This window comes from Bufo bufo, chromosome 4 (genome assembly GCF_905171765.1).
Source record: "Bufo bufo chromosome 4, aBufBuf1.1, whole genome shotgun sequence".
In the NCBI taxonomy this organism is placed as follows: domain Eukaryota; kingdom Metazoa; phylum Chordata; class Amphibia; order Anura; family Bufonidae; genus Bufo; species Bufo bufo.
In genome coordinates, this window is record NC_053392.1 from 598,181,469 (window position 1) to 598,253,557 (window position 72,089).

The following is a 72,089-nucleotide window of genomic DNA, read 5'->3' on the forward strand; positions in this document are numbered from 1 at the left end:
GTCCCACGGAGGCTACGGTATCTACAGAGGTGACATCACCGAAGCGGTTTCCTGGGCAATCGAAACAACTAGCTCCCTCGCACCACGCGTGCTTCCGGCCGGGGCAGCGTTCGTGCTAGCAGGTGAGCCAAGAGGACTTTCTTATTTAAAGACACACACAGGAAAAAGGAAAAAGAAAAGAAAGATTAAAAGAAAAAAGAAGAAGTGAGAAAGGGACACCACAGAACCAAGTATAGCAGAAATATATCAGGTACAGATTGCACTGTTATTACTGGACACTTACTATTTGTGCTTGCAATATACACTGCTCAAAAAAATAAAGGGAACACTTAAACAACACAATGCAACTCCAAGTCAATCACACTTCTGTGAAATCAAACTGTCCACTTAGGAAGCAACACTGAGTGACAACCAATGTCACATGCTGTTGTGCAAATGGGATAGACAACAGGTGGAAATTATAGGCAATTAGCAAGACACCCCCAATAAAGGAGTGGTTCTGCAGGTGGTGATCACAGACCACTTCTCAGTTCCTATGCTTCCTGGCTGATGTTTTGGTCACTTTTGAATGCTGGCGGTGCTTTCACTATAGTGGTAGCATGAGATGGAGTCTACAACCCACGCAAGTGGCTCAGGTAGTGCAGCTTATCCAGGATGGCACATCAATGCGAGCTGTGGCAAGGTTTGCTGTGTCTGTCAGCGTAGTGTCCAGAGCATGGAGGCGCTACCAGGAGATAGGCCAGTACATCAGCAGACGTGGAGGAGGCCGTAGGAGGGCAACAACCCAGCAGCAGGACCGCTACCTCTGACTTTGCGCAAGGAGGAACAGGAGGAGCACTGCCAGAGCCCTGCAAAATGACCTCCAGCAGGCCACAAATGTGCATGTGTCTGCTCAAACGGTCAGAAACAGACTCCATGAGGGTGATATGAGGGCCCGACGTCCACAGGTGGGGGTTGTGCTTACAGCCCAACACCGTGCAGGACTGTCATGGTCTTACCTTCTTGCTGTTCTCCTTCGTTTGACATGTGCTGGCGGCCATCTTGGTTTCTGGGTTTCTTGTAGCCTCCCACCCTGCGGCTCCTCCTTCCCACTGGGAGGAGCTGGATGCCTAGCTCATATATATAGGAGGTCTGTGGCTTCAGTTCCTTGCTTGGTCCTCCTGTGTTCACATGCTTCTAGACTGCTGCTGCTTCTGGTTCCTGATCCTGGCTTCGTCTGACTACCCTGCTGGTTCCTGATCCTGGCTTCGTCTGACTACCCTGCTGGTTCCTGATCCCGGCTTCGTCTGACTACCCTCCTGGTTCCTGACCTCTTGCTTCGCAAAGACTCTGCTTCGGTTTCGCCATCCGTTTGGACTTTTGCTTTACAGCTTGATTTTCAATAAAGCCTTCTTATTTTCACTTATCTGTTGTTGTACGTCTGGTTCATGGTTCCGTGACATTAGGACCAAGCCATGAATTCTGACGGTACAGGGCCATCCTCGCTACCCACGCTGGTTGCCAGACTTGATCAGCAGGATCACCTGTTGGGTCGGTTCGCCGTGGCGTTGCAAACCCTGCTTGAACGCACGGCTCATTTCGCTCCCGTTGCCGATGGGTCGGTTGTCGCTCCTGGGCCCGCTCCTACTGCCGCTCCGGTTGTTGCGCCAGAGTCTACCCCGACACCTGTTGTTGCGCCTGCGGTGTTTCGGGGTATGATCGGTTCTGCCCCTCTTCCACAGCGCTTTGGGGGAGAGCCAACTCAGTGCCGAGGTTTCCTTAACCAGGTGGGCATTTATTTCGAGTTGCTGCCACATGCCTTTCCTACTGAGAGATCAAAGGTGGGCTTCTTGATCTCGCTGCTTTCGGACAAGGCCTTGGCCTGGGCCAGCCCTTTATGGGAGAACAACAATCCGGTGGTTGCCGAGTTTTCCGGTTTTGTTGCTTCTCTTCGGAAGGTATTCGATGTGCCGGCTCGTGCTGCCTCTGCTGCGAAGCTTCTTATGTCCATCAGACAGGGTTCACGATCCGTAGCTGAATACGCCATTGAGTTTCGTACCCTGGCAGCAGAGGTGGGCTGGAATAATGAGGCTCTGGTCGCTGCTTTCTCTCATGGTCTCTCGGATGCCTTGAAGGATGAGGTTGCAGCTAAGGACCTACCAGTGGAGCTCGAGTCTCTTATTTCTTTCCTGATTTTGATTGACACCAGACTCAGGGAGAGACCTTCCTTTAAGGAGAGCCTGCGGAGGTCTTCTAACAGATTGGCGCCTACGTTTGCTGTCCCACCCGTGCCTCCCTCTCCTCCCACGCCTCCTGGGGATGACTTGTCTGGGGGTGAACCCATGCAGCTGGGGTTTGCTCGCCTGTCCGAGGGGGAGAGGGTACTCCGGAGACGCGAGGGCCGATGCATGTACTGTGGTCTCGGTGGGCATTTTCGGTTGGCATGTCCGAACTGTCCGGGAAACGCTCGTACCTGAGATCCTGTCGGGGGCAGATCTTGGGTGGAGTCTCCTCGTCCCCGGTTTCCCGTGTTGACAAACCACTGATCACTGTTGTCCTCTCCTGGGTCGGGGGCTCGGTGACGACCCAGGCGTTGGTGGACTCTGGTGCTGGTGGTTTGTTCATTGATAGTGCGTTCGCTGCCGCCAATTCCATTCCTCTGCAGGCTCGAGGTTCCCCACTGGCTCTTGAGGCGATAGACGGCAGACCCCTTCTGCCGCCACACGTGACTCATGAGACCCTTCCAGTGGGGATAGCCATTGGTGCCGTTCACAGAGAGTCGGCCTGCTTCCAGGTTATTTCGTCTCCACACTACTCGGTGGTCTTGGGGTACCCCTGGCTCCAGAAGCATAATCCGACTTTCGATTGGAGATCGGCCGAGATCCTCTCGTGGTCACCGCAGTGTGGGGCTAGTTGCATCCATGGGTCTGTCAAGTTGCTGTGTACTTCCTCGGACTCTCTGTTGCCTCCTGAATACGAGGAGTACCGGGATGTATTCGATAAGGTGCGCGCGGTTGCCCTACCTCCGCACCGCCCATACGATTGTGCCATAGAGTTACAATCTGGTGCCGTTCCTCCTCGTGGCAAAGTCTATCCACTGTCGGTAGCGGAGAATGAGGCCATGGAGGAGTACGTGAGGGAGGCGCTTTCACGCGGACACATTCGCAAATCCTCGTCCCCGGCAGGGGCTGGATTTTTCTTTGTGAAAAAGAAGGGCGGTGAGTTGAGGCCTTGCATCGATTACAGGGGTCTCAATCGCATCACGATCAAGAACGCTTACCCGATACCCTTGATTTCCGAGCTGTTCGATCGCCTTAAAGGGGCCACGGTCTTTACCAAACTCGACCTGAGGGCGGCATATAACCTCGTAAGGATCAAGGCGGGCGATGAGTGGAAGACCGCGTTTAACACCAGGACCGGTCATTATGAATCCTTGGTTATGCCCTTTGGGTTGTGCAATGCGCCCGCAGTCTTTCAGGAATTCATCAACGATGTTTTCCGTGACCTGTTGCAGCAGTGTGTGGTGGTCTATTTGGATGACATCTTGGTATATTCTGAATCCATGGAGACCCACATTCTGGATGTCAGACGAGTGTTGCAACGGTTACGAGAGAACAAGCTGTTCGGTAAGCTTGAGAAATGCGAATTTCACCGATCCCAGGTAACCTTCTTAGGTTACATCATTTCCGCTGAGGGGTTCTCCATGGATCCTGAGAAGGTTTCGGCTGTCTTACAGTGGCCCCAGCCCAGTGGTCTTCGCTCCCTGCAGCGCTTTTTGGGCTTCGCCAATTATTATCGGAAGTTCATCAGGGACTTTTCCATGCTAGCCAAGCCTCTCACGGATCTGACCAGGAAGGGCAGTAATTCCCAGGTCTGGCCGCTCGAGGCCATCCGAGCTTTTGAGGCTCTAAAGTCCGCCTTTGTGTCGGCTCCGATTCTGTCGCATCCCAACCCTGGGTTGCCCTTTGTCCTCGAGGTGGACGCGTCTGAGACGGGAGTAGGCGCCCTTCTGTCTCAGCGTAGAACACCAGAGGGTCCTCTGCTTCCTTGTGGGTTTTACTCCCGGAAACTGTCTTCCGCGGAGTGCAACTATCAGATTGGTGACAGGGAGTTATTGGCCATCGTGCAGGCCCTTAAAGAATGGAGGCACTTGCTCGAGGGTTCGGTGGTTCCGGTCCTCATCCTGACGGACCACAAGAATCTGACCTACCTTTCTGAGGCCAAGAGATTGACACCACGTCAGGCCAGATGGGCTCTGTTCTTGTCACGTTTTATTACGTGGTCTCCTACCTACCCGGTTCCAAGAACATCAGGGCGGATGCCTTATCACGGCAGTACTCCGAGCTGTCCAGGGAGGAGTCGATTCTGACTTCGGTCATACCTCCGAATCAGATCCTGGCCGCCATTCGCACCAGCCTGACCTCTCCCCTGGGTGAGCAGATTTTGGCGGCTCAATCTGGTGCTCCCTCTGGGAGACCCAACGGCAGATGTTTTGTGCCTGAGGAGTTGCGCACTCGGTTGTTGCGAACCTACCATAACTCCAAGACCGCGGGGCATCCTGGAAAGAATCAGCTGTCCTGGGCTGTTTCACGTCTGTTCTGGTGGCCTTCCCTACGTTCCGACATCGCCGCATATGTAGCGGCATGCTCCGTTTGTGCCCAGAGTAAGTCCCCTCGGCACCTTCCGTTGGGCCTTCTGCAACCCATAGCCACCGGGGAGCGCCCATGGTCACACCTGGGGATGGATTTTATTGTGGACCTCCCTGCATCCCGAGGCCATATGGTCATTCTCATGATTGTGGATCGGTTTTCCAAAATGTGCCACTGTGTTCCTCTCAAGAAGTTACCCTCTGCACAAGAGTTGGCCACGATTTTTGCCAGGGAGGTCTTCCGGTTGCACGGTTTGCCCAAGGAGATTGTGTCGGATCGGTGGAGTCAGTTTGTGTCCAGGTTCTGGCGCGCCTTTTGCTCCCAGTTGGGGATTCATCTCTCCTTCTCCTCGGCCTACCACCCTCAGTCCAATGGGGCCGCAGAACGATCCAATCAGGCCTTGGAGCAATTCCTTCGTTGCTATGTCTCCGATCACCAAGACAATTGGGTTGACCTCCTGCCTTGGGCTGAGTTTGCCAGGAACACGGCGGTGAACTCTTCCTCTGGGACGTCTCCCTTCATGGCCAATTATGGGTTCCAACCTGCCGTGTTACCGGAGGTATTCTCTCCCCAGGATATTCCGGCTGTGGAGGATCACCTTTCCGTCCTACGTGCTTCTTGGGTACAGATCCAGAAGTCCCTTGAGGTCTCTGCGCAGCGCCAGAGACTCCAGGCTGATCGCAGACGAGCGCCTGCTCCTTCCTACCAGGTCGGAGACCGTGTATGGTTGTCCACCCGCAACCTCAACCTTCAAGTGCCCACTCCCAAACTGGCGCCTCGCTTTGTTGGTCCCTTCCGAGTGCTTCGCAGGGTAAACCCGGTAGCCTATGCCCTTGCGCTTCCTCCTGGCATGCGGATCTCCAACGTGTTTCATGTCTCCCTGTTGAAGCCACTGTTGTGTAATCGTTTCACTTCCTCGGCCTCGTCCGGTCCAAGTGGGCAATCGTGAGGAGTATGAGGTGAGCAATATCCTGGACTCACGCCTGGTCCGCGGTCGGGTGCAGTTTTTGGTCCATTGGCGTGGTTATGGTCCAGAGGAGCGTTCCTGGGTTCCCTCCGCAGATGTCCATGCTCCTGCCTTGCTCCGAGCCTTCCACGCACGCTTCCCTCAGAAACCGTTCTTTACTCCGCGGAGGAGGGGCCCTTGAGGGGGAGGTACTGTCATGGTCTTACCTTCTTGCTGTTCTCCTTCGTTTGACATGTGCTGGCGGCCATCTTGGTTTCTTGTAGCCTCCCACCCTGCGGCTCCTCCTTCCCACTGGGAAGGTCTGTGGCTTCAGTTCCTTGCTTGGTCCTCCTGTGTTCACATGCTTCTAGACTGCTGCTGCTTCTGGTTCCTGATCCTGGCTTCGTCTGACTACCCTGCTGGTTCCTGATCCTGGCTTCGTCTGACTACCCTGCTGGTTCCTGATCCCGGCTTCGTCTGACTACCCTCCTGGTTCCTGACCTCTGGCTTCGCAAAGACTCTGCTTCGGTTTCGCCATCCGTTTGGACTTTTGCTTTACAGCTTGATTTTCAATAAAGCCTTCTTATTTTCACTTATCTGTTGTTGTACGTCTGGTTCATGGTTCCGTGACAAGGACGTTTGGCATTTGCCAGAGAACACCAAAATTGGCAAATTCGCCACTGGCGCCCTGTGCTCTTCACAGATGAAAGCAGGTTCACACTGAGCACATGTGACAGAGTCTGGAGACGCCGTGGAGAACGTTCTGCTGCCTGCAACATCTTCCAGCATGACCGGTTTGGCATTGGGTCAGTAATGGTGTGGGGTGGCATTTCTTTGGAGGGCCGCACAGCCCTTCATGTGCTTGCCAGAGGTAGCCTGACTTCCATTAGGTACCGAGATGAGATCCTCAGACCCCTTGTGAGACCATATGCTGCTGCGGTTGGCCCTGGGTTCCTCCTAATGCAAGACAATGCTAGACCTCATGTGGCTGGAATGTGTCAGCAGTTCTTGGAAGACGAAGGCATTGATGCTATACACTGGCCCGCCCGTTCCCCAGACCTGAATCCAATTGAGCACATCTGGGACATCATGTCTCGCTCTATCCACCAACGTCACGTTGCACCACAGACTGTCCAGGAGTTGGCAGATGCTTTAGTCCAGGTCTGGGAGGAGATCCCTCAGGAGACCGTCCGCCACCTCATCAGGAGCATGCACAGGCGTTGTAGGGAGGTCATACAGGCACGTGGAGGCCACACACACTACTGAGCCTCATTTTGACTTGTTTTAAAGACATTACATCAAAGTTGGATCAGCCTGTAGTGTGTTTTTCCACTTTAATTTTGAGTGTGACTCCAGATCAAGACCTCCATGGGTTGAAAAATTTGATTTCCATTTTTTAATTTTTGTGTGATTTTGTTGTCAGCACATTCAACTATGTAAAGAACAAAGTATTTCAGAAGAATATTTAATTAATTCAGATCTAGGATGTGTTATTTTTAGTGTTCCCTTTATTTTTTTGAGCAGTGTATATATATCCTTTTAACAAAGAAAGCTGGTTCATATACCACAACAATATACAACTCTTTGCATTTTTCCCATTTCTTATGGTACCCACCTATTCATCCAACAAAACTTAGAGGGAAGTAGCCGTTTATTTTGTTACCCCAGAGCTGATGTCTTACATCACTCACGGGTGATATACTAGTTAATTATATTTTATTTTGAGGAGGACAACAGCTCCTTTCTAAGACATAGAGCCGCGGAATCATCCTGTCCTGGCTGATTTTTACATACTTAAACATTAGGAGCGCAAGGAGGTCCACCTTTTCAATGTATGTGAGGTACCTAGTGTGAGTGTATGGAGCTCCAGAAAATGTTATTTGTTAATAAGTTCAAAGACTTGTGTGTGTGTTAATGTATGGGAAATATTTCCTTATGTCTGTGTGAGCCAGAAATCTGACCTTGTGTGTGTTGCTAACTAGAAAACTGACTAGTAGAGGAAGGTCACACAGCCAAGTTTACTGTCAGCTTTACTTATGGAATCATCACAAAAACACAGAGAGGTGGGTGCTCTGGTTTTAGGTAAAAAAAAGGAGTGAAATTATTATATTCTGGATGTGAGATATAGATGTAGCAGGGTTAACACACAAACTCTTAACTCAAATTTCTTAACTCATCGTGTTATCTTGAAACAAAAGCAATTGAAGATGTTTGCTTAACGCATTTAGTTTAAATAACATGTCTCATAAAGCATGTGTGTTAACTCTACTACAGCTGTAGATAAGATCCTGTTGCTCGAGGCGCCCCCTCCTGCTTCAGGGCAGTCACGGCAGTGCAGGCACTGATTGAAAAAGCCTCAGAAGTAGTGTTGGACTACCCAGTGATTATGCAAACTCTCCATGAGATACAGGGCATTCTCACACAGGTGCAACCAAAACATATTTCTATGGCTAGACAACCCAGACTCCAATGTGCCCTCCTCATCCTCAGGGTAGAACAGGTAGCCTTTTGTGTGATTTAGCTGAAAATAATCCTCATGATTGTATACAGTTGATGCAAGAAGAAACTTCTGGATTTTCTCATGTGCATGAAAAAACCTCTTGATAAGGCCTCATGCACACGTGTTTTTTCACTGTCAGTGATTTTGCTTCAGTTATGTTTCCTTGTGTCTTCCTTTTTTTTTTTTGTCTGACAGGGGGAAAAAAAGGAAGGTTAATGAAAAGTGTAATTTTATTGCACCAAGGTCAAGTAGAAAAAAACAGACACGGACGACATACCAGTTGTGCATCCGTTTTTTTTGACAGACCCATTGACTTGAATGGGTCCGTCCTCCGTTTTCCACTGACAAGAATAGGACAGGTTATATTTTTTTGACGGACTGGAATCTCAGACGCGGAGAAAAAAACGGAGGACTATCAGTTTTTTTTTCACAGCTCCATAAAAATGAATGGGACCTCCGCTAATCTGTGAAAAAATACGAATGCACACAACGGTTGTGAGCATCAGGCCTAACCCTGATTTTGAGTATTTTGTAGATGTAAGCAGGTTTATGGGAGAGGATGTTTCCACACCGGATATGCACTGGTCACACAGCATGAGGTAGCCGTTGCTGAACCACTCCCTCCGCACATGTCTGCGCAGGCACTCACTGAGGCGTGTAAAATGGCTAAAGGGAAGAAGGTGAATGTGACGGACCGCCTGGTACCCCGATTGGGTGCCTCCGCCAATCGATGCTTCCTAGGGCTCACCGGGTACTTCCAAGCACTCCACCGGACACCATCAGCACCCCATTTCCTGTGTTACAGCTTGGCTGGGGTCTCGCTGTCCTCCACGCACCCTGGGCCCAAGACCAGGATCTAGCTTCCAGTGGGTAGAACCGTGTTGTAATCCCAGGGGAGTATGATACCGATAGCAATCCCCAGAGTAAATATAGCTGTTCCCCCCACACATGAGATTAGACTCTATGTTGTGGGTGAAACAAATCAAGAACTGCTTTATTGAAGACCAACTCAGTATATATACAGTTCAAGAAGTCTAACATAACGCCATTAAAACATGAACAGCATGCAAACAGTCATCCTCCCTCCCCAGTATCTTAATAAATGAATAGGGAGAGAGGAGACACATGTGATGGGATTATCTGCTGTGGAGACACATGTGATGGGATGTATCATAGGGTGATCTACTCATCTACACCGGAGTCGGCTACTCCTAGAGTCAGCTATCTTAATCCCATCACTAACACAGTCATTGGGAGTCTCAGTGCAAAGTTTAACCCTTTTTGTGTTGCTGGATTCTCACCCTGCACCTTTAATGGGCAATAGGAAAGATGTGGCATATAAACTCCACACATAAAACAGAGTTCATAGTTCCTTGTAACCCCAAAAGGTCAGAGGGGGTCTCCATAGTTCTGGGTCCATAGTCCGTAGGAAGGAGGCTAGCCCTCAAACTTCTCCAGCAGCCCCAGTGATGGTTCAATCCATCACATTTCTCCCCTCCCAACAGTAGACTAACCAGGTACCTGACCTCCTGTCGGTCGGTGCCTGAGTTAGTAGAGTAGCCCACCCATAAACAAACACTGGTCCCGTTGAACTCTAGGGCCTAGCTCAGTTCTGTATGTCCCAAGCTGTTGAGTGGGCGTCTGCTACTCCTTGCTGCATTGTTTTTCTCTAGCTTGGAGCTGTGGCTACTTGGAGGGCAGAGGCCAACTGCTCTCTGCCCAGATGTCAGCTTTTCCCCTGGAATGGGGTCAGTGGGTATTGCAGTCTCCTCCACTACCCCCAGGACCCGGTCGGGCAGCTGCTGCTGAGGAGTAGGACCACCTGTCCTCCCTCCTGATACTTCCAGCTGCAGTTGGTCCTCAGTCCCATCTCCACCTGCCAGTTGGGGTTCTCCCCAGGACCAGTCTATGAGGTCCCTCTGTAATTGAGAAGAGGGACCAGCTGTCTTCTCTTCCGATATTTCAGGCTGCCGCTGGGGGGAGAGACCAGTTGTCTCCTCTCACTGTAGGGTAAGCTGACTCGTCCCGACTCCCGGTAATGTTGCCTGGTGCTGGGTAGTGGTACCGACCGTCTCCACTCTCAGTGATGCTTGTTGCTATAGGGGCGAGGGACCTCCAATCTCCTCTCACTGTAACGCAGACTGCTGCTGGGAAGAGAGACCGGTTGTCTGCTCTCCCAAGAATATACTTGGCCGCTGGGGAGTAGGACCGACTGTCCCTACTCTCGGGAACTCTGGCTGTAGCTGGGGATCTGGGCCGGCTGCCCAGCATCCCTGAAGGACCGGTGGAGAGACCTCGGTCCCATCTCCACCTGCCAACTGGGGGTCCTCCCAGGACCAGTCTATGAGGTCCCCTACCTCCGCAGCTGGTAGTGAAGCAGGGGATGCCTCAGTCGGGTCTTCCCAGCTGTAGGGTTGTAGGTCTGGGACTGCCACCCAGCTCTCCTGCAGTGTATATTGGGGCTGAATTGAGCTGAGAAGGTATTGGTAATCCTGCTCCAGCTCCCACTCCATTGTCACTAGAGATGCCAGATATAATGTCATTTGTGCCAAAAATAAACGCCACAAATTTTATAGCGTAAAAACAGTACTGATGTTTTTCCCTATCTTTCTCCCAGAAAGAGTTAATAAAAGTTAATCAGTAGGTCATGTGTACCCCAAAATGGCACCATAAAAACTATAACTTGGAACGCCAAAAACAAGTCCTCATACGACTACATAAAATTAATCAAAGTTCTAGCTCTTGGAAGTTGACAATTGAAAATTTAAAAAAATTCCATGGTAGAAAAACATTTTTCCTCTGTAGGCTCTCTGCTGTGCAATTACAGATGACATCCTGAACATGACAGTGGCTTCGGCCATGTGTGAATTCACTGATGTGTGATAAGATTGCATTCTATTTCATTTTCCACATTCAGAACATGAAAATAATTTTTCCCTGTGTGGATTCTCTGATGTCTAACAATATGGTTAGCACTAGTGTTCAGCGAAGTAAACCATCTGAAGTGGAATTCAGTCTAAATTTCAGGAAAAAGCATAAAAATAATCGATTTTAAATTAAGCTAAATTTCCTTGGGCTTCATGATAACGAATAATTTTTCCTAAAATGGCGGCTGGAGTTGTCTTAGAAAAAAACGGGATTTTTTTTTTTACTCACCTCATCCACTTGCTCGCACAGAGGCAGTCCGCTCTTGACTAAAAAAAGACCCGTAGAAGGACCTGCGCTCAGTGTGATGAGGTCATCGTGCTCTCTCAGCATGATCACATGGTAAAGTCATCACGCTAAGCGCAGGTACTTAAGCAGGTCTTTTTCAATCGAGAGAGGAGCAGACTGCCTTTGTGCGAGCAAATGGATGCGCAGTGGCCCACTGGCAACGTCGGGGGTATCCCTTGCCCCTAAGGAGGTTTCTACGAAATATGTCCCTCTTATAGAGCAATGAATCGTGACACCAGCTGCGGTAGCACAGGGCTCCATTTAGATGATGGAATGTACCCAAATGTAGGAAGGCCAGAGTGGTGTTAAATAGGCCACTATATCCCTGAACATGTTGTGTAGCATGTGTCACGGTGCTCCTACCTTTGGCTATGGTTGGAATCTCAGACGTGGTGGTACGAAGCAAGTGCTAAAGGGGTTGGTAACGTGGATGATAAATAAGAAGAATAAATGGAGTCCAGACTTGGTCAAACGTTAAACAGTTGCTTTACATCTAATAAACGGTAATCCAAACAGTTTCCAGACTTATCTTGGTTTCCAATAGGTTTCAGCAGGCGAATGGCAGGCAAATACTTTCTCTGCAACAAACTCCTCTCTGCTGTATCCTCTTTGTAGCTCTCTTAGCTCAGCTATGTGAGTTTCTTACTATAATCCTAGGAAACTCTGTCCTGGCTGTCAGTACCTCAAGCTCTAGCTTGGTTTTTGGCAATACAAGCCCGGGAGGGGACATGCAACCAATATGCACAACCTCCAGTGATAAGGTTGGCTAGGACAGACAGGACTATGTCTGCTGCCTTCCCCTAGGAGGGGGTTTCTCAGGCTCCTCACACAACCTCTCCTCAGGAGGGGAAAAGCTAGACTGCCTGCTAACTAGCTAAACTCCTCCTCTCCTTCTCCCTCTAGAGGGAGGGAGAGAATGGACAATCCAGTCCATTCCCTGCAACTAGCACTGCCAAGTGTTTGCTTCCACCTGCTGGTAGACCAGGTAATTACATGAATATTTAACAGCTACAGGAAATACATATGCACATGGTGAAGATAAGTTCACTACTGCATTAGATGACATTTATGTTAGCCTAGCTCTGTTACTGCACTGTGCAGTAACAGAGCTAGCTTCAACATTCACCTGCATCGGCTGTTAAATATAAAGCAGCCTAGCAGCAAACAAGAGAGCAGAGCGGTCAGTAGCACCTCCACACCTATCTAAAGGGCTCCACAATATAATTAATAATCATGATCCATACAGCAGGCATAGCTGAAAATTTTAAATGTTAGTGTATTATAGTGTTTTTTTTTATTTATAGGAATAATAAATGTTACGTTTTAGTTTGAAACTATCACACAAGTCAGCCAAGAGACAACTATTGGTCTTAATGACCATTTGAAAAATAAATATTTAAATTGTGTCTCAACACGGTGTGAAGGGTCACCCAAATAGTGGAAGGAGTGGTAATGGCACTCCGGGTCATTACAGATAAGGTGAGATATTTATTTATTTTTATCCAAAAGGCCATATGTGCATATGAGTGTATTACCATGTTTAATGGCTGTTAGACGGGTGCACTTCAGTCAAAGGCAGTTAAAAATGGTCTCATTGATTGATAGGCTAAATGGGGTTTTAACCTATTGATCCGTGACAAATTAATTCGGAACAAATCAAATTTCTTGTTGAACTTTGACCAAGCTGCAGAATACATTTTTCAAAAGTTTGCTCATCTCTAGTTATCACATTCTGAACAATAAAATCACTTCTTTCCAGTGTGAATTCTTTGATGTACAGTAAGATATGATTTCCGTGGGAAAGATTTCCCACATTCTAAACAAGAAAATGGCTTCTCCCCTGTATGAATTCTCTGATGTCTAACAAGATGTGATTTAGAGTTAAAATGTTTATCACATTCTGAACATGAAAATGGCCTCTCCTCTGTATGAATTCTCTGATGTCTAACAAGAGATGATTTATTAGTAAAACATTTCCCACATTCTAAACAAGAAAATAGCTTCTCCCCTGTGTGAATTCTCTGATGTGCAACTAGAATTGATTTATTTATAAAAGATTTCCCACATTCTAAACAAGAAAAAGGCTTCTCCCCTGTGTGAATTCTCTGATGTGCAACTAGATTTGATTTATTTATGAAAGATTTCCCACATTCTAAACAAGAAAATGGCTTCTCCCCTGTGTGAATTCTCTGATGTCTAACAAGAGTTGATTTATCAGTAAAACATTTCCCACATTCTAAACAAGAAAATAGCTTCTCCCCTGTGTGAATTCTCTGATGTATAGTAAGATATGATTTCTGTGAGAAAGATTTCCCACATTCTAAACAAGAAAATAGCTTCTCCCCTGTGTGATATCTCTGATGTATAGTAAGATATGATTTGCGTGAGAAAGATTTCCCACATTCTAAACAAGAAAATGGCTTCTCCCCTGTGTGAATTTTCTGATGTGCAACTAGATTTGATTTATCTATGAAAGATTCCCCACATTTTAAACAAGAAAATGGCTTCTCCCCTGTGTGAATTCTCTGATGTCTAACAAGAGTAGATTTATCACTAAAACATTTCCCACATTCTAAACAAGAAAATAGCTTCTCCCCTGTGTGATATCTCTGATGTACAGTTAGATATGATTTGCGTGTGAAAGATTTCCCACATTCTAAACAAGAAAATAGCTTCTCCCCTGTGTGAATTCTCTGATGTATAGTAAGATATGATTTCTGTGAGAAAGATTTCCCACATTCTAAACAAGAAAATAGCTTCTCCCCTGTGTGATATCTCTGATGTATAGTAAGATATGATTTGCGTGAGAAAGATTTCCCACATTCTAAACAAGAAAATGGCTTCTCCCCTGTGTGAATTTTCTGATGTGCAACTAGATTTGATTTATCTATGAAAGATTCCCCACATTTTAAACAAGAAAATGGCTTCTCCCCTGTGTGAATTCTCTGATGTCTAACAAGAGTAGATTTATCACTAAAACATTTCCCACATTCTAAACAAGAAAATAGCTTCTCCCCTGTGTGAATTCTCTGATGTATAGTAAGATATGATTTCTGTGAGAAAGATTTCCCACATTCTAAACAAGAAAATAGCTTCTCCCCTGTGTGAATTCTCTGATGTATAGTAAGATATGATTTCTGTGAGAAAGATTTCCCACATTCTAAACAAGAAATTGGCTTCTCCCCTGTATGAATTCTCTGATGTCTAACAAGATGTGATTTAGAGTTAAAATGTTTATCACATTCTGAACAGGAAAATGGCTTCTCCCCTGTGCGAATTCTGTGATGTACAACTAGATTTGATTTCTTTATGAAAGATTTCTCACATTCTAAACAACAAAATGGCTTCTCCCCTGTGTGAATTCTCTGATGGTTAAGATCTGATTTCTGCTGAAAACATTTCCCACATTCTGAACATGAAAGAACATTTTCCCTTGTGTGACTTCTTTGATGATGAACACTTCTTCTGTGGCTTTTATTTTGCTTAACAGTCTGTGATGAATCAGAAGATTGAAATCCATCCAAAGGATCAGATAATAGACCTTTGCTGCGAACGGCTGAGGGTACATCTGAGATAATGGCATGCTCTTCATGTGTATCTGCTGTAACACGACAATCATCTGTTCTAAAATCTGATATCACGTGTTTTTCTGAGCTCCTGGTACAGTCATCTGCCAATAAATCTGACTTTTAGAATTTTTAAATAATAGAACCTTAAAACTATATATATTTACAACAGTTCTATATAAAGAAAATCCATACAAATTACAAGTCATGGAGCGAAATTCAAATATCAACTATGGTGTGACGAATACCATACATCGTGCCCGCTTAACGTTGCCTACGTCGAGGCCCGAGAATCGGTATGGTCACGAGTTACCAAAAACACGACGTTGCGCCCTCCAGAGGAGCAGGTAAGGTCAGCGTGGTACAGTTTACACATACACCTCCTGTCCATGCGGGCACAGAGAGGCAACAAGCTGAGAGAGCCTTTTCACTGCTGCAATGAAAACAGAGCTGTCTCCGCCCAGGTATCTGCCACCAGCTCTCGTTTGATATAAGCCCGGTCCGCTAACGGAATTATACAGGGTGAGAAACCAACCAGCGGTAGCTTATAACTAGGCCAAAACACGGACGTGGGGATTCGCGATCGAGATACAAGATAGCACAAGATTAAATTATATATTTAATCACCGTAAGGGCACACTAGAAATAAAATATACACAGGTAATATATACAGTGGTCTGAGGTTACAGATACAAGTTATATGGGTACAACAGGGTTAAGCAAAGTAAAAGTCAGTTACCGGGTAGATGAAAGTTCCTTTGGGTCATAAGGGTGGAATAGACCTTGGCTGCAGTCATGTGGGGGCTGTGAGGTCAGCTGGTTCCTGGTCTCTCCAAACACATTGGCACGATGTGACCCCCTTCAGAAAAGAGACCGCCCTCTGGCTTGCATGGGCTTATGACCTGTAGCCAGCCGCTCCCCTCCCCGCCTATGGTTAGGGTCCACCCCTCCTTCTCTGGTGCTAGGAGCAAATGACCAATAGGGCTCATAGCCCCAGACCAGAATGTCTCAGGAAGATGGTTCCGGGCCCAATTGATCCGTCTGGGCTCCGGCTACAACTAGAGTCCAAACATGGTACCGGTATTTGGTTTCTGTGGGGAGATATAGATATCTCCTTTCCCTGGCATGCCCCCATCCAACAAAGCCCATGGGCACGTACATCGTGGCCACCGGGACACAAATATGTATCCGGTTTGCGCCTGCAATGGCCGGGCGATTCATAATTCCTTATGAAATGTAGGTGCCAACATGTCTGGAAGGTATCCTTGATCCTGACAAGGCCTGATACCTCCTGCTGGGGGTTTTTCCTGCAGGATTTAACTTGCCTCCAAACTGGTTGATTGAGGTGTGACCTTCTCCACCTGGGGCCTCCTTGAAGCCCGGACCCCTGGGGCTTTCTTCCTTGCCAGCTGACAATCAGATGGCTGGGGGGTGGGAACTTATTTTGCATGTACACTGATGAACATGCCAAAAGGTGAATCAAATGACAATCAGGGCTGGGGCTTTGAAGCAGGGCCCTCCTGTGGAGTTCACTACCTCTGCTATCTGTCAGCAAATGGGGGTGTGAGGACATGGCTGACAAATATTAATCCATATTCCTCACATATGAAAAAACTGATACCAATCTGACAGTAGTTAAGTAGCCTGGACCAATAGATGATGATGTTAGGTCACCAGGCTGGTCACTTGTATTTTCTTGTGCTGAAGCCAGCATCTTCATAGGTTCACAGGGGATCTGTGAGTCAGTGCTATAAGCTGGTGTCCGTCTCACACACTGACCGCTAACTGCACTTAAGCACAAAACAAACCAGAAATTGAAGCTGAAAGCCCACCTTCTATATGTCTCACAGATGTAGTAAATATATTATTGCTCATATACCACATACATATAAAGAATACCGGCATGTACTGTACATATAATGGTCTGTTCATATCACATTTATGGGCTCTAACATATACACCCAGGAGGTATACATTGCATTGATGTGTATGACAGATACCATACAGTGACATTTAACTTTTTTTTTTACTAGATATAGTTGTATGGAAAACTGATGTATAGAAGCCAGATGGAGACCAAAAGCCTCTGGACACATTTACCTTTTATGTTGGCAGTTTTTCCAAAGTACAAACTAAACATATATTGCAACCATGATGTGATCCCAGCCAATATAATAAGATGGATTCACTCACACACATAAAGGTCCATCATTAAAGTATAACTGTCATATATATATTTTTTTTTAAGTATTGGATTGTGGTGATTAATATCTCCTTGGTGGCCCTATTTCAACTTTTCACTGTGTATTCAATTACCCCTTAATTCCACAGTTTTGTTCCCTGTACTGCCTACTTTTTTTTACCTGTGCTTAAAATAGGGTTGCTAGGCATGGTCCGTCTATCATAGACGGAGCACGCAGCGTGCAGGGTCACATTACTGACAGCCAGGGACTGTAGGTAAATGATTAAAGCCAGGTCCTCCCCAGCAGCTGATAACAGTGCCTGGGCTGTGTGCACTTCTCCCTGTCCCTGCGCTTGGCAGACGCTCCCTCACTCAGCAGAGTTGAAGCAGCGCAGACCAGGGAAGGGAGATCTGCCGTCTGCTCAGTGTATAAATGAAAGCAACATGTGGTAAGAGGACCCCTTTGTGCTGCAGGAGATTAACCCTTTAGGGTGGAGGGCTCTGGTTACTGACACTTTTGGGGGGCTATTGTTACTGGCTAGTGAGGGCAGGCGGGATTAGCCTCAGGGTGAGGGCAGTGGCGGCCATCTTAACTGAATAGTGAAATTGCAGTTTTATGCAGACTGGTTGGTAAGGGCTGAATCTTATTAAATATGGGGTAAGTCAGTCTAATAGTAACTGATTCTGGAATATCATGTTATTAGTAACTACATATATGAAAATTGAGGGTCTAAGTGTGACAGTTATCCTTTAAATTACACACATGTAAGTACATAGACACATACACAAATTACATGAATATACTGTACGCATGAGCACTATTCATACACATTACATGCTTCCACTGTTTGTGTGTGTGTATATATATATATATATATATATATATATATATATATATACACACACACACACTGCTCAAAAAAATAAAGGGAACACTTAAACAACACAATGTAACTCCAAGTCAATCACACTTCTGTGAAATCAAACTGTCCACTTAGGAAGCAACACTGAGTGACAATCAATTTCACATGCTGTTGTGCAAATGGGATAGACAACAGGTGGAAATTATAGGCAATTAGCAAGACACCCCCAATAAAGGAGTGGTTCTGCAGGTGGTGACCACAGACCACTTCTCAGTTCCTATGCTTCCTGGCTGATGTTTTGGTCACTTTTGAATGCTGGCGGTGCTTTCACTATAGTGGTAGCATGAGACGGAGTCTACAACCCACACAAGTGGCTCAGGTAGTGCAGCTTATCCAGGATGGCACATCAATGCGAGCTGTGGCAAGAAGGTCTGCTGTGTCTGTCAGCGTAGTGTCCAGAGCATGGAGGCGCTACCAGGAGACAGGCCAGTACATCAGGAGACGTGGAGGAGGCCGTAGGAGGGCAACAACCCAGCAGCAGGACCGCTACCTCCACCTTTGTGCAAGGAGGAACAGGAGGAGCACTGCCAGAGCCCTGCAAAATGACCTCCAGCAGGCCACAAATGTGCATGTGTCTGCTCAAACGGTCAGAAACAGACTCCATGAGGGTGATATGAGGGCCCGACGTCCACAGGTGGGGGTTGTGCTTACAGCCCAACACCGTGCAGGACGTTTGTCATTTGCCAGAAAACACCAAGATTGGCAAATTCGCCACTGGCGCCCTGTGCTCTTCACAGATGAAAGCAGGTTCACACTGAGCACATGTGACAGACGTGGCAGAGTCTGGAGACGCCGTGGAGAACGTTCTGCTGCCTGCAACATCCTCCAGCATGACCGGTTTGGCATTGGGTCAGTAATGGTGTGGGGTGGCATTTCTTTGGAGGACCGCACAGCCCTCCATGTGCTCGCCAGAGGTAGCCTGACTGCCATTAGGTACCGAGATGAGATCCTCAGACCCCTTGTGAGACCATATGCTGGTGCGGTTGGCCCTGGGTTCCTCCTAATGCAAGACAATGCTAGACCTCATGTGGCTGGAGTGTGTCAGCAGTTCCTGCAAGACGAAGGCATTGATGCTATTGACTGGCCCGCCCGTTCCCCAGACCTGAATCCAATTGAGCACATCTGGGACATCATGTCTCGCTCTATCCACCGTCACGTTGCACCACAGACTGTCCAGGAGTTGGCAGATGCTTTAGTCCAGGTCTGGGAGGAGATCCCTCAGGAGACCGTCCGCCACCTCATCAGGAGCATGCACAGGCGTTGTAGGGAGGTCATACAGGCACGTGGAGGCCAAACACACTACTGAGCCTCATTTTGACTTGTTTTAAGGACATTACATCAAAGTTGGATCAGCCTGTAGTGTGTTTTTCCACTTTAATTTTGAGGGTGACTCCAAATCCAGACCTCCATGGGTTAAAAAATTTGATTTCCATATTTTTTTTTTGTGTGATTTTGTTGTCAGCACATTCAACTATGTAAAGATCAAAGTATTTCAGAAGAATATTTAATTAATTCAGATCTAGGATGTGTTATTTTTGTGTTCCCTTTATGTTTTTGAGCAGTGTATATACACACACACACACACACACACCACATTGTGCACCTGCCCATAGCAATCTCCGTGCTGAGCTATGCACGAGGCACAGCTCAGAAAGGACAGTAATGGACAGTGTAAAAATCCTTTTCACCCTAATAGAGCTCTATTAGGGTGAATAGTAGAAGGGATCACAAGATACCACGTTCTAGTCCCCTAAGGGGAAGGGGGGGAAATAATAGTTGTTGTTTTTTCTTATTAAAAAAGTGAGAAAAAAAATGTGAAAAAAAAATATACACCAAAATGTTAAAAGTTTAAATCACTCCCCTTTCCCAATTTTACATATAAAAATATACAAAGAAAAAAATAATAAACATTAGGTATCGCCGCATCCGAAAATGTCTGAACTATTAAAATATAAAATAAATTGCTTGAATAACAGTGATCAAAAAGTCGTACATACCACAAAAATGGTACCAATAAAAACTACAGGCCCTCATACAGTTCTGTAGACCAAAATATAACAAAAGTTAAAGCTGTCAGAATATGGCGATGCAAAGAAAATTTAATAAAAAAAAAGTTTGGTATTGCCACAATCATATTGAGCCGCAGAATAAGGACGTCAGGTCATTTTTAGTGCACAGGGAACGCCGTGATGTCAAAACCCCCAAAACCTTGGAGGAATTCTGTTTTCCTTTTCAATTTCACCCCACAAAATAATTTTTTTCCCATCTGCCAATACAACACATAGGTGGCATTAAAAAAAAGAAATGTATCTTGTCCCGCAAAAAATAGGCTATGTGAATGGAAAAATAAAAAAGTTATGGCTATTGAAACATAGGGAGAAAAAAATTCAAAATGCAAAAATAAAAATAGGGCCGGTCTTTAAAGGGTTAATAAAGTGTGGTAAGAATAGTACAGTAACAAAAGTCATCATGATTCAATCAGTGTACAAACTATACAGACATATATCATTGTCCATAATTCAGTGAAATTCAGATCTTGATCTTGTCATCTCAATATATGGGTAAATTGTATGATTAGTGGTAATTCATAAAGTGCATCTGTGCTGATGAATAAACACAATCATGTACATGGCTCCCCCTGCCCCGGACTCCATGTGGATCTATCACGCTGCTGCCGTCCCTGTATTTTCACTGCGCATGCGCCACCACAATGTGTACACATCACAGTGTGAGCTGCATATACAGATAGAGAATAACATGAAAGATGGCCGCCTGCATTCTAATAGTTACTGCGCATGTGAATTGCCATTACAGTTTGCGCCTGCGCTTCTTTCATAAGAAACATGGAGCTTAAAGGATAACTGTCACATTTAGACCAAAATTAAAATTTTCAGATATGTAGTTACTAATAACAGGATATTCCCGAATCAATAAACATTAGACTTACCCCATATTTAATAAGATTCAGCCCTTAGCAACCAGTCTGCACAAAACTACAATCTCACTCTCTTGTTAAGATGGCCGCCGATGCCTTCACCCTGAGACTAAGCCAGCCTGCCCTCACTACCCACAATGCATTCAGCTCCTCTCATGAACGAGCTTTTGCACCTCAACCAATCGGAGCCCTCCCCACTTAAACACGCCCCCCTCCTCCTTCCATCACATACACTCCGATCTGAGGTTATATTCTAACCCGGAGGCGTTCCCATGGTTATGGGGACGCACCTCTGACAGGGCGCTGCCATCCGCGGCACCCGAGGGGTTAATTGCGCAACTGCAGCTCCAGAGGTCGGGTTCCTTCTACAATGTTTACATTGGTGGGCAGTGCGCCCCCCCTCCTCTCAGAATTAAAGGGACACTGACAGGCCGTTGGAGCATATAAAGGGACATATATTCTTCTATTGGTCTTAATATGCTTAATTAAACTATACCATTATCACCTCTCGCTGCCTTTCCTTTACTCATAAAAAGTGTTTTTATCAATATGCAAATTACCTTACTTTGTGCCCAAGGGGCTGTCCCTCATTCAGTGCTGTGCCCAGCCGTGCCCCAACTGCCATCTCCTAGTGCCGCCCACCTCATTAGTATTCACTGCACTGGGCGGCTTTTTTTTCTCCCGACGCAGTGAAATCCCGCGCATGCCCAGTACTATCTTACTGGCATCAGCCTCATCTTGTCGCTCCGTGCCTGCGCCGGATAAGGTCCCCGACACCCTCCAGCTCCAGTAGAAGATAGTACAGGGCATGCGCAGGATTTCACTGCGTCGGGAGAAAAAAAAGCCGCCCAGTGCAGTGAATACTAATGAGTTGGGCGGCACTAGGAGACGGCGTCATGGGCACAAAGTAAGGTAATTTGCATATTGATAAAAACACTTTTTATAAGTAAAGGAAAGGCAGCGAGGGGTGATAATGGTATAGTTTAATTAAGCATATTAAGACCAATAGAAGCATATATGTCCCTTTATATGCTCCAACGGCCTGTCAGTGTCCCTTTAACCCCTTAAAGAGGACCTTTCACTACTGTAGAAACTAAAAACTAACTAGATCAGTGGGCAGAGCGGCGCCCAGGGGTCCCCCTGCACTTACTAGTAAGTCTGGGCGCCGCTCCGTTCGCCCGGTATAGGCTCCGGTGTCTGCGCTCCCTCTGACTGATTTCTTGTATGAGGCGTGTCCCTTGCTGCAGCGCTGGCCAATCGCAGCGAACAGCTATAGCCTGGCACCTTAAGGACTTGGCCATTTTTGCAAATCTGACCAGTGTCACTTTAAGTGGTGATAACTTTAAAACGCTTTGACTTATCCAGGCCATTCTGAGATTGTTTTTTCGTCACATATTGTACTTCATGACACTGGTAAAATGAAGTAAAAAAATATATTATTTTTTCCCATAAAAAAATACCCAATTTACCCAAAATTTGGAAAAATTTGCAAATTTCAAAGTTTCAGTTTCTCTACTTCTGTAATACATAGTAATACCCCCAAAAATTGTGATGACTTTACATTCCCCATATGTCTACTTCATGTTTGAATTATTTTGGGAATGATATTTTCTTTTTTGGGGATGTTACAAGGCTTAGAAGTTTAGAAGCAAATCTTAAAATTTTTCAGAAATTTACAAATACCCAATTTTTAGGGACCACTACAGCTCTGAAGTCACTTTGCGAGGCTTACATAATAGAAACCACCCAAAAATGACCCCATTCTATAAACTACACCCCTCAAGGTATTCAAAACTGGATTTTACAAACTTCGTTAACCCTTTAGGTGTTGCACAAGAGTTATTGGCAAATGGGGATGAAATTTGAGAATTTAATTTTTTTGCCTAATTTTCCATTTTAAAAAATAGAGATACAATTTCAAAATTTCACTTTTTTGGCAGATTTTCCATTTTAATATTTTTTTTCCAGTTACAAAGCAAGGGTTAACAGCCAAACAAAACTCATTATTTATGGCCCTGATTCTGTAGTTTACAGAAACAACCCATATGTGGTCGTAAACTGCTGTACGGGCACACGGCAGGGCGCAGAAGGAATGGAATGCCATATGGTTTTTGGAAGGCAGATTTTGCTGGACTGTTTTTTTTGACACCATGTACCATTTGAAGCCTCCCTGATGCACCCCTAGAGTAGAAACTCCAAAAAAGTGACCCCATTTTAGAAACTACGGGATAGGGTGGCAGTTTTGTTGGTACATATGATTTTTGGTTGCTCTATATTACACTTTTTGTGCGGTAAGGTAACAAGAAATAGCTTTTTTGGCACCGTTTTTTTTTTGTTATTTACAACATTTATCTGAAAGGTTAGATCATGTGGTAATTTTATAGAGCAGGTTGTCACGGACGCGGCGATACCCAATATGTATACAATTTTATTTATTTATGTAAGTTTCACACAAGGATTTCATTTTTAAAACAAAAAAAAGTTTTAGTGTCTCCATAGCCTAAGAGCCATAGTTTTTTCAGTTTTTGGGCGATTATCTTAAGTAGGGTCTCATTTTTTGCGGGATGAGATGACGGTTTGATTGGCACTATTTTGGGGTGCATATAACTTTTTGATCGCTTGCTATTACACTTTTTGTGACGTAAGATGACAAAAAATTGCTTTTTTACACCGTTTTTATTTTTATTTTTTACGGTGGTCACCTGAGGGGTTAGCTCATGTGATATTTTTATAGAACCGGTCGATACGGACGCGGCGATACCTAATATGTATACTTTTTTTTATTTATGTAAGTTTTACACAATGATTTCATTTTTTAAAACAAAAAAAGGGGTGGAAAAAAAGGGATATGGGGCATTCTGAAGTTTGATCCCCGCGGCCAGGGACCGCGGGGATCAGAATCAGCAAAAAGCGCAGCAAACCGCAAGTCTGAATTGACCTGCGGTTTGCTGCGATCGCCAATACGGGGGGGTCATATGACCCCCCCCCCCCCCGGCGTTGTGACAGGATGCCGGCATCCTGTCCGGCTTAACCCCCACAGCTCCGCAATCTCGATTTAAAGTTAGGACGTACCGGTACGCCCTGAGTCCTTAAGGGGTTAATACTGGGGAGGGGGGGGGGGTGAACTGCCCACCAATGTAAACATTGTAGAAGGCACCCGACCTCTGACAGGGAGCTGCCGTCCGCGCAATTAACCCCTCGGGTGCCGCGGATGGAAGCGCCCTGTCAGAGGTGCGTCGCCGTCACCAGGGGAACGCCTCGGGTTTAGAATATACCATCGGATTTTAGTTTTCACGATCTAACAGATCGTGGAAACTCAGATCCGATGGTATATTCTAACCCCCAGGCAAGCGTCCTCGTCACCATGGGAACGCCTGGGGGTTAGAATATACCATTGGGTCTCGGGCAGGACTCGGCTGTACAGCGCTCTCACTTCTGGGAACTATCCTATAGGGCATACATAGGGATACCTCCCTATCTTACGCTGGGTTCACACCTGAGCGTTTTACAGCGCATTCCTACGCGCTGTAAAACGCTCAGCAGGCAAGAACCAATGATTCCCTATGGGAATGGTTCTCACCTGAGCGTTTTACAGCGCATACGAATGCGCTGTAAAACGCCCTACGCCCCAAGAAGTACAGGAGCTTCTTTGGGATGTAGTGTCGCGCGTTCCCGTACATAGACTTCCGGGAACGCGCGACAATGGGCGTTCGCTTGCACAGGAGCCGCATATGTGAGACGCCCGTAGAATCGCGCATACAGAGCGCTCCATGCAGTATGCTCATGTGTGAACCCAGCGTTAGGGTAAGGTATCCGGACAGGGCCGCCCCTTGCGGGGTAGGAACTCTGTATAGACAGGCAGGTGAACATCAGCAATGCCCCTCTCCCCATCCAGGGCTTACTAGGGATATTGGTTCCCTGCACCAGTTTACATCTTCAAACAACCTACGAGCACATCTAATCACCGGCCCAGACGCTGTATTTTTTCCACCACGCTAGGCTGATCCCTATCAGGGTGCGTCGGAATGGTAAGACTGTTCCATACTTTTTAAGCCATACCTCAATCATCTGTTTGTGGCGCTTATTTTCTTAAAAGGTCTAATAGTAAAAGATTTTAAGCTCCCTCATATCCTGTAGTGTTCTCTAAATTGTTAGTGGGAGGGCTCCCATTTAAACATCCACTACCCTACACATGGTTTCAACCAAGTAAACTACATCAGCGCGCCTGCGCATAGCTTCAGTAAGCGCTGAAACATATAAACAAGGGACATAATGTTACTTAATGGTGGCCATGATAATTGCCAAATTATTAAATACTCCACCAAGGGGAAGAAACCCAGGGTTCCCAGACATTTCCGCCTTGTGTAGGTAGAAAACAAAAATTACTCCTACCGGTAATTGTTTTTCTTCAAAACCATGACAGCACCCGTGTGACTATGTCCTCCAGGAAAGGAAACCTGAAGAGATAAAATGGTTCAAACCCCCCACTACACCTCAGTGATTATAATAACAATACCTCCAGAGGCGTGCCAACCACCAAAGAATAGGCTTGAAATAAGAAAAGAGACAATATCTGCCCAATTGGCAAATTTCCCCCTTTTTTAAAAAAAGATTAAATTAAGTTAAGGGTCGGAAATTTTCAGGGAGCTGGTGCTGTCATGGGTTTCAAGAAAAACAAATTACTGGTAAGAGTCATTTTTGTTTTCCCCTCACCCATGACAGCACCCATGCCAGAATAAACTATAAGTTGATATTTTAGGGAAGGGGGAATACAACCTGTAGTACTTTCCTCCCGAAGGCTGAATCTGAATTTAGATGCATCATATAGTGTCTAAAAAAGGTATGAGGAGAACTCCAAGTGGCTGCTCTTATTGAATATGCTCCAACCCCAGTTGGGGGAGACAAGTTAAAAAAAGAATAGGGAAGGGAAATGCCATTTTTGACCCAGCTAGCAATGGCACTAGTAGAAGCCTTGTGACCCTTTAAACTACCATGGAATTGTATTATTAGCTTTTCATCTATTCTCCAGGATGCTGTGGAATGAGCTCCCCAACCCCAAGGACTGGGGTCCGTGGTAATATGAAAGACCATGGGCCTCCAGCAGACAGATTATTTGGTATTGTCCACCATAACAGGGAACACCTGGCCTTTGAAGAAAGGTGGAATTTTCGGTCCAAAGAGTAAGGGGAGCCGTCCCAGGATCTCAGAATATCCGCCTGCAGCTCTCTGGAGTGAATCTGTGCATATGTTACTACTGGAATAGTGGACGTCATATGACCCAACATTGGTTCTCTAAAAGTACACAGGTAGGAGTGAAAAATTTACAAAATCTGGTCCCTGATTGATTCCCTCTTTATGAGGGGAAGGAAATTCTTTTGTTGGCAGGAGTCCAACTGGATTCCTAAAAACACACAAATATGTGAGGGAACAAGGTTTAAATTTTCCCAATTTATTTTCCAACCCAAATCTCCTAAGGTGGAACATAGAAGATCTATCTCTCTCTCCAACCCTTCCTTTGAATGGGAAATCAACAAAATCGTCTAGATAAGGTACTAAAAGGTACACCTCTTAGTCTTACAAAGGCCGCTATCTATGCTACCACCTTTGTAAAAAGAAAATGCAAATGTGATCGCACACTACATCCAGCACTCTGCCCTCCATGCTGGATGAGACATTGGTTTATATTTTGGCCAAAGCATAGTAAGCCACTCACCGCGTCAAGGTCGTCTCAATTGAGTGGTCCCTAACTCTTGTCCCTACCTATTCATGGGCCATGACAGCCACATAAAATCCAGGGAATGCAGGTCAGCATGCAAGCCAAGTACACTTTGCTTGTAACCCCGTCCGGTGCCATTACAGCTTTCATCGGATCCAGGGATGCAAGTACCAACATGCATGCTGAACCCACCATATACTTCTCCTGGAGCCAGATGGCTAATGGTAGGTTCTATATAAGCAGACTCAGTTTTATACTGACTTTAAAACCAGCCTCCAGGACAGATTAACTGGTCAGGTGTGCATGACTCAAAGGAGATCGCCACGCCTCCAATATATGCTACAAAGAATAAAAAAAGGGGGTTGAGTCCGCACAACCTGCCTGCAGGTGCAGATCACTATGGCGAAATACATATACAAACAGAAAATGCAAATGTGATCGCACACTACATCCAGCACTCTGCCCTCCATGCTGGATGAGACATTGGTTTATATTTTGGCCAAAGCATAGTAAGCCACTCACCGCGTCAAGGTCGTCTCAATTGAGTGGTCCCTAACTCTTGTTCCTACCTATTCATGGGCCATGAGTCTGCTTATATAGAACCTACCATTAGCCATCTGGCTCCAGGAGAAGTATATGGTGGGTTCAGCATGCATGTTGGTACTTGCATCCCTGGATCCGATGAAAGCTGTAATGGCACCGGACGGGGTAACAAGCAAAGTGTACTTGGCTTGCATGCTGACCTGCATTCCCTGGATTTTATGTGGCTGTCATGGCCCATGAATAGGTAGGAACAAGAGTTAGGGACCACTCAATTGAGACGACCTTGACGCGGTGAGTGGCTTACTATGCTTTGGCCAAAATATAAACCAATGTCTCATCCAGCATGGAGGGCAGAGTGCTGGATGTAGTGTGCGATCACATTTGCATTTTCTGTTTGTATATGTATTTCGCCATAGTGATCTGCACCTGCAGGCAGGTTGTGCGGACTCAACCCCCTATTTTTTTCTTTGTAGCATATATTGGAGGCGTGGCGATCTCCTTTGAGTCATGCACACCTGACCAGTTAATCTGTCCTGGAGGCTGGTTTTAAAGTCAGTATAAAACTGAGTCTGCTTATATAGAACCTACCATTAGCCATCTGGCTCCAGGAGAAGTATATGGTGGGTTCAGCATGCATGTTGGTACTTGCATCCCTGGATCCGATGAAAGCTGTAATGGCACTGGACGGGGTTACAAGCAAAGTGTACTTGGCTTGCATGCTGACCTGCATTCCCTGGATTTTATGTGGCTGTCATGGCCCATGAATAGGTAGGAACAAGAGTTAGGGACCACTCAATTGAGACGACCTTGACGCGGTGAGTGGCTTACTATGCTTTGGCCAAAATATAAACCAATGTCTCATCCAGCATGGAGGGCAGAGTGCTGGATGTAGTGTGCGATCACATTTGCATTTTCTGTTTGTATATGTATTTCGCCATAGTGATCTGCACCTGCAGGCAGGTTGTGCGGACTCAACCCCCTATTTTTCACCTTTGTAAAAAGTCTTGGAGCCTGAGATATGCCAAAGGGGAGCGCCCTGTACTGAAGATGTAACAACTTTCCTCTTATCCAAACTGCTGTTCTCAAGAATTTCTGGTACGAGGCATAAATCGGAATGTGGTAATAAGCGTCTTCCAGATCCAAGCTCGCCATCCAACAATTATGGAAGACTAAATTTGTCGTTGACTTTATTTTATACGGAATTTCTTGTAAGTTAGGGATCTGTTTAGTCTCTTCAGATGTAGTATTACTCTGAACGATCCATTTGGCTTTCTTACTAAGAAAAGAGGGGAATAGAAACCCCTCCCTACTTCTCTTTTGGGAATCGGGCAACCACCCCTTTTCTTAATGGAGCCATAACTTCCGATTCTAAAGTATCTATTTTTTGGAGATCCGTGAAGCATATTGTTTGAACAAAAAAGTTGAGTGGACGAGAAAGAAATTCTATCAGATACTCATGTTTTATAACCTCTAGAATCCATCTGTTCTGGGAAATGGACCCCCAGCGACAACTGTGACAACCATCCTCCCACCTGACTCCTGGCATCATTGCTGTTTGTCCTTAGGTCTACTTTCTTGGGGCTTGAACAAAAAAAAGCTAGATCTTTTAGGAAATCCCTCTCTTGTATCACCCTGCCTTTCCCTTTATTTTCTGAAATTGGACTGGGGTTTACAAAAAAGGTAGGCTTCTGGGGAACTGGGAACCCCTTCTTTTTATCAGAAGCTCTTTCCAGAATATCATCTAACCAAGGGCCAAAAAGCAGAGAACCGACACAGGGGACTACACAAAGTCTAGCCTTAAAGCCCTGGTCTCCTTTCCACGACTTTAACCAGATAGTGCGTCTGGCAGCATTCGACACGGCCGAAAAATGCACTGCATCAGTGGATGCATCTGCTAGGACAACCGCTTTAAGGAAGGTAGGAAGAGAAGAAAGTAATTCTTATCTAGGATTCTTGTCCTTAATATGAGACTCAAGCTGATCTAACCATAACCTTAAAGACCTAGAGCCCCAGGAGGCGGCAAAAGCAGGCCTAAAACTAGTGGATGCTGATTCCCATGTTCTTTTAAAATAAATGTCAGCTTTTTTATCCAACGAATCTCCCAGGCATCCCAGATCTTCGAATGGAAGTGCAGATTTTTTGGCTATCTTAGCAACTGGTGCATCCACTGTGGGGGCCCTATCCCATACCTCAGATACAAATTCTTAAAAAGGGATACTTTCTCTTGACTGTAGTTGGTATAAGAAATTTCCTATCAGGATTTTTCCACTGTTATAATAAGAGCTTCTATATTTTTATGCACTGAAAATACTCTATGATGTTTAGGACCCAGTCCCTCAAAAACTTTTTGTTTTAGGCTGTTTTACATCCTCTAACTCAGCGGTCCCCAACCGCCGGGCCGCGGCCCAGGACCGGGCCGTGGAGGATTGTTAGCCGGGCCGCGGCGATCAGGGCAGTCTTTAACTCTGTACTAATGAAGCGCTTCCATTATGGAAGCGCTTCATTAGTACAGAAGGACCAGGGAGCGGTGAAGGATCTGTACTCACCGCTTCCTGGTCCTCGGCTCGGCTATCGGCTCTGCATGGCTGTGCACAGCGTGAGGTCTCTCTGTGACCTCACGCTGTGCGCCGCTATACACAGCCAGCCGACAGCAGAATGAAGAGGATCGCGATGGTGACCAGGAGCAGGAGAGGTAAGTGTTTTTTTTTATTTTATTTTATTTGCACTGGGGGCTGATGGCTGACCTGGGGGACATGGGGCTGACATGAGGGACATGGGGCTGACATAAAGGGGCTAATGGGGGGCTTATGGCTGACATGAGGGGCTAATATACAGCAATTGTGGCGAAAAAAGATAGGAAGGCGCTCATAGGGTAATAGGTTCAGTAATAAGTATATAAAATCAAGATATCAGAAATAGTGCTCACCTTGTGGTGTTGTGCATACGTAGGCACAACACGCGTGAGGACAGGGGGTCGGTGCAGCCGGTATCTTCTCAGTCCTCGTAGGTGGAGTAGCCAAGTCTCCAGAGAAATGATATGTGTTGCATTAGAAAAAAAGATTTATTGTGCACTATGTTGGGCATTTTCATACGTATACAATATTATCTAATGACATTATAATCAAAATGAATGCTCATCTCATTGCCTTTAAGAATAAGATTCAGCCTGAACCAAAGTTTTGTTATGTGGCTGAAAAAGCCAAGATGAGTTCATGGCAAGTTCAGTTTATATATAATAATAATAATAATAATAATTGGGAACATAAATGGACATTGTATTTAAAAAGTTAGTGCTGAAGATATGAGGCCATCTGTTAAGGAGTAAGTCAACTCCCTAAAACATGGAGGGAACAAGGTTACTTGATAAGGATTCATGTCTTTATCGCACACCTGCTGTATGAGCTTCAATTTATATATTCATAATTATATATATATATATATATATATATATATATATCTCTGCATGGTATATTTAGTTTACAACATATGTTAATCAATAATTCATATAATGTGTTATCTATGTGTAACAATGTATCGATTTATATATATGTCATACTATGTATTTACCATTTAGAAGGTATTGTAGAAGGTACAGAAACAACTCGGTAAGTTTAAGTTAATTGGATTTCAAAACAATAGTTATTCATGGGAGTACATAAATGAAATCTACAAGTTCCGATGCCCAGCATCAAAGCCGCTACATAAAATTTTCATCAAGTCAACCCATATTTCAAAAAGATAGGAGAAGCCAGTCAACTCCAACAAATCCGGGATATAGGTAATGAAAAGTGTAAGGAAAAGACCTTCCTCAATGATTTATGGTAAGGAAAGGTCAACAAAGTTCATGTGAACATATTATTAGATATTTAATTTTAATGCTTAAAAAGTTGTGATGTTCACCTACAGTACCGCAGTGCCATCTGGAGGCAGATGGGCAACATTATATTATTTCATTATTTGTTCTAATACCATATTAGGAGTTGAGATAACGTCATGATGTTATTAGCATGCGAATACACCCACCTTACCTGATTGGGAATCCCTAATCTAAAGGGGATGATTCTTAGATAAGGGGGGGAATAATTATTCGTGTGCGGAGTAACATAGGGGCTAGCTAGCAAGAGAAAAAAAAGGGCTAGCAAGAAAAGAAAGAGGAGAAGTTGAGGTCTATCAAGATGGAAGCCATAATGAGATGCGCTATGATGGACCACCCAGCTTTCCTAGGAGCAGAAGTGAGATTCCTGCTAGGACTTGGTAAGAGACACAGAAAATGATATTTCATTTTATTAAGACTAATTTGATAGTGTGGGTGAAATTATACCATCTAGATTGGCGAATAAATAAATGATTAAATTAATTGATCATCTCCATATTGAGATGTAGTCTTAGGATATTGTGAGGCTTCATTCTACCTGCAGAAGAATCTAGACTCATAATCTAGCAAAGCATTATATGATTGCTTTTATATATATATATATATATATATATATATATATATATATTGATAGAACATTCTTCGCCAAGCTAAGTGATGGATTCCCACAAGGAAGATTTGTTTCAAATCCTTCCCATTTAAGATCCTAGATCCCTGTTATTTGTCTTAATAGTCTTACCAAAGTTATATGTGTGAAAATAGTCCAGGATGGGGGGAAGGATACAGTTATCTCTTCGAAGTTATATCCTTGGATGGATTTGCCCATGCCTGAAGCCATGTGATGTGTAGTTGGTTAGGGGGGGGGGCAGAATGTATTTAGCATTCTATATTGATGTCCAGGATTAGACATGCCCATCCTGATATCATGAGGTTTTCTCTGAACAGAAGTAATGTATATAACTTATGTTCCTACTTTGATATCCTAACCTAATAATAGCTTGGTTATAATGTGACAAGTTATTTCCACTCACATGTATTGTTAAGCTTGTAATGCTTTATATTAATGCTATATATATTCATTTGCATGTATCATTGTGTTTATTTACTTGTATATGTTTATAATCTTGTAACCAATAAATCTGCATATTTTTATAAAACTGTGTATTGTTGTATAATGCAGAACTACATTTTATCATTAACGTCATCTCACGTCAAAAAGAGCTTATTTATCTGAGGAAATAGTCGGACTCAGATGTGAATTGTATCAATTAGGTTGTCTACAATTCACCAGGTCATGATTTTAAGAATTTATGACAATTTTTATAAATTTAATTTTTTTTTATGGTTAATTATTTTTATGACCATAATTAATAATTCTTAACTGAATTATTACCCCCCGACAACTAGAGTAGTGCACCAATTGATACCTTCTGGCGCAAGGACACGACCTCAGTGGATAGGTAAAAGGGTATTTTATTGATAGGTGACAACGCGTTTCGGAGTCAATATACTCCTTTTTCAAGTCTAAGAAATCACAAATTTAGAAGGGGGGTATTTCGGTACAGAAGAGACATAAAATGTATTCACACAGTTATTAAATTAAAATAAAAAATATATAAAAAATAAAAAGAATTGGAACATAAAAAATCAGTGTATATGTACAAGTCAAAAAAGCACGAAAAACAAAACACTAAAATACGTGGTTGGGGAAAATTAAAAATGCCAACAGTTTCTGAGATATATCACAACTTTAGAGATATACCATAAATGGGGACGGGTAAAAAAAAAAAATATATGTATAAGAGGGGATATATGAAAAAACACATACACGCCTGAGGTGTACAAACGTATGTGTGAACACGCATAAAAAATGGAATCGCTGTCGGTAATATAAAATAAGCTAAATTGCCATAAATATGGTGATATATACCATACACAAATACCACAAGTATGGTGACTATACCACAACTAGTGGTCATCATAATATTGACATTGGCACTAATGGTAATAATAGTGTCGCCATATAACTTCACATATACACAGTCCTGGACTGCTTACTCTTGATTCTAGTTATGTAAAAGTTCATAAGTGTTCTGTATGGGGCTTAAACCAACATATGTATATAAATATATATACACATACACCTACATAAACACTTGGAAATGCGCTCACACATACACAGGCACATGATGAATGATAAATGCACATTGAAACTATATATTGGTAGAGGAATTTGATAGTGGCATGATGGAGACAATTGAATGAATGAAGATTTATCCCATTTTTAATTTTAAGGGGTGGTCTCATACTATTTAAGGTCAAATTCCTCTACCAATATATAGTTTCAATGTGCATTTATCATTCATCATGTGCCTGTGTATGTGTGAGCGCATTTCCAAGTGTTTATGTAGGTGTATGTGTATATATATTTATATACATATGTTGGTTTAAGCCCCATACAGAACACTTATGCACTTTTACATAACTAGAATCAAGAGTAAGCAGTCCAGGACTGTGTATATGTGAAGTTATATGGCGACACTATTATGTTGACTTGTACATATACACAGATTTTTTATGTTCCAATTCTTTTTATTTTTTATATATTTTTTATTTTAATTTAATAACTGTGTGAATACATTTTATGTCTCTTCTGTACCGAAATACCCCCCTTCTAAATTTGTGATTTCTTAGACTTGAAAAAGGAGTATATTGACTCCGAAACGCGTTGTCACCTATCAATAAAATACCCTTTTACCTATCCACTGAGGTCGTGTCTTTGCGCCAGAAGGTATCAATTGGTGCACTACTCTAGTGCACATTAAATCTTTTTTTCTAATGCATGAGGGGCTAATGGGGGGCTTATGGCTGACATGAGGGGCTAATGGGGGGCTTATGGCTGACATGAGGGGCTAATGGCTGACATGAGGGGCTAATGGCTGACATGAGGGGCTAATGGGGGGCTTATGGCTGACATGAGGGCTAATGGGGGGCTTATGGCTGACATGAGGGGCTAATGGGGGGCTTATGGCTGACATGAGGAGCTAATGGGGGGCTTATGGCTGACATGAGGAGCTAATGGGGGGCTTATGGCTGACATGAGGAGCTAATGGGGGGCTTATGGCTGACATGAGGGGCTAATGGGGGGCTTATGGCTGACATGAGGGGCTAATGGCTGACATGAGGGGCTAATGGGGGGCTTATGGCTGACATGAGGGCCTAATGGGGGGCTTATGACTGACATGAGGGGCTAATGGGGGCTTATGGCTGACATGAGGGGCTAATGGGGGCTTATGGCTGACATGAGGGGCTAATGGGGGCTTATGGCTGACATGAGGGGCTAATGGGGGGCTTATGGCTGACATGAGGGGCTAATGGGGGGCTTATGGCTGACATGAGGGGCTAATGGGGGGCTTATGGCTGACATGAGGGGCTAATAGGGGGCTTATGGCTGACATGAGGGGCTAATGGGGGGCTTATGGCTGACATGAGGGGCTAATGGGGGGCTTATGGCTGACATGAGGGGCTAATAGGGGGCTTATGGCTGACATGAGGGGCTAATGGTGTTGCATCAAAAGAAGTGACGTCATAACGCCGGAAGCTTACCGCCGCCCTTCCCCAAGTGCATGCTCACAATGCGCATTGGCTCCCAGCCGATATCTTTGAGAAGGGAGAAGCAAGAGCTTCCTAGGTACAGCCTATCTGGAGGACAGAAAACCTGAACTGAGGTGTGGTGGGGGGTGTGAACCATTTTCTCTCTTCCCTGTCCTGGATGGGAGGACCTAGTCGCATGGGTGATGTCATCGGTGAGGGAAAAAAAGTACTCGGGGCACCATCAAGTGTCACAATCCCTCTCCCCCCCCCCCCCCCCCCCCCACACACACAAAAGAAAGAGAAAAGGTACAAGAGCCGCTAACCATGATGATCTAAAGGGATATAAAGGCAAATGAATATCCCCTGGGAGAGGAGGCCCCCCCCAGATGAGTCAGAGGGACCCTCACTCCCAGTGAGGGGAAGAGGAATCCAGCGCACAGATCGGGTGTCATGGATCCTCACCCCAAATCTCGGGAATTCATCAGTCCACTGTTATCAACAAAATGGTGACCCCAATAGAGGAAAGGGGACAGCAGAGAAAGGACAGATGATCCCCCCCCCCCACCATGCCCATGAAAAGGAAGGGCAGAGGGAGGAGCAAGCACGATGTCCACCACCACTATCACCATCATATTATCAACTTAGAATACCAGATGCAGTCCTCTGTTGAGGTCCTCCACTAAACAAAGAAAAATAAAACTCAAACAGGCGGCCAAAAAATGAACAAAAATTACAAAATTGCATAATCCTGGAGACCAGAGATTGATGAAGCCGTCATGTCCACATTCAAGTAATTAGTATAATTCACATTCTTCCTTCCACCGTGTGTTATCGGGGTTCTAGACATAAATCCTACACCGGTGGTGTCCTGGGTTTCACACCCAATCAGGGAGGGGGAAATTGTGTAATGAATATTGCAGCCACCTATAGACTGCATCCAGTAGTAATTCTTCTCTGAATGTTGGTTTGCACGAAAATGTAACTTTTATTATTCTAGTGAAAATGGTTTATAACTGTTTCTATGCAAATAAAGGGGCGGCCATTATTAAAAATCCATTAAAGGGATCCTGTCACCAGAAGTGGCCTATGGAGCTCTTTACATGTCCCCACTGTACAAGCTGCCAACTTTCAGAAACTGGTTTTGTTGAATTTGAAAATCAGGTTGTTTGTAGGAAAAACCCACTTTTAAAAAGTACCTGATGTCAAACATGAGTCACTGGGACGTACCGCTGGATGAGGCGAGTAACAGAGTCCTCTCCTCTATCCTGCCCAGTTTGCTCTTGCAGACCTCCGCTGGCTTCCTGGTGTCAGCTCCTGGCAGTGAGAAATCTCACGCAGACACAGAAGACCTCGTTCCGGCACCAGGATCCTGACATGTGAAGCGTGCAGATATGTACACACACCGACTTCAAGCACTAACTGTGTTTGTGTAGTGCCCTAGAGCAGGGACATTTGCCTATATTCCCTATGCAAAGTTAAGTCCGTCAGACTTAAGGCACCTTACATGACAATAGACGGGTGAGCATCTATAAAACCCAGTGTCCTTATACTTAAAAGAAGCACCCTGGTTTACTGCAGACCCTGACTCTCTGGACTTATTTCCCATTGGGGTGCACCACGCCTTACCATACCTTCCGGAGAGCAGCAACAAGTGGTGACACCTTGATGGTGTCCGGGGGTCCCAGCGTAGCGTTGGGGCCACCCCAAACCTGGCCACTGCATTTGCCCAGGAGATGCTGGGACCACAGACAGCAAATGTCAAGATCCCTGCCAATGTCTTCTGCTGTGCGAGATTTCCCATTGCCAGAAGCCGACATCAAGAAGCCAGCAGAGCTCTGTGAGAGTAAGTTGGGGAGGATAGAGATGACGCTGTGTCTCGCCTCATCCAGCAGTACGCCCCAGTGACTACCGGAGCTATGTTTGATGACATCAGGTACATTTTAAAAGTGGATTTTTCCTACAAACAACCTGATTGTCAAATTTAACAAAACCTGTTTCTGAAAGCTGGCAGCTTGTACAGTGGGGACATGTAAATAGGTCAATAACACTCCAAAAGACATACTGATAGGAAACTTAGACTGCGAGCCCCATTGGGGACAGTGTGATCCTAATGTCTGTATAGCCCTGCTGAATATAGTAGCGCTATATAAATGTATAACATAAATACAATAAATAAAGAGGCCACTTCTGATGACAGGTTCACTTTAATGGATTTTTAATAATGGTCGCTCTGTATTTGCATTGAAACAGTTATAAAAAAAACTTTTATTATTCCAGTGAAAACCATCATGCAAACCAACATTCAGAGAAGAATTTATTTCTTTTTGAACTACTAGATACAGTCTATAGGTGGCTCTAATATTGATTACACAGTTTCCCCCCTCCCTGTTTGGGTGTGATACTAGGACACCACTGGGTTTACAATTTATGTCTAGAACCCGATAACACACGGTGTAAGGGAAATAGAGAACTGCTCCCCTATAAAACCTCTCTGCACATACAATAATCCTATATGTTGTCAGACCAGGACTGTGACTGTGTTCTCTGAGGTGTCAACAAGGGATCATTTAACAGCTGCCATGAGATATTTTGGGGCCCCATATACTGGGATTGGTCAGAGCCCCTGGGGAGAGTGGGGTATAGCATTGAAGTCTTCAGCAGGAAGGTGTGAGCAGAATGGCCGGCAAGCTGTCACTGACCACTGGGGACTTGTCCTCCTATGATTACTTCTTTAGGGCAGAACATTGTGAGATCTTTATGGTCAGACAGGCAGCGGCTACTGTTCATTGGTGGATCTTTATTTCAGCTCTTTTTATTTCGGCTCTACCATAAGGCTTTTCTTATTTCCAAAAATTCTGAAGTGTCAGTAAAGCCTCTAAGTACTACGGAAAGAGGGTTCATAGAAGTTAGAAGAATGGGTGATAACCCCAACCTTCTGATCAATACTGTGGGACACCTGGTATCGGTAACAATTGTGTGCTAATAAAGGAAAACCTGTCAGAAAGTACAATATGTGACCCCCAAACGGCCACCACTACCTGACTATACAATGAGTCATCAGTAGCCAGTGAAGGAGCAGAATCTGTGAGTCTTCTCTGCTTCATGTAGTGGTTACTACTCACCTGGGTGGTTATCGGTGGGAATGTCATCTATGATCTGCTCATCGCCCCTCACATATGTATCTTCAGCCGTAATATTGGTGAGATCTTTACCCAGATTTAAAAGCTGTGAAACAGAAATGGTAAAAGTCAGCAGACTGATGGAGAAGTCGTGTGGAATGTTTGATGTGACCAGAAAAGATCATTAATTGCAATGACAAAGTGATGAAATGACAGCAGAGTTATCTGCTATGGCAGCGGTCCATGCCTATAGCTCCTCTCCTTCCTGCTGGTGGGCACGCCTGCTTACTGGTTTACCTGCTCCATAGCTTTAGGGCTCCAGTGGTCCAGTCCCACAGACATCCCTCTCTCCCTTCCCAGTGGTCCCGGCTGCTGGAATAACGCTGTCCTCCCACACAAGCTGAGGCCTGCTTCCTGCCGATAATGACCTTCTCTGCCCATAGGTCATGTGTGCACACACTATCTCTGGCTCTTATAGGGCCGGCATGCACGCACTCTGATCTCTACAAGCCATGGAAAGGAGCCTGATCAGTAGGTTCTAGTATGCTAGTCTCATGCAAATCTTGCTTGCCTGTTCTGTGTACAGACTTCTGCCTGACTTCTAGATTGGACCCTTTGCTGTCTGACCTGTCCTGACCCTTGCCTGATCTCCGTTCTGATCCTGAGCTGCTTGCCCTGACAACGGACCATTTATCGGACTCCATGTATTCTGCCTTTCCTGACCCCGTGGGTCACCAGTCACTTGTACAGAAACTACTTCAAGTGCAGCAGCCTAGTGGTTCCCCTGCAACAAAGTCCAGATCCCTGTACAGGGGATAAAGTGGAGGGAAGGGGGTCACTTATCTAACACACTTTGGAGCAGAACCATGTCAAATCTGTTCAAGAGACACAGTGGATCTGCATGTGCCATGTTTCATTGTCTGACCCAAACATATCTGCAGGTCTCCTGTATATATGCATCTAGGTGGTTCCTTATTCCAACCAGCAGTCTCTACTGACCAGAAAACTGTGAGAAGATCCAGACGACATGTAAGGTCTATAGTTAGCTGTAATCCTGCCATCTCTACCTTTCTCATTATACAAGGATAAAACATATAATACTAGTTTATAAAACAAGACTGAACACAAGATCTTCACAGCACTTCTACAAATCATAGGGAACCTTTCATGAGACCTTATTTCCATCTATCTGATCATCATATGGAATGCTTTGATGTTCTTCCGAACCATCCTGTAGAAGAAGAGGACTGGGACATCTCTCATCCTGTAGAAGAAGAGGACTGGGACATCTCTCATCCTGTAGAAGAAGAGGACTGGGACATCTCTCATCCTGTAGAAGAAGAGGACTGGGACATCTCTCATCCTGTAGAAGAAGAGGACTGGGAGTTGTTCTCTCTTCTTTAACTGTAGGAAAAACATACGGTGACAATTAATTTCTTACATATAACTAGTGAGAGGATGTGTCTATTTAGTCATGTCTTTTACTTGGTGGCTGGTGATCATCCATCATGACGTTCTTGTACAGATCTTTGTGTCCTTCTAAATACTCAGACTCCTCCATGGAGAAATAGACGGCGACATCCTGACACCTTATAGGAACCTGACAACACAATGATACAGTCATCACCCAGATCCCTTTATAGCGTTACTGTATAATGTCCCAGCATTCCCAGCGATGTCACCTCTCCAGTCAGCAGCTCAATGATCTTGTTGGTGAGCTCTAGGACCTTCTCTCTGTTGACTTTCTCATGTATCGGGATGTGAGGTGTCGGCCTGGATATTGGGCTCAGGATTCCTCCCCGTCCTTCAGATACCGGGGCCTGACAATGCTCACTAGAGGTCTTCTTCACTACTGTGTATTCCTGGTTATGGAGAGAAGCAGTAATAAATATCACTCCATATATCTCCAGAGTCCCTCACCTCTCCAGTCATGTCCATCTGTTAGTAACATGGAGAAGATGATGTAATGTGACATCAGAATCTCTCACCTCTCCAGTAAGCCGGAGGAGGATCTCTAGGGTGAGATTTATTATACTCTCTGCCATCTTGTCCCCATCTCTATCCATCCTTGATGGGTCAATCAGGAGAATGATCTTATATAGGAGATATACGCTGAGCGGATCCTATATTGTAGGAACCTGAATGGAAAGAAGATGAACCGATGTAAAATCATAGAAAATCCCATGTAAAATACAATTACTGGAGATAAGAAGAGGAAACACTGGAGGAGATAATAACGTGTATCAAGGCAGTTCCTCCATGTTTCAGGTCAAAGCCTGTCACACCTTCATATTACCACTATAGTCAGTTACAGGTCACAGCGGTAATACCAGTATAAGGCTAATTTCACACTAGCGTTTTTTGCGGATCCGTCATGAACACTATTGAAAGTCAATGGGGGACGGATCCATTTTCTATTGTGTCAGGGAAAACGGATCCGTGCCAATTGACTTACATTGTGTGTCAGGACAGATCCGTCTTGCGCCGCACCACATTGCAGACAGAAAAGTGCTGCTTGCAGTGTTATTCTGTCCGCGATGGGAGAGCAACCAAACGGAACAGAAAGCATTTTGGTGACTCCGTTTCGTTCAGTTCAGTTTTGTCCCCATTGACAATGAATGGAGACAAAACTGAAGCGATTTCATCCTATGACGGATCTCAATAGCGGAACTGAAAACGCTGGTATGAAAGTAGCCTAAAGCTGTAATCTGGTAGATCACTTCATAGATCTAGAGCTCAGACTGCCCTCGTCCTATCAGTTGGAATCACAAGAATAAAGGGCATCTGTCAGCAGATTGGTACCTGTGACACCGGCTGACCTGGTACATGTGCGCTTGGCAGCTGAAGGCATCTGTGTTGGTCCCATGTTGATATGTGCCCGCACTGCTGAGATAATTATGTTTTATTATATGCAAATGAGCCTCCAGGAGTAACGGGGGTGTTGCCTTTTTACCTATAGGCTCCTCCTTTCTGCACCTGCCACGCCCTTTTCACTTTGATTGACAGGACCTGGCAGTGAAGACGTAATCACACCTGACCCTGTCAATGACAGTGAAATGGGCGTGGCAGGTGCAGAAAACGAGGAGCCTCTAGGTGTAAGGGCAACACCCATAAATGACACAATTTTAGAAACTAAACCCCTCAAATTATTCAAAACTGATGTTACAAACTTTGCTAACCCTTAAAGGATAACTGTCACATTTAGACCCTAATTTCAATTTTTATATATGTAGTTGCTAATAACATGATATTCCAGAATCAGTTACTATTAGACGGACTTACCCCATATTTAATAAGATTCAGCCCTTACCAACCAGTCTGCATAAAACTACAATTTCACTATTCAGTTAAGATGGCCGCCACTGCCCTCACCCTGAGGCTAATCCCGCCTGCCCTCACTAGCCAGTAACAATAGCCCCCCAAAAGTGTCAGTAACCAGAGCCCTCCACCCTAAAGGGTTAATCTCCTGCAGCACAAAGGGGTCCTCTTACCACATGTTGCTTTCATTTATACACTGAGCAGACGGCAGATCTCCCTTCCCTGGTCTGCGCTGGTTCAACTCTACTTCTCCAGCTCTGCTGAGTGAGGGAGCGTCTGCCAAGCGCAGGGACAGGGAGACGTGTACACAGCCCAGGCACTGTTATCAGCTGCTGGGGAGGACCTGGCTTTAGTCATTTACCTACAGTCCCTGGCTGTCAGTAATGTGACCCTGCACGCTGCGTGCTCCGTCTATGATAGCGTGACCATGCCTAGCAACCCTATTTTAACCTCCTCCCGTCACACTAACGCCGATAGGCCTCAGCTCTCTCAGGTCTTGATGACACCAATAGGCGTCATCTCGTGAGACCCGAGATTTCCTGTGAACGTGCGCTCACAGGATCACGCAGTTCAGAAGTTCATCTACAGCCTGCCGGCAGCGATCATTGGCTGGCGGGCTGTAGATTTTTAAAAGATCCAATAAAATAGGTATGTCAGACGCTATTTTCCCTTTTGCTTGGATCGACCACCAGAGGACACAGGCAGCTCTGCAAGTAGCACCGATCACCACTACACTACACCCCCCTGTCACTTATTAACCCCTGATCACCCCATATAGACTCCCTGATCACCCCCCTGTCATTGATCACCCCCCCTGTAAGGGTCCCTTATCACCGCCAGTTAGTTAGCTACTTGTTAGGTAGTTAGCGCCCACCGCACCGCAGTCACCGATTAGTCGCTGATTAGCGTCATCGCTGTCGCTAATCAGCACTAGTACTATATAGTATCTGTAAGTGATCAAGACTGATCGCATTCAGATCTATATCAGTACATTAGGGTCACCTTAGGCTCTACAAAAAACGCAGTGTTCGCCCGATCAGGCCTGATCTTGTGCGCACACTTGCGTTCAGTCCGCCCCACCGCAGTGCCAATTTTTTTTTTCTGATCACTGCAAAAACATCGTAAAATCGCTGCGCCGCTATAAAGATCACTTTTGAGCTTTTTGGATCTTTATTAGCGATCGCAGCTTTACTTCGCAAGCACTCCTTTTTACTAGGTAGGTTTGCTCTTTTTCCCGGGTAGTCTCAGAGGAATACCCCCTAAATTTAGTGAACCCAAAATGTCAAACAAGGGGTATTCCGCTGAAGAGGCCTACAGGATTCGGGCCGTGATGGATGAAAGCGATGGGGACGCCTCACCCGCTGAATCCAGTGGTTCAGAATATGAACCTGTAGACAGCAGTGGCACTCTAACCGCTAGCGAAGATGACGAGGTAGAGGTCCCTGCTACGGTCAGGCATACCCGATCCCATGTCAGAGTTCTGCATACCCCGCATGATGATCCTCATTTGCAGCAGAGTGGTGCTAGCGCTGATCGTGTTTATGGTGCGGCATACACCAGCAGCGCAGCACATCCTGGACCTTCTACCAGCACTGCCGTATTCCCTGGTGAAGTGGCGAGCACCAGAAGGGCAGTTCCAGCTGGTACGGTGGCACGTGCAGTAACTCCCCCGTCGCAGCCACCGCGTTCACAGGCCCGTAGAACCCTTAGTCTCCCAGAGGTGCTGGCAAACCCTAATTGGCACTCCCCTGCTTCCGCCGCACCCGTATTGCCCCCTTTCACCGCCCAGTCTGGAGTTCGCATGGAGACGGCTCATTTAGGATCAGCCCTCGAGTTTTTTGAGCTGTTCTTCACCGCGGATCTCTATGACCTAGTTGTGTCAGAAACCAACCGCTACGCCACACAGTTTATTACCGCCAATCCGGAAAGCTTCTATGCCCAGCCTTACCGGTGGAAACCAGTCACAGTTTCCGAATTTACTTTTTTTTTGGGCCTTATCCTCAGCATGGGTCTAACTAAAAAAAAATGTATTGCGGTCATATTGGTCTAAAGACCCAATACATTACTTGCCCATGTTCTCTGCTGCAATGTCTAGGGCACGTTTTGAGGTCATTGTGCGCTTTATGCATTTCGCTGACAATAACACCTGTCATCCAAGAGGCCACGCTGCTTATGACCGGCTCCACAAAATTCGGCCCCTCATAGACCATTTGTCATCCAGATTTGCAGATGCGTATACCCCCAATCAGAACATCTGCATAGACGAGTCCCTAGTACATTTTACTGGGCGCCTTGGCATAAAACAGTACATCCCCAGCAAGCGCGCCCGGTATGGGGTCAAACTGTATAAGCTCTGTCAAAGGGCCACAGGCTATACATATCATTTTAGGGTCTATGAGGGAAAAGACTCAAAACTGGAGCCGGTCGGATGTCCTGACTACCTGGGGAGCAGTGGCAAGATTGTCTGGGACTTGGTCTCACCCTTACTCCACAAGGGGTACCACTTATACGTGGAAAATTTTTACACAAGGGTGGCCCTCTTTCGGCACTTACATATAGTCGGAATTCAATGCTGTGGCACCGCGCGACCTAGTCACCAGGGCTTCCCCCAACGGCTCGTTAGTACCCGACTTGCACGGGGGGAGAGGGCTGCCTTGTGTGACCAAGAACTGCTTGCGGTGAAGTGGAGGGACAAGAGGGACGTTTACCTTCTGTCCACCATTCACGCAGACACGATTGTCCAAATTGAAAGGGCAACTGGAGTCATTGTGAAACCCCTCTCAGTCCGCGACTATAACCTTCACATGGGAGGGGTGGACTTCAATGACCAGATGTTGGCTCCCTATTTAGTGTCCCACCGCACCAGACGCTGGTATAAGAAGGTGTCTGTTTATTTAATTCAATTGGCGATGTATAATAGTTTTGTTCTCTACAGTAAGGCTGGGAGAACAGGATCCTTCCTAAAATTCCAGGAAGAGATCATTTCGGAAATCCTGTATCCAGGAGGGTCCGTGCCCCAAGGCCCTGATGTAGTAAGCCGGCTACATGGCAGACACTTCCCGTCTGTCTATCCTGGTACCCCAACAAAAAGATGTTGTGTCTGTAGCAGGGGTGGAATAAGGCGTGACACCACCTTTTTTTGTCCTGACTGCCCTGACCAGCCTGCCTATGCATAGGGGAGTGTTTCCGCAAGTTCCACACTCAGGTACACCATTAGTGTAGGGATTGCGTTACACAGGACAGGCACACAGGGCTATTAGGGCCCTTTCACTCACAGCTGCTGCAAACCTCTCCTTTCACCTGGGATAAAGTGCATAACGTACTTCGCCACATCTCTGGGCGCTTTGCGCTTTGCACATTGTCCCATGGGGAAGGAGAGGTTTGTCCTATGAAGGTAAAAAAATTTAAATAAATCACAGGTAAGCAAAAAAGTTAATGTTCCAAAAGTTCAATAAAGTTTATAAAAGTTAATGTTCTGTTTCAAATGTTATATAAAGTTAATGTTAAGAAATTTATTGCGTTGCTGCCTGTTTTTTTGGGTTTTTTTTTACCTTCCAGGTGGACCAACCGATCGACTAGCTGCAGCACTGATGTGCATTCGGACAGAAGCATTGCGCTGCTGTCAGATTACACGTAAGTCGGTGTATGCGGCGCTGCAAGACGAGATTTCTCCTCTGCAGTAAAAGATACGTTTGCCGAGGCATATGAGCTGAGGGGCGGTGTTTATATGCTTTGGCAAACACTTTGTATAAAAAAAATATAATTCTGGCAATGATTTATTCATCCACATCGATTGATGTGAATGGATAAATCTGGTTTGCCAGGGCATACGAGCTAAGTGGGTATGGATGTTGGGCGGAGCTCCTATGTCCTGGCAGACGCCTTTCCCCTCCTTTTTCTTTTTTGCACATTTTTTCATCCACATTGATCGATGCGAATGAAGAAATCTGTGCCGTTCATTTTTTCTTTCAGCCCAGAGGCTGAACGGAAAATAAAAATCCCATTACCTGTATGCTCAATATAAGGAGAAAAGCAGAAACTCCTAATGCTGGCCAAACATGTAATGATTGCGGAGACCCTCAAATGCCAGGGCAGTACAAACACCCCACAAATGCCCCTATTTTGGAAAGAAGACACCCCAAGGTATTCGCTGAGGGGCATATTGAGTCCATGAAAGATTGAACTTTTTGTCCCAAGTTAGCGGAAAGGGAGACTTTGTTGGAAAAAAACAAAAAAATCAATTTCTGCTAACTTGTGCCAAAAAAAAAAAAAATCTTCTATGAACTCGCCATGCCCCTCACGGAATACCTTGGGGTGTCTTCTTTCAAAAATGGGGTCACATGTGGGGTATTTATACTGCCCTGGCATTTTAGGGGCCCTAAAGCGTGAGAAGAAGTCTGGAATCCAAATGTCTAAAAATGCCCTCCTAAAAAGGTACTCGTTGGAATTTGGGCCCCTTTGCCCACCTAGGCTGCAAAAAAGTGTCACACATGTGGTATCTCCGTACTCAGGAGAAGTAGGGCAATGTGTTTTGGGGTGTATTTTTACATATACCCATGCTAGGTGAGAGAAATATCTTGGCAAAAGACAACTTTTCCCATTATTTTATACAAAGTTGGCATTTGACCGAGATATTTCTCTCACCCAGCATGGGTATATGTAAAATGACACCCCAAAACACATTCCCCAACTTCTCCTGAGTACGGCGATACCAGATGTGTGACACTTTTTTGCAGCCTAGGTGGGCAAAGGGGCCCACATTCCAAAGAGCACCTTTCGGATTTCACCGGCCATTTTTTACAGATTCTGATTTCAAACTTCTTCTCACGCATTTGGGTCCCTAAAATGCCAGGGCAGTATAACTACCCCACAAGTGACCCCATTTTGGAAAGAAGACACCCCAAGGTATTTCGTGATGGGCATAGTGAGTTCATGGAAGTTTTTATTTTTTGTCACAAGTTAGTGGAATATGAGACTTTGTAAGAAAAAAAAAATCATCATTTTCCGCTAACTTGTGACATAAAATAAAAAGTTCTATGAACTCACTATGCCCATCAGTGAATACCTTAGGGTGTCTACTTTCAGAAATGGGGTCATTTGTGGGGTGTTTGTACTGTCTGGCCATTGTAGAACCTCAGGAAACATGACAGGTGCTCAGAAAGTCAGAGCTGCTTCAAAAAGCGGAAATTCACATTTTTGTACCATAGTTTGTAAACGCTATAACTTTTACCCAAACCATTTTTTTTTTTACCCAAACATTTTTTTTTTTATCAAAGACATGCAGAACAATAAATTTAGAGCAAAATTTATATATGGATCTCGTTTTTTTTGCAAAATTTTACAACTGAAAGTGAAAAATGTCATTTTTTTGCAAAACAAATCGTTAAATTTCGATTAATAACAAAAAAAGTAAAAATGTCAGCAGCAATGAAATACCACCAAATGAAAGCTCTATTAGTGAGAAGAAAAGGAGGTAAAATTTATTTGGGTGGTAAGTTGCATGACCGAGCAATAAACCGTGAAATTAGGGTAGGTCAGAAGTGTAAAAAGTGGCCTGGTCTTTCAGGGTGTTTAAGCTATGGGGGCTGAGGGGGTTAAAACCCTGTGTGTAATCATCTACCCCACTGTAGGAAAAAAACAAGCATCCAGGGGGGTGAATTTAACACTGGGGTAAATAATATAAATAAAATGGAAGGTTAAATGTGTAAATGTATTTAAAAAAAATAACATCTCTCTCAATAGTTCTATAGCTACTGAATGAGACAGAAGGAGGATGGAGGCCTTTAACATATAGATCTCCTTGAGAAGCCAATTTGACCCTAAAGGGTTAACTCAACCTGTAATCTAAACTCTTTCCTGTCACTTCTCTTCTCTCTGCTATCAGTGAACCTTTCCGGGAGATATTGTCTCACATGCGGGAGTCAGGAGCCGCCATCTAATAGCGGGAGACTCCCTGAACCTCCGGGAGACTTGAGATCCCTGCTAGTGGGCTGAGTGCTGGCGGAGGCTGACTGTGCCTGGCCGAGAGAGCTGGCGGTGAAGGGGTTAATGCCCCAGTAATCCTGACAGACACTGGCGGTGACTACACACCTACCTGCCCTGCTGGACACAACATGTACCCACCTAGAATGTATGGGCTTCTGAGAGGCTGGAGCCCCGCCCCCAAGTTGTTCTAGAAACCTCCCTGACTGTAAACCTGTCCCTAATCCTGACCCGCACAGGAGACCGCACAGAACACGGAGAGGACGCCCCGCCCCCAGGACACAGGACACTTACCTGAACCTCACTTATCACCACCGATCTCAGAGTCACATTACGTCACTTGGGTAGATGCTAGAACGGAGCGGTTGGAAGGAGGTCAGTGACGTCACTGGTCACATGCTCCTTCGTGGTCACATGACCAAATGTGGGAAGTTCTGACAATAAACACCTGTTCTGTCAGAAAACCTCACCTCGTCAGGTTCCCTTACCCCACGTGACTTCCCGGACTGCAGGAGCTTGTGGAAGGGGGAGGGGCTGTGTGTGCCCGGATGTGGTGCAGTCCTGGAGTACACAGAGCTTCATGGGGAGCGGGGGAGGGGCGGCATATGGAGCTCATGTATGAGGGGCAGGGGGAGCACTCAGGGGCAGTGGGGGTCATGGAGTGGAGTCTGGTGCAATCACAGGGGGTTACAGTACAGAACCGGCTGTAATCTGGGGCCATGAGGGTGCAGGTCTGTGAGGAGGGGACATAAGGTGTAGATATTTGAGGGTCTTCGTGTTAAGTAAGGTGTGATGTCAGTGGTCACATGACTTCGCTACTACTCACACATTGCGGAGAGCTATAGGTAGCGGGCACAGACGGCGACCTGTTCGGGGGGCAGTGACGGCGACCTGTTCGGGGGGCAGTGACGGCGACCTGTTCGGGGGGCAGTGACGGCGACCTGTTCGGGGGGCAGTGACGGCGACCTGTTCGGGGGGCAGTGACGGCGACCTGTTCGGGGGGCAGTGACGGCGACCTGTTCGGGGGGCAGTGACGGCGACCTGTTCGGGGGGCAGTGACGGCGACCTGTTCGGGGGGGGGAGTACTGTCTGTACCTTGGGAACAGTTCTCTGGAGGGGCTCGAGCAGCGGTCGGTGGGTGCAGGGTGCAGACAATGGTCTGTAGATCTGATGTCCGGTCTGTGGGAGAGAAGGGGCACATGGGGAGAACTGTGTGTTCTGTAGGACACCTGATCAGACACTAGTACTGGGGGAGCAGTCTAGCCAGAGGGGGTGTCCGGGGGGCAGTCCCTGGTCTTGGGGCATATGGGGTCAGCAGGGGGTATTGGGTGGGAGCCATTGAGATCAGACAAGGGGATCTCGTGCTGCTGTCTGTGGGAAAGGGGGGCATGACGAGTGGTTCTGGCAATGTGGGGGTCAGGGGGTATATGGGATGGGGGTGGGTAGACTTGTCCTGCTGTCTGCTACAGTAGGGTGACATGAGGAGCGGTCCTAGGACTTTATAGTGTAGTCTGTAGAGTCGGGGCCGTCTGTTGAAGTATGTTTATGGGGTATAGGAACGTCACCGTCTGGAGGGGGGGAGTGTTGCTGTGAACTCGCTCAAGGCAATTACAGGGAGTTGTACGGCAGGTATGTCTGGAGTGTGGCCCCTAGGTTTGGGCTTCATGTGGTCTGGGGTTTACTGGCTCATCTTACATGTTCTACTTATGTGGCTGTGGTGACATGTTTGTGTTTTTGCACCCCATAGATCTTATTCCTGGGAGCTGAATGGCACAAGAGAGGGGTGTTCAGTTATTAAAGCCAGGGGAGAGGGGCGCTCCTGCGCTGGGTCCTGTACAGGCGGAGAGGGGCGCTCCTGCGCTGGGTCCTGTACAGGCGGAGAGGGACGCTCCTGCGCTGGGTCCTGTACAGGCGGAGAGGGGCGCTCCTGCGCTGGGTCCTGTACAGGAGGAGAGAGGCGCTCCTGCGCTGGGTCCTGTACAGGCGGAGAGGGGCGCTTCTGCTCTGGGTCCTGTACAGGCAGAGAGGGGCGCTCCTGCGCTGGGTCCTGTACAGGCGGAGAGGGGCGCTCCTGCGCTGGGTCCTGTACAGGCGGAGAGGGGCGCTCCTGCGCTGGGTCCTGTACAGGCGGAGAGGGGCGCTCCTGCGCTGGGTCCTGTACAGGCGGAGAGGGGCGCTCCTGCGCTGGGTCCTGTACAGGCGGAGAGGGGCGCTCCTGCGCTGGGTCCTGTACAGGCGGAGAGGGGTGCTCCTGCGCTGGGTCCTGTACAGGCGGAGAGAGGGGCTTAAAAGAAGGTTTACATTCCCTCCATCACCAGTGTTTTTCCTGTCCTGCCAGGGAAGGAAGTTCAGAGAGGTGCTATACCAGTGACCATCCCACCAATACAAAAAGGGCATTACCATACTCCCAATATCAACGGGTGAGACGCATTGTGGGGGACCCCGAACAGTGCGAAATTAGACTAAATGAGATGTCAGCTAAGTTTGAAGAAAGAGGATACCCCCCACATTAACTTAAAGAACGGAGAAAGAGAATCCCACAGACCATTGAGAAAAGTAAAAAAAAAAGCCTTTTATTCCGTTTGTGGTAAAATATCACATAAAGTTAGAACAATAGTGAACAAACATTGGCACATCATTAGTGAATCTTACCCTACAATCAAAGAATTACAACATTGACCCATGGTATGCTATAAGAGAACAGAAAACATTTGTGATAAAATCGTCAGAGCGGACATCGGGAGTGACAGAAGGGATTTAAAACAAAAAAAAACGCTTGCGACTCTGAGACAGAGAACTTTTCCCTGCCTCGGGTGCGTACATTGTTCGAGTGTCATTAAAGGCCCCCACATCACCCACCCACGATCGGGGGAACATATCCCTATAAGAGGTTTTTTCACCTATGACAGTAATTATGTCATATATACACTGCTCAAAAAAATAAAGGGAACACTTAAACAACACAATGTAACTCCAAGTCAATCACACTTCTGTGAAATCAAACTGTCCACTTAGGAAGCAACACTGAGTGACAATCAATTTCACATGCTGTTGTGCAAATGGGATAGACAACAGGTGGAAATTATAGGCAATTAGCAAGACACCCCCAATAAAGGAGTGGTTCTGCAGGTGGTGACCACAGACCACTTCTCAGTTCCTATGCTTCCTGGCTGATGTTTTGGTCACTTTTGAATGCTGGCAGTGCTTTCACTCTAGTGGTAGCATGAGACGGAGTCTACAACCCACACAAGTGGCTCAGGTAGTGCAGCTTATCCAGGATGGCACATCAATGCGAGCTGTGGCAAGAAGGTTTGCTGTGTCTGTCAGCGTAGTGTCCAGAGCATGGAGGCGCTACCAGGAGACAGGCCAGTACATCAGGAGACGTGGAGGAGGCCGTAGGAGGGCAACAACCCAGCAGCAGGACTGCTACCTCCGCCTTTGTGCAAGGAGGAACAGGAGGAGCACTGCCAGAGCCCTGCAAAATGACCTCCAGCAGGCCACAAATGTGCATGTGTCTGCTCAAACGATCAGAAACAGACTCCATGAGGGTGATATGAGGGCCCGACGTCCACAGGTGGGGGTTGTGCTTACAGCCCAACACCGTGCAGGACGTTTGGCATTTGCCAGAGAACACCAAGATTGGCTAATTCGCCACTGGCGCCCTGTGCTCTTCACAGATGAAAGCAGGTTCACACTGAGCACATGTGACAGAGTCTGGAGACGCCGTGGAGAACGTTCTGCTGCCTGCAACATCCTCCAGCATGGCCGGTTTGGCATTGGGTCAGTAATGGTGTGGGGTGGCATTTCTTTGGAGGGCCGCACAGCCCTCCATGTGCTCGCCAGAGGTAGCCTGACTGCCACTAGGTACCGAGATGAGATCCTGAGACCCCTTGTGAGACCATATGCTGGTGAGATTAGCCCTGGGTTCCTCATATTGCAAGACAATGCTAGACCTCATGTGGCTGGAGTGTGTCAGCAGTGTGTCACCAGTTCCTGCAAGACTAAGGCATTGATGCTATGGACTGGCCCGCCCGTTCCCCAGACCTGAATCCAATTGAGCACATCTGGGACATCATGTCTCGCTCTATCCACCAATAGACTGTCCAGGAGTTGGCAGATGCTTTAGTCCAGGTCTGGGAGGAGATCCCTCAGTAGACCGTCCGCCACCTCATCAGGAGCATGCACAGGCGTTGTAGGGACGTCATACAGGCACGTGGAGGCCACACACACTACTGAGCCTCATTTTGACTTGTTTTAAGGACATTACATCAAAGTTGGATCAGCCTGTAGTGTGTTTTTCCACTTTAATTTTGAGTGTGACTCCAAATCCAGACCTCCCATGGGTTGAAAAATTAGATTTCCATTTTTTTATTTTTGTGTGATTTTGTTGTCAGCACATTCAACTATGTAAAGAACAAAGTATTTCAGAAGAATATTTAATTAACTGAGATCTAGGATGTGTTATTTTTGTGTTCCCTTTATTTTTTTGAGCAGTGTATTTTAAAGTGTCCATGTGGCCTTTTATATGTAGGGGAAAACGTCCACATGCATAAAAGACAGGTTCAGTAAACATAAATCCACGATCAGGAAGGAGAACCTGCTACTGCCGATACTGCATCATTTTCATCAAGAGAGACACAATATATCGCAGCTGCGAATTCAGATCATCGAGGGTGTAACACAACCAAGGAGAAGAGGGGATAGGAATTTACTATTGAGGAAAAGAGAGGCCTATTGGATCCATAGACTCCAAACTCTGGAGCCTATGGGCCAGATTTATCATTAGCTCAGGTCAGAATAATGGAGTGAAAAAGTCCCAAAAAAGTCCCAAACGCTAAAACTGCGCACAAATTTGCGACTTTTTTCTGCTCTGCACTATGCTCGCCAGTTTTCTGAAAGTGGGCGTGTCTTCTTATGTAAATGAATCTCTAGACAGATTTACTATTGGGACTATTCAAAAAAGTCGCAAAAAAGTCCCAATTTCACTCCAGTGAGGACCATGCTTATCTTATGAGACTTTTTAATAGAACATGCGACTTTTTCATAAAAACGTGCGACTTTTTCGTAAAGATGTGCGACTTTTGTAAAGCTGCTTACTGACGGATAAACTGCTACCGTCAAACCACATTTATTACAGTCTTAAAGGGCCGATCATAAATCTGACTTGGCTAAAACTGACTTTAGCCATATGTTAAAGTGGAGTGAGCTGTCAGAGTAATGATAAATCTGGCCCTATGGGTCTAAACTGCGACTACGAATTAAACATTTTTTTGTAAAAAAAAAAAAATTTCCTTTTAATTTTTTTTTTCTTTTCTTTTTTATCGATTAAATATTTTTCGATTTAATTGATCGATTTTCTTCAGACTTCATTCACAGGTAGGTAGGTGTAGGTAATATGGACAGTTTTTCGAGATGGCTATATTCACACATGTTTCTCTATAGGTGAAATGATGCGAAATTACTCTGTATATTAAGAATGAAACAGGAGAAGACCTTGTCCATGATTAACAGTTGCAACATTTGTTTGAATTGTGTGTCTATATGCTTGGGGGGTGTGTCTTATGACATCACGATCACGTAATAGCCACACCTTTATGAGGGGTTTAGCTATTTAAAGGGTTTCTATCACTTTGTTTCACCTATTTAGCTTTCAGACACTAGCGATCCGCTAGTGTCTGCTTTATCTAACCATCCTAATATAAGAGCTTATTGTCCTGCCGTTTAGCTAAAAAAATAACTTATATAGATATGCAAATGAGCCTCTAGGTGCTATGGGGGCGTGATTAGCACCTAGAGGCTCCGTCTACCTTAACAAACTGCCGCCGCCCAGCGCGTCCCTCCAGCCCGCCCATCTCCAGCTGAAGCGATCCTCTCCGTGCGCGTCTCTGTTCTGCGCATGCGCAGTGAATGTCTGATGCTTCCCTGCTCAGACATCTCCACTGCGCCTGTTCCTCAGAGCACTATGACGTCATCGGCGCAGGCGCAGTGGAGATGTCTGAGCAGGGAAGCGATCAGACATTCACTGCGCATGCGCCGAATACGAGGAGCATCGCATTCCGGAGGAGATGGGCGGGCTGGAGGGACGCGCTGGGCGGCGGCAGTTTGTTAAGGTAGACGGAGCCTCTAGGTGCTAATCACGCCCCCATAGCACCTAGAGGCTCATTTGCATATCTATATAAGTTATTTTTTTAGCTAAACGGCAGGACAATAAGCTCTTATATTAGGATGGTTAGATAAAGCAGACACTAGCGGATCGCTAGTGTCTGAAAGCTAAATAGGTGAAACGAAGTGATAGAAACCCTTTAAGTGTGGTTTGTAATGTGTTCATTACTGTTTGACAAAGACACCTGTGAGTGTCGAAACGCGTCACAGGACTATGTGACAATAAACAGAATTATTGAAGATAACTGAAAGTGATTGCCGACCCTTCTTTGCTGTTGTTAAAATACCGACATGTCCTAATCCATTCGGACAATTCAACAGCAGTGGCATTCATTCAGAATCGGTGGAACAAGACACAGCCATCTGGAAAACCTGTCCCACCAGATCTTCAATTGGGCAGAAAAGAATGTAACATCCCTTTCAGCAGTACATCTCAAGGGATCACTAAATACAAAGGCAGATCTTCTCAGCAGACGGAGTCTCGATCCGGGCGAATGGTCCCTCTCTCAGCAAGCCTTCCAATTGATCACGGATCAGTGGGGAACCCCGTCTCTGGACTCGTTTGCCTCGAAAGAAAATCACAAAATGCCTTTATTTTTCTCCCTCAATCCCAGGGATTTTCCCATGGCTGTGGATACCTTCAGTCACAATTGGTCTACAAATCTGGTGTACGTGTTCCCTCCATTTCCACTAATTCCCAGTCCTGCAGAAATATCAAACAGAAAGATGTACCCTAATCCTAATTGTGCCTTATTGGCCCAAGAGAAGCTGGTTTGGGCTTCTGGGATCCGTTTCTTCTGCCCCTAAGCCAGAACCTGTTGACTCGGGGTCCAATTTGCCATCCACATCTTGAGATCCTAAAATTGTCAGCATGGATTCTGAGGACTCTATCCTACTCGGGTTAGGCTTTTCTGAGAAAGTAGTGAAGACCCTTCTACTTAGCATGAAAACTAACATATCAAAAGCCTACTTAAAAGTATGGAAAAAGTTTGCTTCTTGGAGAGAAGAGATTTTGTCAGTCATCGCTTAATATCCCTCTCATCCTGGAATTCCTGCGGGAGGGTCTAGACTTGGGTCTAGCACCAAATACCCTTAAAGTTCAGGTCTCAGCTCTAGGTGCCATGTACAACAGCTGTCTCACGGACGGGCTCTGGGTAGCCAGGTTTTTATCCCCTTAATGCATTTTGACGTACATGTGCGTCATGGGATGCAGTGCCAGACCGCATTATGACTGACATGTATGTCATGGTGATCGGGCAGGTGCAGGAGCTGTGCCCGCCCGAACAGCGGCAGAGGTCCGGCAGTCATTGATAGCTGGACCCCTGCTGTATGCGCCGGCATCGGTGAAAACACAGATGTCTGCGCATTAACCCTTGATGTGCCGCGGTCAGCACTGACCGCGACACGCGCGATGTGTGTAGCTGCCTTCGGGTCCCCGCACTGCTGTGACGGGGACCAGAAGGCAGCACGATGCAGTGCACAGGCTGCCCAATGCCTTGCACGACATCGGGACCTGCCTTATACAGGTGCCCAGGAAATCCAGCCTCAAGCTGCGTCTCCTAGGTAACCTGTTAGTGTAATACTCTGTGTAATACAGTAACAGGCAATGCATTACAATACAAATGTATTGTAATGCATTGCAGAGGGGATCAGACCCCCAAAAGTTAGTCAGAATTAAAGTAAAATATACAGTAAAAAAAAAATAGTTTCAAGTAAAAAAAAGAAAAAAACGCTACTTTACCCTGATTTTATAATAAAAAATAGAAACATATTACATATTACACACATATTGGGTATCACATGTTCCACCCCGTCCGATAAACACCATTAAAAATAAAAAATGAAAACTGTGTCAAAAAAGCCATTTGTCACCTTACATCACAAAAAGTGCAAGACCAAACAATCAAAAAGGCGTATGCCCCCCAAAATAGTACCAATCAAACCGTCACCTCATTCCGGAAAAAATTTAGACCCTACCTGAGACAATAGGTCAAAAAATTAAAATCTATGGCTCTCAGACTATGGACATAATTTTTTTTGTTTGTTTCAAAATTTTTATTATTGTGTAAAACTTAAATAAATAAGAAAAAGTATACATATTAGGTATTGCCATGTCTGTAACTATCTGCTCTATAAAAATGTCACATGACTTAACACCTCGGGTTAACGTTGTAAAAATTATTAAATAAAAACTGTGCCAAAATTACAAATTTTTTGGTCGCCTTATCCATAAAGTGTAATAATGAATGATCAAAAAATCATATGTACCCCAAAATGATACCAATAAAAACGTCAACTCTTCCTGCAGAAAGCGAGCCCCTCCATAAAAGGATTGGCAGAAAAATAAAAAAAAATTGCGTTTAGAAAATGGAGTCAAAAACCTAATTTTATTTTTCAAAAATGCTTTAATATGTAAAATAAACAAAGAAAGTAGACATATTTGATATCATTGCATCCGTAACGACCTGCTCTATAAAAAATAGCACATGATCTACTGTCAGATGAATGTTGTAAAGAATTTAAAATAAAAACGGTTCCAAAACAGCCATTTTTTGGTTACCTTGCCTCACAAAGAAAATTATATAGAGCAATTAAAAATCATATGTACCCCAAAATAGTACCAATAAAACTGGCACCTTATCCCCTCGTTTCCAAAATGGGGTCACTTTTTGGGAGTTTCTACTGTAAGGGTGCATCAGGGGGGCTTCAAATGGGACATGGTGTCTAAAAACCAGTTCAGCAAAATCTGCCTTTCAAAAACCATATGGCGCTCCTTTTCTTCTGCGCCCTGCCGTGTGCCCTTACATCAGTTTACAACCACATATGGGGTGTTTCTGTAAACCGCAGAATGAGGGTATATTTAATATTGCATATGATGTAGTGGGAAGCGGGCAAAAAATTCCAAATGGGGTGAAATTGCAAAAAAAAAAAACAATTCCACCACAGTTTTACGTTTTTTTTTTATTTACGACGTTTGATGTACGATAAAACTGACCATTTACTTTTATTCTACAGGTCAGTATGAATCTGGCGATACCTAATATGTATAGTTTTTCTTGCGTTTTGATAGTGAAAATAAATATTAAAAGTGGGGGAAAAAAATCTGTTTGATTTATGTCACTATATTTTGACCCCTATAACTTTTTTATACTATGGGCGTTTGAATATATTTTTATACTATGGGCGTTTTCGCACATCGCGACACCAATGATGTGTATTTTTTTTTACTTTTTTGTTTAGTTTTTTACACTTTTTGATATAGCTCCCATAGGGAACTATAAAATGCAATCATCTGATTGCTATTATCATAGACTCCAATGCACTTGCATTGGAGTCTATGATGATTTTATAACTTTCCTATGGAGCCCTATTACAGTAAAAGGCTCCATAGGAAATTCTATGCAGCAGCCTCCTGTCATTCACAAAGACAGGGGCTGCTGCATGCACACTCCGGCTCCTCTGATCGCCACACGGGGGAGCCGGAGCATAACCGGAAGCGCGCGCTTTCGGTTTTAAAGCGCTCAGATGCCGTGGTCAGGATTTAATGGCATCTGAGGGGTTAAATGTCCCCAATTGGCATTACTGCCAGTTGGGGACATGAGCTGCGGGTGTCTGCTATAAGAAGCAGGCTATGGCGCCTGCAGCGAGCAGGAGCGAACGCCATCTTTAAAGACCCCCAACGCTGGGCGTGAAGGGGTTAATACCATTTTCCTAGTAGCCATATCTTTAGCTAGATGGGTCTCCAAGCTCTTTACAACCCTATCTAAGAGTTTTTGAAGATAAGTTAGATAACTTCAAACTAGATCCCAGTTTTTGACCAAAAGTGGTCACCTCTTTTCACAGGTCCCAAGACATTGTGATACCATGATTTTGCGCCAACCCCACCAATGACCAGGAAGCGGCCTATCATAATTTAGACGTCAGACGTTCAGTTCTACGGTATCTTGAGGTCACAAAAAATTGGAGGATAGATAACAATCTTTTTGGTTATTTGTATATAGCAGCAAAAAGTTTCCCGCTGGATAACAACAGCTATTACTGAAGCATATATGGCAGTAGGAAACGAGGGCCCCTACTTCTCTTAGAGCTCATTCTACCGGGGCTGTAGCAACCTCCTGAGCACACAGCCTCCTGATCTCCTTAGAACAAATTTGTAGGACTGCTACCTGGAAGAGGGCCCATACTTTCACAATGCACTACAAGTTAGATGTATTTGCAAATGAGGATATGGCCTTTGGACACAAGGTCCTATGTGCTGTAGTCCCTCCCTAAAATAATTTTTCGTTGTTAATTCTCAGGATGTGCTATCATGGAGATGACTGGGGAGAGGAGTATTACACTCGCCGGTAATCCGGTTTCCTGGAAGTCTCCATGACAGCACATATATCCCATCCCTTTTTTCATTAATTTTTTCTATGTAAATTTACCTCTTTATCCTGGTGTCTGTTGAAAATACATTGTTGGGGAGGGAATTTAAACCTCTCTGTGTTTCAGTCTCAGGATGTCATGGAGATTTCCAGGAAACCGGATTACCGGTGAGTGTAATACTCATTGATAGAGTGCAAACATTGGTGGAGAGTGCAGTATGTGAGGGGGTGGGCGGAATGGAGAGCAGTCAGGAGGCTGTGTGTGCGTGGTCATGGAGGTGCATTCTGTGTGATGTAAGGATACTCTATAGAGAGAGTTGTTCCGGATCACGTTCTGGGTCTGGGGTTGCGCATTAGTAGTAGGGTCCTGTTACACTTGCAGATAATCGTGCAGATCATTGCTAACAAGCGTTCGTATGCTCGTTAGTCATGATCTGGCATTGCAATACAGCTGCCGATTACCTCGTTCATCATGTAATCAGAGTCTTTCAACAGATTTAAAAATAATCGTTTGCTGGCGGCAGATTGTGCAGTGTAATTGGCACTCTGCTGTCAGCAAACCGTGATTCAGTATGGGGACCAGCAATGGCATTAGCGACCACCCCTCCTCCCACGGCTGCATGTAATAGCAGCAGTCTCCTCCGCTAGTGAACCAGGTAATTGCTGGGAAGGAAAGCTTCTGTATGGGGACGAGCGATGGCATTAGTGATCACTGCTCCCCATACTTGTCACGGATGATGTTGCAGATAGCTGGAAGTTATGAATAAACGTCCGACTGGCTTGATCCCAAACTAAGGAGCATATAGGTGACCCCTATAAAACCCTAAGAGCTCACCCTGACCGCTAAGCACATACAAGGGTCTCAAAGGTAGACGATTGTATGCCCACGTACCTAAGACTATGTGACACCTGAAAACCCTATAATAGTGAGGGGACGCGACCACCGGCTCCCTGCACTTCATACGGAGGGAGTCAGGGTCACCTAGAATCAAGCCAGAAAGGAAACACAATACATGAAAGGACTTATCTGAACAAGCTAGAAGCCTCCAGCAATGAACACTTCATCCAGGAAGTAGTATAAACCGCAAAGTGAGGCAGTATGGGAGGGAATATAAAGGAAAGAGGATTAGTCTAAATAGGTGACACCTGGGAGAAGGAAATGAGATGAGAAAGTGAAACGAAAACAAAGAACATCATGCAAGAGGTAGAGAAGGACGTCTGTCAGACCTTCTCACAGAACTGGCGGTGACAATCAGGGCCGGTGCAAGGAATTTTCCTGCCCTAGGCAAAATAAAAATTGCCCCCCCCCCCCCCCCCCCCCTTATCAGATGATCTGCCCATATCATGTTCCACCCCTTTCTCAGCATTTAAATTAAAAGAACTGCTATGTTTCCCTTAGGGTTAATCAAGCTTCTTGTAGCTGTCTCCCTGACAGCCGCTAGAGGTGCTTCCGCGATTCTCACTGTGAAAATTACAGTGGGAAGACGCGGAACTTAGTTTTGAATGTGCGCGCATGCGCATTCACAGCTGAGAGGAGGATCGGGGAGAAGAGTTCCCAGTGACGGCGCTGGAGAAAGGTAAGTGGCCAGCCCAGTAGGAGGGGGACACGAGGGTGCCCCACTTCTAACAACTATATAGTGCCAGGAAAATGAGTTTGTTTTCCTGGCACTATAGTGCTCCTTTAACCACTTAAGAACCACAGGTTTATACCACCCTAGTGACCAGGCCCTTTTTTACAAATCGGCACTTCACAACTTTAACGGTTTATTGCTCGGTCATGCAACTTGGCACCCAAATGAATTTTACCTCCTTTTCTTCTCACAAATACAGCTTTCTTTTGGTGGTATTTGATTGCTGCTGACATTTTTCGTTTTTCTGATATTAATCAAAATAGACCGCAATTTTCTCAAAAAATGTATATTTTTAACTTTTTCTGGTAAAATTGTTCAAATATAATTACATTTCTATACAAGTTTGTGTCAGAATTTTGATTAAAAAAAAATCCAATAAGTGTATATTTATTGGTTTGCGCAAAAGTTATAGCGTTTACAAACTATGGAACAAAAATGTGAATTTCCGCATTTTGAAGCAGCTCTGACTTTCTGAGCACCTGTCATGTTTCTTGAGGTGCTAGAATGCCAGGATAGTATAAATACCCCCCAAATGACCCCATTTTAGAAAGAAGACACCCCAAAGTATTCGCGGAGGGGCATGGTGAGTTTATGTATGATTTAATTTTTTTTCACAAGTTAGCGGAAAATGACACTTTCTGAGGAAAAAAATAATAATAATAAAGTTTCCATTTCTGGTAACTTCTGGCAAAAAAAAAAATTATCTCCCACGGACTCACTATGCCCCTCAGTGAATACCTTGGGGTCTACTTTCCGAAATGGGGTCATTTGTGGGGTGTGTTTACTGTTATGGCATTTTGGGCGGGGCTAAATTGTGAGCAACCCTGTAAAGCCTAAAGGTACTCGTTGGACCTTCGGCCCCTTTACGCACCTAGGCTGCAAAAAAGTGTCACACATGTGGTATCGCCGTACTCAGAAGAAGTAGGGCAATGTGTTTTGGGGTGTCTTTTTACAGATACCCATGCTGGGTGAGAGAAATATCTTTGTAAATTGACAACTTTGTATAAAAAAAAATGTTAAAAGTTATCATTTACAGAGATATTTCTCACACACAGCATGGGTATATGTAAAAATACACCCCAAAACACATTGCCCTACTTCTTCTGAGTACGGTGATACCACATGTGTGACACTTTTGTTGCAGCCTAGGTGCACAAAGGGGCCCAAATTCCAATGAGTACCTTTAGGATTTCACAGGGCATTTTTACGCATTTGGATTCCAAACTACTTCTCACGCTTTAGGGCCCCTAAAATGCCAGGGCAGTATAAATACCCCACAAATGACCCCATTTTGGAAAGAAGACACCCCAAGGTATTCCGTGAGGGGCATGGCGAGTTCATAGAAGTTTTTTTTTTTGGCACAAAGTCTCCCTTTCCGCTAACTTGTGACAAAAAGTTCAATCTTTCATGGACTCAATATGCCCCTCAGCGAATACCTTGGGGTGTCTTCTTTCCAAAATGGGGTCATTTGTGGGGTGTTTGTACTGCCCTGGCATTTGAGGGTCTCCGCAGTCATTACATGTATGGCCAGCATTAGGAGTTTCTGCTATTCTCCTTATATTGAGCATACGGGTAATGTGATTTTTTTTTTTTCCGTTCAGCCTCTGGGCTGAAAGAAAAAATGAACGGCACAGATTTCTTCATTCGCATCGATCAATGTGGATGAAAAAATCTCTGCCCAAAAATGTGCAAAAAAAAAAAAAGAGGGGAAAGGACATAGGAGTGCTTGCAAAGTAAAGCTGCGATCGCTAATAAAGATCCAAAAAACTCAAAAGTGATCTTTATAGCACCGCAGCGATTTTACGGTGTTTTTGCAGTGATCAGAAAAAAAACATTTCTGTCACTGCGGTGGGGCGGACTGAACGCAAGTGTGCGCACAAGTGTACAACACTGCATTTTTTGTAGAGCCTAAGGTGACCCTAATGTACTGATATAGATCTGAATGCGATCAGTCTTGATCACTTACAGATACTATATAGTACTAGTGCTGATTAGCGACAGCGATGACGCTAATCAGCGACTAATCAGTGACTGCGGTGCGGTGGGCGCTAACTACCTAACAAGTAGCTAACTAACTGGCGGTGATAAGGGACCCTTAGGCCCCATTCACACGTCCGCAATTCTGTTCCGCATTTTGCGGAATTGAATTGCGGACCCATTCATTTCTATGGGGACAAACTTTGTCCCGCTCGGATCCGGAATTGCGGATCTGCACTTCCGGGTCCGCACTTCCGTTCAGCAAAAATATAGAACATGTCCTATTCTTGTCCGTAATTGCGGACAAGAAAAGGCATTTTCTATATACTTCTGGCAATGTGCGGATCCGCAAAACACATACGGACGTCTGAATGGAGCCTTACAGGGGGGTGATCAATGACAGGGGGGTGATCAGGGAGTCTATATGGGGTGATCAGGGGTTAATAAGGGGGTTAATAAGTGACGGGGGGTGTAGTGTAGTGTGGTGCTTGGTGCTACTTACAGAGCTGCCTGTGTCCTCTGGTGGTCGATCCAAGCAAAAGGGACCACCAGAGGACCAGGTAGCAGGTATATCAGACGCTGTTAACAAAACAGTGTCTAATATACCTTTCTGATGCGATATTTTAAACATCTACAGCCTGCCAGCGAATGATCAGCGCTCTCAGGCTGTAGTTTAACTTCAGAGCTGCGCGCCGCTGTGAACGCGCGCGTTCACGCGAAATCTCGGGTCTCGCAAGATGACGCCAATAGGCGTCGCTGAGACCTGAGAGCGTTGCCGTCCGGACGCCTATCGGCGTTACCGTGGCGGCAAGGGGTTAACACCAGTACTGCACAGTGTCTTTTCTCTGCAGGAACAGGCTATAGACTCCAGTACCACTACATTAAACTGTACTGGTTCTGGGACTATAGTGTCCTTTTAGGCTCCATTGACACGTCCGCAATTTCGTTCTGCATTTTGCGGAACGGAATTGCGGACCCATTCATTCCTATGGGGCAGCATGATGTGCTGCCCGGACACGAAATTGCGGATCCGCACTTCCGGGTCCGCACTTCCGTTCCGCAAAAAAATAGAACATGTCCTATTCTTGTCCGCAATTGCGGACAGGAACAGGCATATTCTATTAGTGCCGGCAATGTGCGGTCCACAAAATGCGGAATGCACATTGCCGCTTGCCTTGTTTTGCGGATCCGTGTATCCGCAAAACACGTTGCGGATATGTGAATGGAGCCTTAATGTAAGGTAAATTAGTTTCCAATGTAGTATTAATAACTAAAGAATTACATAATAAACATATTGCACTGTCTACTTACCACCAGGACAATAAGATGATCTGGTCTCTGGCTGCAGTCTGGCTCTTGGTCTGGCTTTGGGGACTCCCTTGTCACTCTCTTCTCCCCCCCTCCCTTGTCACTCTCTTCTCCCCCCTCCGCCCCTTGTCACTCTCTTCTCCCCCCTCCGCCCCTTGTCACTCTCCCCCCCTCCCTCCCTTGTCACTCTCATTCCCCTCCTCCCTTGTCACTCTCAATTACTCCCCCCCTTGTCACTCTCATTTACTCCCCCCCTCCCTTGTCACTCTCATTCCCCCCCCTACCTTGTCACTCTCATTCCCCCCCTCCCTTGTCACTCTCCTTTCCCCCCTCCCTTGTCACTTTCATTCCCCCCCTCCTTTGTCACTCTCATCATCCCCCCCCCCACTCCCTTGTCACTTTCATCATTTCCCCCCCCCCACACTCCCTTGTCACTCTCATCATTTCCTCCCCCCCTCCATTGTCACTTTCATCCCCACCTCCTTTGTCACTCTCATTCCCCCCCCCCACTCCCTTGTCACTCTCATAATCCCCCCCTCCCTTTTCACTCTCATTCCCCCCCCCTCCTTTGTCACTCTCATCCCCCCCCCCACACTCCCTTGTCACTCTCATCATTTCCTCCCCCCCTCCCTTGTCACTCTCATTCCATCCCCCCCCCCCCCCCACCACCTCTATTGTAGCGTGGCCGAGCTCTGTTCGGTCAGCGGTACAGGAGCATTTGTTTCCTGTACCCGGCCGGACTGAAAGGAAGTGCACACTAAGTGAGCACTTCCTGTCAGTCCGGCCGGGTACAATTGTGGAACTGATGGGGACCCAGTTTGCGGATGTGTGAATGGACCCTAAGGCTGCGTTCACTCTTTCATTGACCATTCAGCTCTTCTGAATCAGAAAAAAACTGAGCCATTTTATTTTGAGCATCAGTTTGTCATATCCATCAGGTCTGTTATTTTTCACAGGAGAAAAAGTGTTGTTTTTTTTTTTTACCAGTTTTAGTTCTTCCCTGTGTGAGCTCTGTACTCACCACTCCCTGATCTGCACAGTGTGAGAACGTCATCGCCCTCTATGTCCACACGCTGTGTGACGTCGGGTCACAGCACCACGTGGTAGGAAGAGCATTGGATCTCAGGAGAGGTAAGTTGATTTGTTTTTTTCTTCTCTCAGATGTGATGTCTAATTAACCTGGGGGTCTTATTAACATTGGGGGTCTGATTTTGGCTCTAGGTTGAGGTCTGATGAAAAATATATATTTTTCTTATCCCCCTCAAAAACCTAGGGGTGTCTTATCGGGTGAAAAATACCGTACTGCAGAAGAAATAATGCCCCAGTAGCTTGAAGTCAGAGACACCCGTCTTCCGGCATAGTTTGTTGCATTGACATTATACCGCCACCTGTGTGCTGACAGCCGAGATGATATCTTCACAATCACCTGCGCTTTTAGTACACTACCTTCCAGTTCTAGTAAACAGTGGGGCAAGGAGTCATCAGCGCCAATTCTCTGACACAGTATCCAACTCTATTTCCATACTGAGGGCAGCGATACAGTTGAATTCAGGGGGCAGCTGTGGCCGCCATCCGAGCACAAAAGTACCTGATGCTCACAGTGTTAATTAAGGGTCAGGTCATTGTGTATCTGTCCATCTGACATGAGGAGAGCTTGGGTGCCACCCCAAGGAATAGTCCCATTTGGAATGTTTCCAAAAGGACTCATGGTGAGTCTACACTTGACTAAATACAATTGTATAAACCTAAAGCATATCGTACTCTATTCCACATCCCCCCTTAGAGCTCTGCTGTGGTAATTACAGTTCTATGAATACATTTGCCATTTACAAAACATATAGCAAGAGATTTGCAGCATTGTACCCGTCTCACTGTAAAATGTATTTAACTGTGCCAGGTTTAAGCCTTCAATACTGCCATTCAATTTTATTTTTTATATTAAAAATACATGTAATAGTCTACCTAAGAGTATCATGATTGTAAGATGTCACCTCAAAAATAGGAGTGCACACTCCATTCTAGCCAGCCCAGGTTATATTATAGACTCCTGAAGGAGGACCTGATTCTAAAAACTGCTCAGGTTATATTACGGACTCCAGAAGAAGGACCTCATTCTAACAACTGCTCAGGCTATATTATGGACTCCAGCAGGGCCGGCTTCAGCACCCGGCATATCGGGCAAGTACTGGGGCTCACTGCTCCTGGAGGGCCCACTGTGCTGCTATGAGCACTTCCATCAATACAGATAAAAGTGCTAATTGCTGGAGCACAGGGAGCTGCAGTCCTTTCACTTACGCAGTGTCACGGATTAGGTATAGGAGAAAACACCACACCGACAACCAGGAGGGAAGGGGAAAGCCACTAGGCCTCAATGCTAGGCAAGGGAAAGGGTCATCTCCTAGAGAACCCTACTCCTGAACCTGACTCCTAACAGTATCGGCACCTCTTGAAGGTAGAAATGCCCATACACAGGAACCTGGAAGTTCTGGAGACCCTGAAGAGCCCTAAAGATATTGGCAGGGCTGAGACAACCCATTCCTTACCAGATGAAGGAACATGAGGCCGGCTGCTGCTGTTCTCCTTACAAGCTCCTGTGCTGCAGAGCTTCTGACACACCTCCTCTTTACTCCAGCAGAGAAGACATGTTGCCCTAACAGCTTCAGACACGCGCCCTCTACATAAGACGTGCTGCTTGAGGAGGAGAGAGATCCCAGTGCTGGAGCAGAAGTGTGAAGACAGTCTGTAAGGGAGTCTGCACTGTGACTGTCTCTACTCTGTGGGAACAGAGGCGGAGGGGGGATCAGGGAACTCTTCAAGCTGCTGCTGGATGCTGTAGTAGACCAGCAGCTTCAATGCTATTTAGTCGTTTTACTGCCTCATTTAGGCTGGGTTCACGCCAGCGTTCAGCCTTTCCGTTCTCCTGCTCTGTTATAGGAGCAGGAGAACGGAAAGGACTGATTCGGCACATAACGGAGCCTACGGACCCCATAGACTATAATGGTGTATGTTAGGTTTCCGCTCAGAGGAAGATTTCCATTTCGTCCACCATGACGGCTTAACCATGAGATTGACCTCTGTAAGGGCAGGAACACAGAGAGTTTAAAAGGCCACCACCCACTCTCACCCTCAGTGTTTCCTGTCCCTTTGGGGCACCTCACGGAGAGACCTCCTGTGGGAGGTTATGATTTTTTATTTTTACCTGTGAATGAGGGTCTTTTCCTCTGCCCTCCTGCAGATTTATTCTAAAGCTGGGCAGAGGAGGACATATGGGAGTTAGATCTCGTCCCTGTAAATCGGGGGGCCTGTTATCGCTCCTCATGCGCAGAGTCCTCCTTCCCCCTTCAGTGAAGCTGACCGCGCAATACAGGACACGCTGCACGCCGACCTCAGCGCAAAGCCGCAGCGCTGTACTCTGTTCCCGGCCTGTGGGGGGGGGAGCTTGGAACCCACGTGCGCGCTCTCATGATGTCAGACTCGACGCCAGCCTGTAAAAAGCGGCAGATTCAAACAGCACACCACTGCCTCCAGAGTGGTGTTTCCTTCTCCATAGGATGTCAGCTACTGATGCCCCTGCAGGCCAGATGGATCCTACAGACGCCCCCTTGGCTACTCCAACCGTGAGTTCCCCTCTGGGGAGAATGTGTATCACTTTTGACATGCTTATGTGTATGGTCTCCTGATACCTGGTTGCTCCTCTCTTATAGGGAGTGAAAGAGCCCAGAGTTAAATCCAGAGTCTCTAGATGTGCGACTTGTACCAAGAGACTTCCTGAAAATCATAAAAAGAAGCTCTGTCCATCTTGTATTAATGAGCTTGTAAAAGAAGAGCAACCATCGATCCTTATGGAAGTAAAATCCATGATCCAGAACTAAATAAAATCCTCCCTGGCCTCCCTCAGATCCGTTCCTCCTGCTCCACCTGCAAAAAAATCTAAGATGTCCGTTCCATCCTCCTCAGAAGCAGAGGACATGGACGAGGAGGCTTCCACCTCTAGACAGAACATTGATATGGATGTTCTGTCAGAGGGAGAAATTACCGAAGATAATAAAAAATATTTTTTCTCCTCCGAAGATATGGAGGAATTATTGGGAGCTGTGAGAACTACCACGCCATGACACTACCACCACCATGCTTCACTGATGAGGTGGTATGCTTAGGATCATGAGCAGTTCCTTTCCATCTCCATACTCTTCTCTTCCCATCACTCTGGTACAAGTTGGTCTCATCTGTCCATAGAATGTTGTTCCAGAACTGTGAAAACTTTTTTAGATGTCGTTTGGCAAACTCTAATCTGGCCTTTCTGTTTTTGAGGCTCACCAATGGTTTACATCTTGTGGTGAACCCTCTGTATTTACTCTGGTGAAGTCTTCTCTTGATTGTTGACTTTGACACACATACACCTACCTCCTGGAGAGTGTTCTTGATCTGGCCAACTGTTGTGAAGGGTGTTTTCTTCACCAGGGAAAGAATTCTTCGGTCATCCACTACAGTTGTTTTCCGTGGTCTTCCGGGTCTTTTGGTGTTGCTGAGCTCACCGGTGCGTTCCTTCTTTTTAAGAATGTTCCAAACAGTTGTTTTGGCCACAGCTAATGTTTTTGCTATCTCTCTGATGGGTTTGTTTTGTTTTTTTCAGCCTAATGATGGCATGCTTTACTGGTAGTGACAGCTCTTTGGATCTCATCTTGAGAGTTGACAGCAACAGATTCCAAATGCAAATAGCACACTTGAAATTAACTCTGGACCTTTTATCTGCTCATTGTAATTGGGATAATTAGGGAATAACACACACCTGGCCATGCAACAGATGGGAAGCCAATTGTCCCATTACTTTTGGTTCCTTAGCAAGTGGGAGGCACATATTGTCATGGTCTTACCTTCTTGCTGTTCTCCTTCGTTTGACATGTGCTGGCGGCCATCTTGGTTTCTGGGTTTCTTGTAGCCTCCCACCCTGTGGCTCCTCCTTCCCACTGGGAGGAGCTGGATGCCTAGCTCATATATATAGGAGGTCTGTGGCTTCAGTTCCTTGCTTGGTCCTCCTGTGTTCACATGCTTCTAGACTGCTGCTGCTTCTGGTTCCTGATCCTGGCTTCGTCTGACTACCCTGCTGGTTCCTGATCCTGGCTTCGTCTGACTACCCTGCTGGTTCCTGATCCCGGCTTCGTCTGACTACCCTCCTGGTTCCTGACCTCTGGCTTCGCAAAGACTCTGCTTCGGTTTCGACATCCGTTTGGACTTTTGCTTTACAGCTTGATTTTCAATAAAGCCTTCTTATTTTCACTTATCTGTTGTTGTACGTCTGGTTCATGGTTCCGTGACATTAGGACCAAGCCATGAATTCTGACGGTACAGGGCCATCCTCGCTACCCACGCTGGTTGCCAGACTTGATCAGCAGGATCACCTGTTGGGTCGGTTCGCCGTGGCGTTGCAAACCCTGCTTGAACGCACGGCTCATTTCGCTCCCGTTGCCGATGGGTCGGTTGTCGCTCCTGGGCCCGCTCCTACTGCCGCTCCGGTTGTTGCGGCAGAGTCTACCCCGACACCTGCTGTTGCGCCTGCGGTGTTTCGGGGTATGACCGGTTCTGCCCCTCTTCCACAGCGCTTTGGGGGAGAGCCAACTCAGTGCCGAGGTTTCCTTAACCAGGTGGGCATTTATTTCGAGTTGCTGCCACATGCCTTTCCTACTGAGAGATCAAAGGTGGGCTTCTTGATCTCGCTGCCCTTTATGGGAGAACAACAATCCGGTGGTTGCCGAGTTTTCCGGTTTTGTTGCTTCTCTTCGGAAGGTATTCGATGTGCCGGCTCGTTCTGCCTCTGCTGCGAAGCTCCTTATGTCCATCAGACAGGGTTCACGATCCGTAGCTGAATACGCCATTGAGTTTCGTACCCTGGCAGCAGAGGTGGGCTGGAATAATGAGGCTCTGGTCGCTGCTTTCTCTCATGGTCTCTCGGATGCCTTGAAGGATGAGGTTGCAGCTAAGGACCTACCAGTGGAGCTCGAGTCTCTTATTTCTTTCCTGATTTTGATTGACACCAGACTCAGGGAGAGACCTTCCTTTAAGGAGAGCCTGCGGAGGTCTTCTAACAGATTGGCGCCTACGTTTGCTGTCCCACCCGTGCCTCCCTCTCCTCCCACGCCTCCTGGGGATGACTTGTCTGGGGGTGAACCCATGCAGCTGGGGTTTGCTCGCCTGTCCGAGGGGACGCGAGGGCCGATGCATGTACTGTGGTCTCGGTGGGCATTTTCGGTTGGCATGTCCGAACCGTCCGGGAAACGCTCGTACCTGAGATCCTGTCGGGGGCAGATCTTGGGTGGAGTCTCCTCGTCCCCGGTTTCCCGTGTTGACAAACCACTGATCACTGTTGTCCTCTCTTGGGTCGGGGGCTCGGTGACGACCCAGGCGTTGGTGGACTCTGGTGCTGGTGGTTTGTTCATTGATAGTGTGTTCGCTGCCGCCAATTCCATTCCTCTGCAGGCTCGAGGTTCCCCACTGGCTCTTGAGGCGATAGACGGCAGACCCCTTCTGCCACCACACGTGACTCATGAGACCCTTCCAGTGGGGATAGCCATTGGTGCCGTTCACAGAGAGTCGGCCTGCTTCCAGGTTATTTCGTCTCCACACTACTCGGTGGTCTTGGGGTACCCCTGGCTCCAGAAGCATAATCCGACTTTCGATTGGAGATCGGCCGAGATCCTCTCGTGGTCACCGCAGTGTGGGGCTAGTTGCATCCATGGGTCTGTCAAGTTGCTGTGTACTTCCTCGGACTCTCTGTTGCCTCCTGAATACGAGGAGTACCGGGATGTATTCGATAAGGTGCGCGCAGTTGCCCTACCTCCGCACCGCCCATACGATTGTGCCATAGAGTTACAATCTGGTGCCGTTCCTCCTCGTGGCAAAGTCTATCCACTGTCGGTAGCGGAGAATGAGGCCATGGAGGAGTACGTGAGGGAGGCGCTTTCACACGGACACATTCGCAAATCCTCGTCCCCGGCAGGGGCTGGATTTTTCTTTGTGAAAAAGAAGGGCGGTTAATTGAGGCCTTGCATCGATTACAGGGGTCTCAATCGCATCACGATCAAGAACGCTTACCCGATACCCTTGATTTCCGAGCTGTTCGATCGCTTCAAAGGGGCCACGGTCTTTACCAAACTCGACCTGAGGGCGGCATATAACCTCGTAAGGATCAAGGCGGGCGATGAGTGGAAGACCGCGTTTAACACCAGGACCGGTCATTATGAATCCTTGGTTATGCCCTTTGGGTTGTGCAATGCGCCCGCAGTCTTTCAGGAATTCATCAACGATGTTTTCCGTGACCTGTTGCAGCAGTGTGTGGTGGTCTATTTGGATGACATCTTGGTATATTCTGAATCCATGGAGACCCACATTCTGGATGTCAGACGAGTGTTGCAACGGTTACGAGAGAACAAGCTGTTCGGTAAGCTTGAGAAATGCGAATTTCACCGATCCCAGGTAACCTTCTTAGGTTACATCATTTCCGCTGAGGGGTTCTCCATGGATCCTGAGAAGGTTTCGGCTGTCTTACAGTGGCCCCAGCCCAGTGGTCTTCGCTCCCTGCAGCGCTTTTTGGGCTTCGCCAATTATTATCGGAAGTTCATCAGGGACTTTTCCATGCTAGCCAAGCCTCTCACGGATCTGACCAGGAAGGGCAGTAATTCCCAGGTCTGGCCGCTCGAGGCCATCCGAGCTTTTGAGGCTCTAAAGTCCGCCTTTGTGTCGGCTCCGATTCTGTCGCATCCCAACCCTGGGTTGCCCTTTGTCCTCGAGGTGGACGCGTCTGAGACGGGAGTAGGCGCCCTTCTGTCTCAGCGTAGAACACCAGAGGGTCCTCTGCTTCCTTGTGGGTTTTACTCCCGGAAACTGTCTTCCGTGGAGTGCAACTATCAGATTGGTGACAGGGAGTTATTGGCCATCGTGCAGGCCCTTAAAGAATGGAGGCACTTGCTCGAGGGTGCGGTGGTTCCGGTCCTCATCCTGACGGACCACAAGAATCTGACCTACCTTTCTGAGGCCAAGAGATTGACACCACGTCAGGCCAGATGGGCTCTGTTCTTGTCACGTTTTAATTACGTGGTCTCCTACCTACCCGGTTCCAAGAACATCAGGGCGGATGCCTTATCACGGCAGTACTCCGAGCTGTCCAGGGAGGAGTCGATTCCGACTTCGGTCATACCTCCGAATCAGATCCTGGCCGCCATTCGCACCAGCCTGACCTCTCCCCTGGGTGAGCAGATTTTGGCGGCTCAATCTGGTGCTCCCTCTGGGAGACCCAACGGCAGATGTTTTGTGCCTGAGGAGTTGCGCACTCGGTTGTTGCGAACCTACCATAACTCCAAGACCGCGGGGCATCCTGGAAAGAATCAGCTGTCCTGGGCTGTTTCACGTCTGTTCTGGTGGCCTTCCCTATGTTCCGACATCGCCGCATATGTAGCGGCATGCTCCGTTTGTGCCCAGAGTAAGTCCCCTCGGCACCTTCCGTTGGGCCTTCTGCAACCCATAGCCACCGGGGAGCGCCCATGGTCACACCTGGGGATGGATTTCATTGTGGACCTCCCTGCATCCCGAGGCCATACGGTCATTCTCATGATTGTGGATCGGTTTTCCAAAATGTGCCACTGTGTTCCTCTCAAGAAGTTACCCTCTGCACAAGAGTTGGCCACGATTTTTGCCAGGGAGGTCTTCCGGTTTCACGGTTTGCCCAAGGAGATTGTGTCGGATCGGGGGAGTCAGTTTGTGTCCAGGTTCTGGCTCGCCTTTTGCTCCCAGTTGGGGATTCATCTCTTCTTCTCCTCGGCCTACCACCCTCAGTCCAATTGGGCCGCAGAACGATCCAATCAGGCCTTGGAGCAATTCCTTCGTTGCTATGTCTCCGATCACCAAGACAATTGGGTTGACCTCCTGCCTTGGGCTGAGTTTGCCAGGAACACGGCGGTGAACTCTTCCTCTGGGACGTCTCCCTTCATGGCCAATTATGGGTTCCAACCTGCCGTGTTACCGGAGGTATTCTCTCCCCAGGATATTCCAGCTGTGGAGGATCACCTTTCCGTCCTACGTGCTTCTTGGGTACAGATCCAGAAGTCCCTTGAGGTCTCTGCGCAGCGCCAGAGACTCCAGGCTGATCGCAGACGAGCGCCTGCTCCTTCCTACCAGGTCGGAGACCGTGTATGGTTGTCCACCCGCAACCTCAACCTTCGAGTGCCCACTCCCAAGCTGGTGCCTCGCTTTGTTGGTCCCTTCTGAGTGCTTCGCAGGGTAAACCCGGTAGCCTATGCCCTTGCGCTTCCTCCTGGCATGCGGATCTCCAACGTGTTTCATGTCTCCCTGTTGAAGCCACTGGTGTGTAATCGTTTCACTTCCTCGGTTCCTCGGCCTCGTCTGGTCCAAGTGGGCAATCGTGAGGAGTATGAGGTGAGCAATATCCTGGACTCACGCCTGGTCCGCGGTCGGGTGCAGTTTTTGGTCCATTGGCGTGGTTATGGTCCAGAGGAGCGTTCCTGGGTTCCCTCCGCAGATGTCCATGCTCCTGCCTTGCTCCGAGCCTTCCACGCACGCTTCCCTCAGAAACCGTTCTTTACTCCGCGGAGGAG

The 72,089-nt window shown here is 46.3% G+C and overlaps 1 protein-coding gene across 1 annotated transcript; it reads right to left on the reverse strand.

The window, feature by feature from the left end:
• Positions 1-12,739: 12,739 nt before the first annotated feature.
• LOC120999535 (oocyte zinc finger protein XlCOF6-like) lies at positions 12,740-38,877 on the reverse strand. Its single transcript, XM_040430482.1, has 3 exons — positions 38,037-38,877; positions 37,743-37,845; positions 12,740-14,957 (listed from the first exon to the last, which is right to left on the reverse strand). The coding sequence occupies exons 1-3, from the start codon at positions 38,178-38,180 to the stop codon at positions 13,033-13,035; spliced, it is 2,172 nt and encodes a 723-aa protein (XP_040286416.1). The 5' UTR covers positions 38,181-38,877; the 3' UTR covers positions 12,740-13,032.
• Positions 38,878-72,089: the final 33,212 nt, after the last annotated feature.

Excerpts from the sequence above, each read along its gene's own strand:
- LOC120999535 (XM_040430482.1), bottom strand. The coding sequence starts at position 38,180 with ATGGGCAGAGAAGGTCATTATCGGCAGGAAGCAGGCCTCAGCTTGTGT. Across the intron at positions 37,846-38,036 it reads GCCCTAAAGCTATGGAGCAG|CTTTTAAATCTGGGTAAAGA; the intron begins GTAAACCAGTAA and ends TCTGTTTCACAG. Across the intron at positions 14,958-37,742 it reads TCCCACCGATAACCACCCAG|ATGACTGTACCAGGAGCTCA; the intron begins GTGAGTAGTAAC and ends ATTTATTGGCAG.